This window comes from Ammospiza nelsoni, chromosome 1 (assembly GCF_027579445.1).
Source record: "Ammospiza nelsoni isolate bAmmNel1 chromosome 1, bAmmNel1.pri, whole genome shotgun sequence".
Taxonomy (NCBI): domain Eukaryota; kingdom Metazoa; phylum Chordata; class Aves; order Passeriformes; family Passerellidae; genus Ammospiza; species Ammospiza nelsoni.
In genome coordinates, this window is record NC_080633.1 from 128,894,057 (window position 1) to 128,966,145 (window position 72,089).

The following is a 72,089-nucleotide window of genomic DNA, read 5'->3' on the forward strand; positions in this document are numbered from 1 at the left end:
CTGCAGGTGCACAGGGCAGGCTGGAGGGTGTGCTTTGAGAACACCCAGACCCCCTGAAAGCCTGGCTCGCTTTGTCCAGGCAGAGTCCAGAGCAGGAGGGGCCCAAGGGCAGCCCGCTCCCACCCGTGTCACTGGGCCGCACAGGAGGGGGGAGGAGGAGCTTCCAGGGGCTGAGGGGGCAGTTCCATCGGTGTCCGTTTAACGGGCATGGTGTGCGGTGCGTTTCGGCCCGTTTGGAGAGAGCTGCTGCTCTGGGAGGAGGGGGCAGTGAACTACTCTGAGGCAAGAGCAAGTTTCTGAGCTGAGGCCTCGCTCTCACCTGCTGGCATGCTACCCCACACCGGGGCTCGGCAGAGACTTTTGATCAAAGGGGGAAAAGTTGTGAACGATGACGTCTCTGTGGTGGCTGACGTGTATGTGGAAGATGGAGTGGTGCAGCAGGTGGGCCCGAACATAAACCCGGAGCCCTCGACTGGACTTGTTGTGCTGGATGCGACCAACAAGCTGGTGATCCCTGGGGGCATCGATACTCACACACACATGGAGTTCCCTTTCATGGGTAGCAGGTCAAAAGATGACTTCTACACTGGAACCAAGGTGGGTGCACATGTGCATGTCTGTGTGTGCATCTGGGCTTTCTCAGAGAGGGGTGCCTGCTGGTCCTCCAGGATTATTTCTGAAAGAGAGAAGAGAATGTGAATCGAGCATGGCCAGTTGATCCTGTCCCTTTGTCTGGGACATTGTCATAAAGCAGGTGGGGTACTCAGAGGTCCACCCCCAACCAGAATGTTATTTGGGCTCCTCCAGAAACTATTGTGATTGCAGGGGTCAAGTGGGGCAGGCATTTACCCTGGCTGTCAGCATGCAGACCACAACCGGCTTTGGTGCATCAAGCTTCATACTTCTCTGAGCAAAGGTTAACTAAAGCAACAGTTTAATTCCCCCGTGCTGTTAAAGCATTTCTCTGGTAAACTGATCTTTCTCCTCTGTTAGCATGAGAGAATGCAGGCTTTTCTTCTGCCATTCACTTTGGTGCTTACTGTGTGTCTCAATGAAAGTCCACTCCAAATACACTTTATGAAAGTACATTATTTCTCCCAGTCTTACACTTGGAGTGGGTTTTTTTTCAGCTTTTTGGCTGATCTTATGATATACCCTGAATATGAAGAGTGTATCAGTTACTCATAATAGCAGTATTACACATCATCTCCATACAGTTTCCATAACCAAAACTTTCAAGGCACTTTTCTAAGAGCTTTGTTGTGCAGACTGAAAGCCTTGGTTCACAGAAAGGATCACATTGCCCCGCTTGGTTTGTCTGCTAGCCATCACCTTCACAGAGATTGCTATACCCAGCTCCTCTCACAGGAGAACTGGGATTTACTAAAAAGCAGAAAATAAGTTTTTAAGGTTTTTCTCAGTAACTCTGAGGTACTTAAAGGACAGGGAAGCTTCAAGACAGAGGCTGCATACACAAAACAGGATGGTCAGATAGTTGCTTCAGTGCCTGCAAGAAAATTCTAGATCGACCTTAGCAGTCAGATGTCAAAAAGTTAGATATTGTGGCTATCCTTAACCCAGGTCAAAGTGTGGAAAGTGTTCAGGCCTATTCACTGAAGGTCATCCTCTGACAAATATTTTGGCAAGAAATTCAATGAGACAGAGTTGTATTCCAGGTATTGCAAAATATGCTACAATGATTAGCTAAGATTTACCCATTCAGTTGAATAAGTAAAGGCATCTCTCTTTACAGACCGAGGGGGAAAAAGATGTAGGGAATAAAAGGAGATTCAAGTGGAGTTGTGGAACCCATTACTTTTTTTTTTTCTTGAAGTCTATAAATTTTCTTTAAATCCTGTTTAACAAATAAGTCAATCAATCTTGTTAAAAAATATTTGACAGTTTGAACAACTTTTCTGGGAGAAAATGTTTGGCTCAATTCATTAGAGATTGCAAATACTTGTGTCACTCTCCAAACTTCTCTTTTTGCTGAATTCTAAATGAGCAGAAGGAAGAAAGAGACTAATTGTCATAGGAAAAGGAAGAGTAATACAGCATGAGGGACCTGGACAGGGTGGATAGATGAGCTGAGTCCAACATTACAAGGTTTAACAAGTCCAAGTGCAGTGCCCTGCACTTTGGCCACAACAACTCCCTGCAGCGTTACAGGCTGGGGACAGGGTGGCTGCACAGTGCCATGGGGACCTGGGGGTGCTGGCTGACAACAGACTGAACATGAGTCAGTGTGTGCCAGTGGCCAAGAAGGCCAAGGGCATCCTGGCCTGCATCAGCAGCCGTGTGGCCAGCAGGCCCAGGGAGGTCATTCTTCCTCTGTACTGGGCACTGGTGAGGCCACACCTCGAGTGCTGTGTCCAGTTCTGGGCCCCTCAATTCAGGGAGAGCATTGAGGTGCTCAGATGCATCCAGAGAAGGGCAGCAAGGCTGGTGAAGGGTCTGGAACACAAGCCCTGTGAGGAGCAGCTGAGGGAGCTGGAGCTGGTCAGCCTGGAGGAGGCTCAGGGCAGGCCTCGCCCTGAGAGGAGGATTCAGCCAGGCAGGGCTTGGTGTCCCAGAAAACTGGTGAGAGGACAAGAGGACACAGTCTTAATCTGAGCCAGGGGAAGTTTGGGCTGGACTTTAGGAAAAAATTCTTCTCAGGAGGAGTGATTGGGCATTGGAAAGGGCTGCCTGGGGAAGTGGTGGAGTCACCATCCCTGGAGGTGTTCAAAGAAAGACTGGATGTGGCACTTAGTGCCATGGTTTAGTTGATACGGCGGTGTTAGGCCATAGGTTGGACTTGATCTCAAAGGTCTTTTTGAATCTAGCTAATTCTGTGATTCTCTGATCCTGTGAATTTGGGCTGTGCACATTTTGATCTGAATTGGTTGTTGCTGTTTTGCAAAGGGACATTGTTCAGAGCAATAGAGAGGATTTATTTTGCTAATCTGGAAGAAAGCAACAATTTCAACAAAGGAACTTTAGTATTAGATCAATTTCTTTTAGTCAAGAATCTGGCATCTGTGTAACTTTTTTCCCTCCAAAGGCAAGAAAAGGAATAATTCAGTTTTCCATTAATAAGACTGGAAATTATTGGTTAAAAAGCAATTTTTGATCACCATCTGTTAAGTAAAGTTGTAGTTTATTTTATTACTTTACAACATTTATGTAGAGAATGTAAATTCCTCATTCTATTTAAAACCCTCTATACAGTTTTACTAAATGATATTCTATCTCTAATAAAAATACGTTTTTAAGCACTGTAAAATATTTTAGTATTAGTCAAGAGTTTGGGGGCTTTCATATTGTATTTTCAAACTCAATGGGGTTTTTTTGTTGTTGTGTATTTGCCCCTTAGTACTTGCCTGTCACTCAGGCTTGTTTTTTCCACTACACAGACTCTGAGGCAGCACATCTCAAGCTGACTGTTCTCTTCTAGTGCTCTTCTTCCTCAGTGATTCCACACACTTGAGGAAACTCGCTGATGCATAAACACTACAGACACATGTCCACTTCTTTCATAAGTTTTTGTACACAAAGAGAAACTTCTCCTTCAGTGTGAGAATTTCACTTGGATTCTCCTGAACATGCTTTTGAGAACATTTTTCTCAAAGCAAATGAAATTCATCTCCAAAATCATTTTTCCATTCTGGACTTTACTCAGGGGAACTCCTCAGTGGCTTTTGGCTTTTCAGTCCAGATTAATTGATGTAAGGGAGTTGGACAGGGTGGAAGGAAATCTGCATTATTTCTGATTGCTAAATATTAACTTTCGTCTTTTCAGGCAGCTATAGCAGGAGGAACCACTATGATCATCGACTTTGCCATCCCTCAGAAAGGTTCTTCTCTTATTGAAGCCTTTGATACATGGAAAAGCTGGGCAGACCCAAAAGTCTGCTGTGATTATTCATTGCATGTGGCAGTTACATGGTGGAGCAACAAGGTAGACACAAGAGCTTTACTTTAAATTCCATAAATTTGTACTATGCCTGTTTGGAATCAGTCTTCATGTGCTAAATACTGCTTGCTGGTTAGTGATTTTGTGATTAAAAACATTTGAAATAACCCGCACCCTTCTGAGAGTATAGGTATTTGAAAGAAGTCTGCAGATAGGCTGTATCTCTGGATAATACTGCACAAAGTTAAAGGTAGGGATTGTGCAAGACAAAGACCAGGCAGGTCAGAGGGGGAAAGAGGTGTTCACAGTAATTTTGTCTTTTGTTGCTTGAACACTTGATATTTTATGCTTCTGATGAGTTTTAGCGGTTTTGGTTGGTTTGTTTTTTTTTTTTTTTTAAGTGCATACATAAAAAATATGGTACTAGACTTCATTTGTAGAGGAAGATTTATTTTCCTGGGTGGCTGCAGTAAAACCCATGTAAAGTAAAGCAGGACTGTAGCCATAGTACATTGAATGTGAAATAATCTAAAAAACCTTTTTTGAATTTACATATGGGAGAATCATCTTAGCTGAGTGAATGTTTGCTGATACCCTGAAAGCTTCACTGATAAATTAATTTTTCAGGTGCGTGATATTTATCAGAATGAGACCCATGTTTTACAAGATGACTTTGGATTCTTGGAGAAGTATGCATCAGTACACAGATATACTAAGTAAATTCCTATTTTATATATGAGTACTTCTTCTAATTTTTAAATTCTAGAATATATGCACCAAAGCATTCACTCTGCAAACAACACATCTTTGGTATTCTGTGTACTGAGTGCTAAAATAGCCTCACCACAACTTCTAACTTAAGGCAAAGGCATAAAATAAATTCTTCAATGAAATATGAGTAATGTGCATTTGAAACAGGCTCAGCAGACAATCGTGGAATTGTACTGACAAATCCAATAAAAATAGGGAGATGTAAATCAATGAAATGTTCTAGTTTATATTAAGAATGTAGCTGTTTTTAAAGGCCAAGATTAAAAGAAATAGGTTGGGCATTTTGTAGATGCAAAAGGCCTGGGTGAAAAAGACTGATATGCCATACCCATCTGATCAGCTCTTATCTCATCAGAATTTGAACTATTAATTAAAAGCATACATTCTTTACAATGCCTTCTGTTAGCTGTAGTAAACAGTGAAGAGGATAAATGACATGCCTCTATATTTGTGCCATTTTGTCAGGTACTTATTTGATAACTGCCACTCAAAATGTGCTCCCATCCCTCCTCTGGATAACTAAAATATTTCCTTGCATTTTTTATATATCTTACCCTTATTGGGCAGACTCAACCAGATTATTAGAGAGAAGATGAAAAATAATATTTTACTTTTTGAAAGGAATTAATCCCATGGAAATTTTAATAGCATTACAGATGCATATCAATTACTGTAACCATCATTTTACTGGGAGGGGAGAACCAAAGTTCTGTAATATATGTTTCTAGCTAACCAGTTGTGCAAGAAGCCTTGAGACTAAAATATGTCTTACTTTCTTTGTGATGCAATGTTTTGCTGGACTTCATAGGCTCTAGCAGAAGCAGGGAATCCTATCAGAAGTGAATAAAAAAAAAAAAAAGAAAAAAAGGCAGGCCTTCATGTAGCATTTTGGAGCTGTTTTGTTTGACAACAAAATGTTTCAAAAGGCTCTGTGTGTTGTTTAGAGTCAGGACAAAGCTCTGTAGGATGAAATCTTTTCTGTCACTGTGTTGTTTGCTACAAGCTGCAGCCCACTGCAATCCAGTTTTGAAAATCGGTTTTGCATAAATGTCCATGTTGTGAGAGTTGGACGCATTGACTGTAATATTAGAATGGGTGTTTCCAACACCAGGAGGTTTATTTGAAATAAAATTCTGCCTCATTACCTTTTGTAAAAAGCATTCCCTCCTGCAATTAGTTTGTGCTTCCAATATTTGCACTGCAGTGCTACCCTTTTATATACTTTAAGAATCAATTTGATACAAGAAGAATAGTCTAAACCAGTCTTTGAATATGTGACTTGGGCTGCTTGTACTGAACATATGTTTGATGAGTGAGTAAAGGATCACCTTCCATACTTACAATTTCTTTATACAAAATTATTAATATGTAAAATACAATTGCTGTATTTTTCAGGTGAAGCAAGAAATGGAAAGTCTTGTTCAAAACAAAGGTGTCAACTCCTTCAAGATGTTTATGGCCTATAAAGATGTATACATGGTCAATGATGAGGAGCTGTATGAAGCCTTTTCCTGCTGTAAGGAACTTGGGGCAGTTGCTCAAGTCCATGCAGAGAATGGGGAGCTAATTGCACAGGTGCACATTTGACATTTTTTCCATCCAAGTCAGTAATATAGATGGTCCTAGGCCTAGGTCTGTCCAGGCATAGTCAGCTCATGCAACAGAAGCAGATCCAGAAGTATGGAGAAAGCTCCACTGGCTGGGCACAGAAGTCTCAACATCCCTGTGTGCATAATTCATAAATGCTTCACTTCATACCTGCTTCTGCCACCCTAGTGCTGAGTGGAGGCACTGAGAGCTCTGGGGCCCTGAGGTGTAACTCCACTGGTAATACTCGACATCAGTGGGAACTTGAGTGGCTCTATAGAATAGTTTCTATTCCAGTCAACAGCTTCCAAGTCCTGTAACAGAAATTAATTCATTGCTAAATAAACTCAAATCAGCAAATCTTAAATTTAGTCCCAACATAGGGACAAAACCTTTTTGCCTTTTAGAACCTCTTTGCCTCTTGGAGTTTTCAGATGCTCTGGATATGCATCTTTGTATTTAGTAAGAATTTTTCCTTTTTTTTCCTCCTCAGTGAAGGTTAGTAGCATCGTTGGACATCATTGGCCATGATATTTCAGTGTACATATTGAGAGAGGGGTAGGATTTTCAAGAGCTGTGATTGAATCCTGCAAGCTAGTGAAATGTCTTCTCTGAATTTACTTAAGTATTCTGAGACCTGAATTTATTGAGAGATATGTTAGATTTCAGATAAAACTACAGTAACTTATTTTGGAAAAAAATCACAACTGCTTAGTTGTTTTTTTTCCTTAGCTGCAATGGTGGCTTCAGAATCCATTTGATGGGCAGCATGCTCATGACACCATAGATACACTTTAACTGACTCTTACATGCTTGTGTGGGGTCTGCAGGGTGCAAAGAAGATGCTGGCAATGGGAATAACTGGCCCTGAGGGTCACGAACTGTGTCGTCCTGAAGAAGTGGAAGCTGAAGCTACACAAAGAGCCGTTACCATAGCAAATGCTCTGAACTGCCCCCTTTATGTCGTCCATGTCATGAGTAAATCTGCAGCTAAGGTGATAAGTAATGCACGAAGAGAAGGTAAAAGTTGTAATTCTTTTATGCTTGGACAGTGGCATTGGGGGAAGGGTCATGGAAAACCAAACACAGCACTAGTGTCTTACTTTTCATGGGTGTTATAAGCCTCAGATCATGGGTGAATTTCTTGGAGCAGGATGTCTAAATTGTGTGTGTTTCTGTCTGTCTGTCTGTTTGTGTGTTGTTGGGCTCAAGGGGAGCAGTGTGTAAGAACAGCAACCACAATTCTCCCCAGAGCAAATTTTTTTCTCTTCATATTGTACCTCCAAGGTCAAAGTGATGGCCAGAACAGCATTATTGCAAAAATGATGTGACCAGTTCAAGACAATACTCTACTGTTCTTCTCTCGAGTTTGTCTGCAAGGCTTTACCAAATATCTTGATGAGAAATTCTATAACAGAGACCACACCATATTTTTACAGACAGTGCCATGATGACTCCTATTCACTGGGCATTTAAAAGTCATGGTGAAGATGACAGTGTCTGAAAGCCTTGATTCCCACCAGTGCAGAGCTGCTCCGGTTTGCACTGCAGTGTTCACAAATAACTCTGGTCAGCCAAGGGGGCCTGACTTTGCTGACCATCTGTTGGGTAGGCTAGAAGCAGCCTGAAGGCTGTAGTTATTCAGGATGCTTCATCTCCTCATCTCTAAATTCATCCAGAGCAGCATGTGGAACAACAGCATTGTGAGGAGACATTATCAAGGTGGAAGGAGCAGGACAGGAGCCCAAGATTTGGTGGACTTAAAATTATCTGTCCTCATTATCTTTTTGAATAATTTTTACTATGATTTTACATCTTTTGCATTTACAGTTTGTTTTCACCTGACTTGATATGAATTTCATATAGACCTCAGTTTTGCTATTTCTTTTCTTTAGATAATGCCTACGCAGGAAGTATAGATTATTAATATTAAACATAGAGTATGAGATCATGATAAATCAAAGCAGTGAGATGTCATTGTACTAATATAGATGTATATGTTTATGCACAATATGTATGACTATGACTTCTATAAGATTTAGCAGTAATTCAAGTTTGTGCAGAATATATTTTATTGGCACATTTTCTACTGTGCTATACTGGATTCCTCCACTAGATGCCAGTGCTGCCAGGAATGTGGATTATATCCATGGGTTGGTTGTACATTCACAGGGTGAATGTGTGCATTCACAGGGTGCACATTAACTACAAGTTATGGCAACAGTTGAAATACCCAGATTAAAGATGAAAAACATAGAAGAACTAAGATAGTGTTTTATAATACTGTTCAAGTAAAGAATTTTATGCTGACACTAAATACTGTAAAACATTGATGAGGCGTGTGTTGTAAGAATAGTCTGCAATGCCAGTTTGATTACTGAGGATAGATGTATGCTTTTCTAATATGTATGCTTTCCCAATATTGCTAAGAAAAAATTGGGACAGTTGATGCAGATTGGGGAGCAAATTGTATTTTATGGCCTCCTGGGCTGCTGCAGTCAGATTCACCAATGCTTTCTTTTGTGCACAGCAAGATATAACATATCTTCATAATTCATATCATCTGCATAGAAGTATACTGTTTGGAAAAAAGAAATCTAAGATTGATTAAGAAATTTCAAAAGATAACTAGGGTACCACAAAGGTAGTTACAGGAATTGTAGTTTTTAATGAGATTGATCTGTATGAATTTTGGTAATTGAAAATTCACTATTGTTGGTTTCAGTAGAAGTTATTTTTCATTTTTCAGTAAATAATGGTAATAAAAAGCAAGGAATTCTAGACAAAAAAAAATATTCTCAAAGTATTGTATGAATGACATAAATAAAACTCAAATATTTTGAAGAAAGACATTCAGTTTGGACAGGTTAAAAACCACTCTAAATGTGAAATTTGTGTAAACTCTTAAATACTGGAAGCCTCTCATACATTTGAAATATTCACTCTAAAACAGTTAATGCATCTTTTCAAGATCATTTCTCCATGTCTTGATGCTGGCTTCCTGCTATTCACGATTGTGAAATTCTTCATGTTCCTTTTCAAGCACTTAGCATGAAATACAAAGTGTGTGTACATATTCATCCCTGCCCATGTCAGAGGAAGATTGATATCCCTTCCAATTCCATCACTGACCTCAGAAGGGGAAAAACAGATCTTCAGTGAGTGAAATCTATTTTCTGGTTGACAGTGTGATACCAGAATTGAATTGCAATTGCATTGCTTCTCAAATTCTATGAGACAGTGATTTTCCTAATCAAAAATGTAACTCAGAGCCCAACTCTTCCTTGTCACTCATTTAGCTGCACAAGGTGAGAGCTAAAATTAGAGGCTGAAGACCTGATAGAGCTTGCTCTAGACACTAGGCATAATTCTGTTGTCTTCAGTGAGTTATGGCTCAGACCTTGAAGGTTATAATCAGTCATACACTCTGTAAAGGACCAGCAGTTCTTCTTCTAGATTAAGCAAATTTAAGAGAATGAGGTGAGCAAAAGTCTTTCCTTCTCTCTTCCCTGCCAGAGTTCACCATCTATGTCTGCTCTGATCTCCAGCAACACCACTCAAGGAAGGAGAACTCCAGATTATAGCAGCATGTTTTTCATGTGCATCTGTAATGGCTGCTGAATATTCAGCAGGGAATCCAAAATTCCACACTGTGGCCATGTTGGAGAGGGACAAGCTAACTCATGCCCCTATCCTGTTATTTCTGTGGGGTCCTACCAGCCTGTTTGCCAAAAGCAAGGCTCAGCAGCTCTCCACTGAGAGGATCAAAGACAGCATCTCTGTGAGAGCAGCAGTGTGTGACGGGTGTGACAGCATCTCTGTCCTTGCTTGTCTCAGTGGGCTGTTTCTTCATCCCTGTGCAAAATATGGCCTTGAGTCTGGACAGAGTCAGTAGAGGAACTGTATTCTTCTACATAAGGGCAGTTTGATACATTTGTGTGCATGACACTCTTATTCCCTTAAGTGGGAAGACAAAAGGGATTCTCTTCCTGCTATTGTGTAAAATCTTCCCTCCAGTGAGAACAAAAGGCTGTAGAGCTCTCATGTCAGGCAGTGCAGCTCCTTCTCCTTATTAGGATTACCTGATGTGAACTTACTGGGGAAAAATAATGTGACCTTGTCTCCCACTCCTGCCACCAGAAATGCTTGTGGAGAGAGCAAGGCTAATAAAATGGGATTTAGGGGTACATGATTTATACTGTCTCCTCCTAAGAAATGCTTTCAATCTAAGCTAAATCTCAGCTAAAGGTGGAGACCATAGAATCATAGAGTGGTTTGGGTTGGAAGGGACCTTAAGGATCATGCAGTGTGATGATTAAAGCTCAGGTCCTTTTTCTCATTTAATGTGATGCTACAGCTAGGAATGGAACTTTCTAGTGGAAACCTGGAGAGCACAATCTTACTGAAAAAGTAATTTTTAATAAAAATTTCTCCTTTTTAAAAAGGTGCATAGAAAAATATGTCCTTGGCAAGGTTCCAAGACACTTACTTAGGCTTACAAAATTGCTTCCTACCAAGAGTCACTGGTTATGTTTCTTCTTGGTGAGGGGAAAGGCATGTCCATTGCTGAGGGAATACAAACTCTCAAGCTGATTCTGAGCACAGGAATGCAACTAAAAATGTCAATTTTTAGCTGTTTCATGCGGGACAGCTCAAGTCCACGCTGTGTATAGGCTAATGGATGCAATGCTATCTGTGATTCAGTAAACCCTGCCTTGCAGTTCTGCTCCTTTCAGAGCTTGTGAGTATCTTTGCCCCATATGACCTTATCCTAAGTGCTTCTGAAACTTCTACTAGAATAAGAACATATGGACCAGTTTTTCAAATCTGTCAATATTAGTTGGTGTTTATCAGTATTTCAAGTCTTTTTGAGTTCTGGTAGATGGTACAAAAATAGCAATTGAATGCTCTTCTTTTTGATAAAGCAATCTATTAAAAATAGCCCTGGCTAGCCATTTAGGGCATGTGATAAAAAGTCACCAAATACACAGATGTTTACCAGCTGCTCAGAGGTGTCAGGAAGACCAAGCAGCAGAACACTTAGTGGTTCCTTTTTTAATTGAATGCTGGAAAATATAACAATTTGAAAGACATGATTTATTACTGCATTACTTCACTTTTATGCCTATAGGCAGAAGTCAATCAAGCTAGAAGAACCTTAATGCAGAATTCCCTTGTTGCCAGTTCAGCTGAAAGAGCCTTAGTGCAGAATTTCCTTTTTACCAAGCTTAAAGCAGAATCTTGATATTATTGTATCCTTCAGGCTGGCTTGTCATGGCCCAAGTGAAATGCAGGAAGTTGCACATTCAGCAGAACTGTCCAGAGGTAGTCTGTTGAAACTGCAGTGTTCAGACTCAAAATCACTTGAGGGAATAACTTCTATTCCTCCCCACTCATGGGAACAAAGGGAGCTGGTCAGCTCAAACTCTGACTGCAGAAATACTGTCATCAGCTATGGTACATGAGCTAGAATCAGTTCAGCATATCCGGCTGGGAGCTTGGAAACTTCTTTTCATGTTGTGAAACTATGATGAGAAAATTATTTTTCTATTATTCTCTGAAGTCTTTATTAAGCAAAAAATTATTATTTTCCTGCAATTTTAATTTTAATAATTTGTAGCTATGTCCTAATGATTTATAGCTCAGGTTTACTTTGGATGAAAGCTTCTTTAGCTTGTTTAAATGCAGAAGAAGAGACACAAACCACATGTCCCCTCCCTCCCCTCTCTGGTGGCTTTGAAAATGAAAAATCTGCCAAAAGACTAATAGATAAATGTGACAGATTGGTTACATATACCAGACCTTCTCTATATACATCTAGTTTGGTGCAGCCTACCCTCAAATACAGTGTTTGGAGTTGGCCAGGGAAGGCCAAGGGTTCCTGTAAGAGTCAGGGAAGACCTTGAACTAAGGTGAACCAGGTTTCATCCTAATTTCATCCATGTCTCTTCTTAGGTTTCCTCATTCAGTTCTGAATTAAGAAAACACTGATCTGCTCACATCTCCTCATCAGTGAGTGATCATATCACTTCCATGCATGGCCTCATAGTCAGTGCTTTTGAGCTCCAAAAATAAGATGTAAAAAAAACAGTAAATATCTGCCTAAGTCATGTTTTCAAGTCTAAAAATGGTAGTCTCCCTCTGAGCCCAAGTATTAATCTATAACATATGTAGGTAAGTGGGACTGAGAACTTAGACTGCTCCAAGCCAAAGCATCAACATGAGACAAGGACATTGAGCATGTCAGAGTGCACTGACACCGAGGTGGTTGTAGCAAATTAGTAACGCTAGCAGGGAGGCTTTAGGCTGTGGACAAAGTTGTACTAGGTCGTATTTGGAATAAATGTACAGTTCAGTTGTACCAAAGCAGACCTTGAACCATGTAGAGATAAAGTTGTTTGAGGCCTTTTAGCAAATCTAGCAGAAAAGATTTCAGGAATGGCACTAGTGCAATGAGAAGTGTATTTTGAAAACAATAGAGCTCCTCAGTATCTACCTATGCCAGTGCAGGAGTTACAATCCAGTAGCTCACACAAGTAGCAGTCTAATGTACAGAGAGAGATCTGCAAAGCTTTGCTTTTTGTTTCCCCACAGTACCATGACTGCATGACTTACACCCAGAAGTCAGAGAAAGGTCACAGGGTTGTAGCACCAAGCAATCACCAGCTGTGGCCTTGCTGGGGCAATGCAGTGGTGGTTCCAATAGAAACTGTGTCTGGAGTGAAATCTGGCATTCAATGCAAAATATCCACTGTCTGTAGGGTTCAGAGGAGGGAGAAGGCTCTTGCTGGGACCCAGCAGAGGCTGCATTTTACCAGCCCCAAGTGGCCTCTGAATGGGTGTGGGAGGTCCCAGCTCATCCTGGTTCTTTAGTGACCATTGCAAATGGAGGCATTTCCACCTGTCCACTGCAGAACTGCAAAGTGTCTGGACCACTCGCTCAGGGAGTGAAACATCTTCGTCTGATGAGTTTCAAATCCATGTTTCCAGGAGAAAAAAGTAGTTGTGTCCAAAAGCTAACAGCCAGTCTGGGTTGGTGTCCTCTTCTGAGGAAAATAGGATACTGTGCAGCAAAGGATAAAAGATTAAAACTTGGGAGATAATTTTAAAAATTAAGTTATTTATAGTTTTTGATTTGGGAAATCTTTCGATATTTTCTGGTTTATGTCTCCTGCCATATTGTTCTTCCTGACAATTAAAAGTGCCACCTTGCAAGGTCTGTATGCTGTATATATTAACTGGCACTTGTGTAGTCAGTAATTTCAGAGCACTAAATAGGTACTACCAAGTATATGAATCTTAAACATAATTAATGCAACTGAGGACTGCTTTCTTTTTGAAATCTCAATCACATTCCTAGTAAACAATGTGTAAAACCCATTATAGTATATCTATCAACAATTTAATTAAAAAACTTGCCCAAGCAATGTTCTTGGGAGAAAATATATTGGGAAATCACTAGCAGAAAATTCAGAACAAAGATGTTGTGTTATAGCTTAGTTTATTATGTCCTTCCATATGTAGGTGTTTAATTTGAAGCACTCATTTAAATTTAAATTCATTGCCACCCAAAAAATCCTTAGCAGAGAAAATAGAAGTTATGCATTTCTGTGTTGTTTGATAATGATACCTTTGCTTTATATTTTTCAGGAAAGGTGGTTTATGGGGAACCTATTGCTGCAAGTCTTGGCACTGATGGCACCAACTACTGGAATAAAGACTGGGCTCATGCTGCAGCATATGTGATGGGACCCCCACTGAGACCAGATCCATCTACTCCTGGTTTCCTCATGAACTTACTGGCCAAGTAAGCAGATGAACAAACAGTGACCACTGATACCCAAATGCACAGCAAATTTTGTCAGGAGTGCATAATAGCAGGCTGATGCTCTGGAGATTTTCTAAGTACAGAATGTTACGTTATCAGAAAGGAGAAATGGAGGGTGAAATCACAGATTGAAAAAAATTTCTCTTTTCATATTTTATTTCTCTGAACTCTTACAGCTTTCTGTCCACATATGATTTTATTCAATAAACCTTGCATTGCTCATACCACAGCAAAAATTGTAACATGACCAGGAAGACAGGCTGTAAGTCAGTGGGAAATGTGTAAAAGGTGAAGTCACAGCTAGATTTCTGGGGTTTGTTGTCTGATGTCTTTTTCACTTGAAATTCAAATGCTGCGTAAAACTAAGCCTGCTAACTTCTGAAGGTACATATAAGATATTCACTTCATAACATCTACTTAAGAAGGATGTAGAAAAAGAAGTATCTTTAGGATATCTGCACTTGACAAGATGTGTGGTTTGCTGGTATCTTATTACCAGTAAGGGTTAACTGCACAAAAGTGTTGAATTTGACAGAACAGCCTGTAAAGGTACGCCTGAACACAGAATAACTGGTGTGCAGATCCATAGAAATTTCAGAGGTCATATGGAGTGACACAGACTAAAATTTCCCAAAGTGAGGATGAAACCAGGCTGCTTGCTCTGGGCAAAGTGGACAGTTCCTCCATTTGTGGGATGTCTTTGACATATCCAGAGTAAGAGTCAGTGTTGGTGCTTGTTTTCTTCTGAGGGGTTTCTGAAGAGGAAACTGCTTCATAGGGTAACTGGCTGTTACTGTGGAGCCAGTCTTGGAGGATGGGACTGAGGGCAGGCTGGCAGGGCATATCAGTTTTTGTCTTGAAGGATGGATATTTTGGTCCACCCAGCCTTACAACAGGTTTTCCTCTGTGGTACTGTCTGGTACATGCACTGATTCATAATGAACTTTGTTTCTCTGCAGTGGTGACCTGTCTGTGACAGGGACTGACAATTGCACCTTTGACATATGCCAGAAAGCTCTGGGCAAAGATGACTTCACAAAAATCCCTAATGGAGTGAATGGTGTGGAGGATAGGATGTCAGTCATATGGGAAAAAGGCGTGGTAAGTAAATCAAAATGTCCAAACATAGAGGTAATTGATTTCTCCCACAAAACATGATCTCTCAGCAGGTATTAACTCTTCAGTTTTATCAAGTGTGTTTATCATAGGACAACTCATTCAACTGAAAACTATAATAGTTCTTATTAGCTCTGACTTTATGCTCATGGAAGAAGGAAGAAGATTCTTAATGTCTAAAGTATTTCACTGAAGAATCATTTTGATTGTTTAGCATTTAGGGATTGCTATTGTTTCAGTGGTATTGCAAGTACATTTCCTTGAAGCGTTTTTTTCAGCTTGTGAAATGAAAATAAAAGAGGTACCCACAGCTTCAACTCTATCAGCTGTGTATTTTTTCCTTTTTTGATCTCTCTCCAACTTAGCTATTGGAGGAGTTTGCACAGTGGTGTGCCTGTCAACTTGTAATTTATGTTTTAATAAATGTTTCTCAAATGTGATAAGATGAAATGAGCAGCTTCAAGTCCAACTGACTTCAGATTCTCTTGCCAACACAAGAATGGTCAGTGCTTCTCAGGCAATGTCTGATGAGAGGGGAGGTAAGGAAATCTCTCAAGGAATCTGCTGCATACTAGGTGTTATGATTGCTCTGGCTAATGCAAAACTGTGACGTTCTGGAAGTTCTACTTCTATTAAAGTTCTCTTGCTGTAGTGAAGTCACCTTGACAAGGCACTGTGAAACATATTCACTTGTCACGGTATAATTACCTACCTCACACACTTGGTAAGAATGTGGTTCATGATATCTCTTCTTATCTGGGATTCAGCTTCAGCTGATATGTTCAAAACACACACTTGTGCCTATACTTCCCTGTGGCACAGCTCTAGTGATCTAGCTTGTGGCTCACATGAAACTGAGACATGAATGTGCTCATCAGTGCTACTTTTGAACAGTGCATCCTGTTGGGCAAGTTCATTTTTTAAAAGTTCTTCCATTGATAATATCCTCCCTTGTCTCATTTGTAAAATATTACACAGTTGTGTGAGTTTGTTTGAACAGCTTCTCTCTCCTCCCACACACTATTACTTAGAAAAGCAGTGTTCACCATTTTCATTATACTTTTCTTCTCAGATGACTGCTCACAGACCACCATAAACATGTTTTTGTGGTAGTCTGATTCCCAGACTCACCTGTGCACAATATTACTGCCAGGGTAGTTGGCTTTCCAAACAAAAAACAGTCATGGCAGCTGAATTAAATTAGTGACACAGCAGTGGACAGTCTCAACACATGTATATCCATTGTTATTTGCTATTTTGCTGAAATGTCACGTCAGCAATCTTTTTTTTATACTACTTGATTGCAGCATTTGCTGATCACTGTATTTGCAAATCAGTTTTCCTGTATTACACATTGTACCTTGCCTTGCCTTATCACCTTCTAGGCTCCCCTTGATACTGTGTCACCATTTTCAAAACCAAGATACTCCAGAGATGCTACATTTCCCGAGGAAATTGTTGAGCAGAACTGCAGATTTAAAGCCATCTAAAACATTTAAATTCAGCTGACTTGAGGCTGGATCCACAGAATGTTTGGTTCAAAGTTGTCTTTTTTTTTTCTCTTTGCTGTGGGATAAAGTAAGATAAAGTTACTGTATGTAGTGAAACATACAGTATGCATTATGGGCATCTGAGACAAATAGTTTTTACTTCTAAACACTTTTACTTCTAAATTCTTCGGTATGACCTTTAAAAAAATGATGGATGTCACTTATCCTAGTTTTTCAACAGAAAAAGTTTTTCAACAGAAAAACAAGAACATTTTTTCATTCCGTGTTTAAAAAAGTAACGAGTTTGCTTTTGTGTACTGTTTTGCAGCACAGTGGAAAAATGGATGAAAACAGATTTGTAGCTGTTACCAGCACAAATGCAGCAAAAATCTTTAACCTTTACCCAAAGAAGGGCAGAATTGCTGTGGGCTCTGATGCTGACATTGTAGTTTGGGATCCTGAAGCTACAAGGTATGCATGGGAAGTTGTTCTCCCTCCTCCCCCCACCCCCAACCCTTCCAGCCTTTCTGCAGGAAAAAAGCAACACAAAGCCTTTGTACAACAAAAAGCCTTTAGTTGAGGTTATGGTAGTTTTAAATAGCACCTTGTGTGAATTAATTAAAGGGTTTTTTCTCCAACAATGGTGTAGGTAAGGAGACATCTTTGATCTCTAGATGGATTAAAAGGCATTCTCTCTGATTGCTGACCAAGTACAAAAATTAAAAAGTCTGTACATTATGCAACCAGAGCTTGGTATCCTAAGAGTAAAAATAACTCCTTTGGGATTTTAGAGCAACTCTTTTTAGTGCAGGAGTATGTTTGAATTCCTCCACTGCAAAGGGCAGGGAGAAGAGTCTGCTGCACTGTGACCCGTTACAAACTTGTGTTTTGAACTTAGAGCCACTTAAAGCATGATCAAAGGTAGATTGAACTTACTTCTGAAGCTCAATCTTTTCATGCTTATACTTTTATTTAAGGAGTTTTCTGATTGTGTGCACAGTAATTCTGCTAGAATAGAGCTGGTGGCACTGACAGATGCACAAACAGTGTCCTGGTATGTCTTGGTTTGGAAAGACAGGAGTCTAATGAGGAAGGCAGGAGCCTCCCCTGAAATGGAGAATGTAAACCCCCTTGCCCCTCCGAATTGCTATAAATTTTAAATTAAGGGGCTCTCAGGCAAAAAATATGGGACCAGGAAATAACAGTTCTTTAATAGGGAAGAAAAATAAAAGGATAAAACAAACAATGCAGTACACTAAAACAGCTCTGAGTCAGAACTCAACCTGTCACCCTGTTGGTCAGGGTGTTGGTAGAAGTCCAATTGGAAATGTGGCTTCAGTCCTCCCAGAGTGTCAGGGGTGGCTCTGTTGGAGCAAGGGGGTCCTGTAGAGAAGGATGTATTCTTCCTCCAAAGATCCAGCGGAAGAAGAAGCAGCTGCTGTTCCTCTGGGGAATCCAGTGGAGAAGCCATGCTAGTATGTCAGAACTCTGGATTATATCTGGGTAGCAATGCCTGGCTCCTCCCTCTGGGCGGAGCATCTCACAGTGGAATATAGTTCTTATCAGCCATGCACTGACATACTGATAACTGCCTGTTATCAGCAGATGTCCCCTCCCAAGGGAGGAGTGATTGTGAGCACTCAGAGAGAGAGATAAAGCAAACTGCCTACTTTACAAAAGACAACTACCATACAGATGGTAATAGAATATGTCTTGCCTTGCAATCTGGAACATGGTGTCTCACCCTGCATGACTTGATCCCATGGTATACCATGGAAAGGGCATGAAGTGAGCTCACACAGCACAGTGTGCATTACAGCTGATTCCTGTCCTCAGGTGTATTCACACCATCAGCCAACTCCATAGTCAGGCCTCTGTAAATATTTCGGGAATTATATCTTGAGTCTTGCTCTGGCTCTTGTGCCCATCCTGGTCTTGTTTAAGCTGCCTGGAAATGGTCTGAGGGCTGTCTGTCAGAGCCAGATCTCCTGGGGAGTTGTATCTCAGCTGAGCTGCCTAAGAGCTCTGTGAGTGCATCTGCACTGTCCCAGTGATGGGCAGGGTAACTCAAGTCTGCAGGAACTCTAACAGCCAAGCCCTACCTCTGATCACCCATGCACACAGCAGCAGCAGCAGGTCAGGAAGGGCTCTGGGCTGGTGGTTTTCTTCATGGGCCCAGCTCTAGTGAGCAGTGTGACCACATAACTGTGCTTTCAGCCTTTGATTTTTGAGAAGGAAAAAGTTGAATACTCTTTTCATGGTGTAGGAAAGTTCTGAATTGTAACTGGACATGTCTGATTCTGGTAGCCAAAAAGATAACATGCTGCACACCCTCTGCCCAGTCCTAGATTTACCTTACACAAGCAAAAGTCCTTTGACCAATCTTCTGGGGTTTTGATCTTTGATATGTAATGCTCACTCATTTCAGTATATTAATGAGTACCAAAAACATGTGTTTTAAGCTACAACATTTGAGCATATGGATGTTGCTATTCAGAAGTCCCATAAAAAAATTGACAGTACCAGCAAAAGAAGTTTCAAGAGTGTCAACAACCCAAATAAATATAGAGGTTTGCCCAGTGCTGGGTCAGGGAGATTTTCATGTGCATTATGCCTTCTGGCATGTTGAGTAGGCATATTTTGAGATACCAGCACTGAGCTATTTCAGGAGAGTGGAGCTATGAACTCTGATTTAAAAAAACCCTGAAGGATTGTTTTCTGAACTCTCTTCTGCTCTGCCTGGGGACAAATGAATCTAAAGGGATAACAGAGTTCTGACAATGTTCTCAAGGTGCTTTGTCAGCTCCTGTAATTATTTAATTTTTTTTCCTCTCAAACATTTCTTCTGCTCCCCTTCCCTCTCTCCTGAGTGCCCTAATTGCCTTTTCACCCTCTTTAGCTGTGAAGGTGCAGTTTTTCTTTAAGCATTTTTTTAAACATTTGAACTGTATTTTCTTATTGAGCAAGCTTATTTAAAGTTCAGCCAATATTTTCCTTTGGGATCTGGTACTGTTTCCATTGTTTATCCATTTGGGTTTGCTGGGAACAGTCTCTCTGCAGGTACAATTTTGTGAACTATATGAGACAGTATAAATAAATCTCACTGGAACTTGTCTATTAATTTCACTACAAATCCTGAAGAGGGCATAAACAGCCCAGCAGAAAAAAGGGATCGAGCTAATGGAATTCAGCCATTTAAGATGTTACACAAGGCACAGCCTCCTGTGCTTTGTTGATTTTGGGGAGTGATTTTAGGTTTCACAATAGGCTTGTTCCTCTTTCTTGCTAAGTTCTTCCTCTTTTGTGCGTGACTTTTTTTCTTATTTGCAACCACGAGTCTTGCAATTTTCCCATTCTGGTTGGAGGTTGTTTTGCTGTAGTCTTAGAATTCTGATTGATACCAGCCTAATGAGTTAGACAATTGCTGAGGTATTGCTGTGAGGAATTGATCTTATCACTGTCTGTCAGAGGAAGTCTATACAGAAGATTCTAGAGTCATTTAGAAAGGCAGTGCAGCTCTTTCATACAAAAACTTGTATCCCCACAAAATCAGCGGCATTTCCCCACCCACATCATTGCCCAATAACGTCGGGTGCTATCTGAGCACTCAGGATTTTCTCTCTCTAGGTTACAAAACCCCAGTGAATTCAACGTGACGGCTCTGCAAACTGGGAGCAATTGCAATTTAATGTTCTGCTTCCAGCACTGCTGCTCTAGCTGAGGCTTTCAAATGTCAGCTTCATTGACTGGCCTATTTCTGTAGCATTTTCTGGTAATCTCTGCAGAAAATACTATATCAACAATTATATCATTTGCTACTGTGTTTAAAAGCATCTGGATATTTGTTTTAGCAGGTCTGCATGACAGCAAGCATTATTGGGAAGAAACATTAAATGTACAAATTGGTTAGGAACTGCATTACAAAAGATGGGTTGTGAGTCATGCCCCAAAGTAGGTGTCCTTGTTAGCTTCCTTATACTTATTCCATTCATTAAAGGCCACAAAAATACAAAAGGGATCTGTTGGTTTATTGCAAGCCATGTGCTACCAAGTATCATATTGCAGACCTCAACACCCTCAGCATCCCAAGTACAGTCTGTGCATACAGGATTGTTCTGTGCAAACTCCTGTGCTGCATGTAGGCAGCAAATGTGTACTCACTGTACCATCTTATTTTAATCTGTGCTTTGATCAAGACTATTCACTGACTTCTTTTGTGGCTGCACACAAATAATATAAAAGCCTCAAGTCTGAGACAAAAGCAACTGTAATGACTTTTTTTAGGAGGAGAAAGCAGGGTAGGTAAGGGAAAGGGAATTTCACCTGTCAGCAAGTCAGTGTCCTCTATAGCTGATGCCTTTAGCTATTTGAAAGCAAGAGTATAAAATCTCTAGGGTTTGTTTCAGAAATGCTCAGCAAGGAATCTAAACACTGCAGTGCCCAATTCAGGCAGTGAAAAGAGCTGAGCATCCCTTGTAAAATAGGGGCAGAAGGTCCTAAAAATCTTGTAAAGAGACATCCAGCTCCCAGCAGATATTAGGGCTCAATTAATTCACTGTAGCCTGTCAGAGCCTTGCAAGTAAACTCTGGATCAGGTCCCAAAGGCAAGATCAAACACCCATAAGGATAAAAAACCTGTCTCAAATAAAGTTTAACTTTCTAAGTCCAGCCACTTCATTATAACAACATGCAAATTGGGAAGCCACACTCCCCTGGGTTTTTCCCTCATTAAATATATCTGAGAAGTTAGATACTTCTGATTGCAAAGGCAGAGCTGGCTGTGCAGGTAGCACCATCCTCTTTGGGCTTTGCTGGAGTGGCCCATGTGGCAGGCCCAGGGTGTGCCCCACACGTGCTGGGGGAGGTGGGCTGGAGCCCTGAGCAGGGCAGTGGTGGCTGCAGCCCCAGTGCAGCTGCCACAGTGGGGCCCTGGCCCCAGGAGATGTGGGAAGCCTTTAGTGGGGATGGGAGGAGGAAAGGGACATGTCACTCTGTAATCTACCTGCCTGACAGAGAAAGATGTTTGTTTCTGGTTTGTTTCTAGTATTTTTGCATTTTAAGGGAAACAGTGACTGGATGTGAATCAGCAAAATGTCGGAGTTCCCCTGTCTCCTGGCATATGTTCCCTCAATGCCTTTGCTTCCATGCAGATATGTTCATGGCTAAATCCTTTGCATTCGTTAGAACCAAAATCTGTAGCCTATGTCTGTCTCATTTGTAGTCAAGTCTTCAGGCTCAAAGGCTTAAGTGGGGACTTCACAATGTTTAAGCACTCTGCCAAGTAACTGCCTGTAATTTTTAGTAACATAAGAGAGGAAGAAACCAGGATGTTAGCAGATTAGAATAAATAATGCTGTATCTATCTTACTCTTTTGATGAATGAGCATAATTTTGAATACTGAATATACAGATGACTGCATCTAATCACAATGAGACAAAATGAAATAATGTGGTGTACAAATATCTATGTATAGGACAAGTATGTTCTGGCATTTTCAATAGCCCCATGTTCTGCACAAGTGAAAGCAGTGTGCATGCATAAATGTACACTAATTCACCAGAATCCTGCCAAAGACATCTTATCTCAAATTAAGAAAATGGGGAGAAGGAAACAATAGGCACAAATTAAAATGTAGGAAATTTCATTTCAACGTGATAAATAATATTTTCTGTGATATCACAGAAAATATAATAATATTTTCTGTGATGGTGATCAAACACTAGCACAGGTTGCCCATAGAGATTGTGGATGTCCCTCTTTGGAGGCACTTAAAACCCAATTTAACACGGCCCTGAGAAGCCTACTTTGACTGACCCTGATCAGAACAGAGGGCTTGAAATAGATGATATCCAGAGATGTTTTCCAGCCTCAGTGACACGGGTTCTGTGGCCTGTAACAAGATGAGCCTCTCTGAGAGTGCTTGATGTTTGTTTCCCTAGTAACTTGCTGTCTCCAAAATGTCACTTGGTATCTTCAGAGAAGCCAATCTCAGAAATGTTACCCAAAAAATTAAATAATTCTTTATTTTCCCTTTACATAATTCTGACTTTTTCCCCTTGTAAATGCTTCAAGATCTTCTGTAGTCATTGTATAGACTAATTTGTGTTCTTCTCTTTTTGTATGCTTTTCTGCAAGCTATTTTCTGCAAGCTATTTTTTCATTACTGCTTCTCTTCTGCCCACAGTTTTTCACAAACGTTCACTTTCATTCTGTATCAGCTTGGAACAATTGGTTGGACCAGACTGGATAATATTGTTTACAAATGAGCTACTTACCATAATAAAAAAATATTTTGTTGTCATTGTCTAATCCCCTTAAAATGATGAATTTTAGGAGATATGATTGCATGAAATAAATATTCCATTTCTTCAGATAAGTCACTTTGATCTGAAGCTCCCAAACATTAACTTTCTCCCTCTTCTTGCATTTCTTTTTATCTACAAATCTTCTCAATTCATATGACTACTCAAAAGTAATGTTTATTGAAGATATTTTTTAAGAGGCTAGGAATTTTACAAATAGTTGCCTGCCTATTTTTGCATATGCAGTTATTGCAATTCCTTAATATAAAGTAGGCCGTAAGGTTTTTAATCCACATTATAGGCTTATAAGTAGAATTTTTACGCAGATTTGAATAGTTTCTTATATTTCCTCTATTTTCTTTTTCCTGTTCTTTGCTTTTATTTTTAATAAAACTCTTAATTCTCATTATAAATGAGTTGTGACTCAAAAAACACCAAAAGGTGGCATTTCTCACCTACCCCCAGCTCTGAACAGCTCAGAGATACTGCACTATAAGCATTGAGAGAATTTACGTACAGCTCAAATACTCACTCCTGCATGAACTGGTTTTCTTTGGCAGCTGTCAACAAAGCAGCTCTTTTCAATTACAGGCTTTATTATTACATTTTAAATTAGGAAATTAATTGATTATAAAATAGGTGTCCTCCCTTTATTGAAATGTTGAACAGCTATTCTTGCCTGAGGGCTGTCATCTACAACATTCCTTCATATTCCTGTCTCTGAACTTTTTAAAGAAATCTGAGTGAGGTATGTAGCCATTTCTATTGAATGTAATTAAATTCTTAATTTGCTTGCTTATGTGACCTTGAAAATTCAAAGGACAATCCTTATGACAGTCAAAGTTTAGGTTCTAGAGCTGATGTAGCTTCATGTCCTATGCATTAGGAAAGGTGTAAGATCACTCTAATATCCAATGGTTCCCCTTCATCCATGTCCCCCTCCTGCCCAGCTGTAACTCACTGTTTGCTGTTTCCATCTCCGACTGAAGCGTAGACATGTTTGTTGAGATGAAAACTGGTCCCTCTAACTCCTTAACAAAGTTTTAGGTCATAACTTGAGCTGACTACCTGTATAGTCTTGAATTTCATCCTATGTGTCGCTGCATTAGTCTAAGCTGCTGCTCTTTTTCAAGTTTCAAGCTGCAGTCTGTATTTAATTAGTTGCAATACTCTAGGAGTGGCTGTAAAGTCCTTTCCCACGTACAGCATGCATAAATACAGTACTGCTTGTCACTGCATCTTCATACAGAGCAAATCTGTCAGTTGTTTTTAGACTAAATTATTCTTTGACTCTAAATTAGTTGGACAGATGTATGATGGTGAAAAAAAGACAATTTCAGAAGCATGTCTTCCTCTTTGGTACTAGGGGAATGGCAGTGTATATATTAATAACTTCAAATTGCTTTGCAAGTCAGGTGTATCAAAAGCGGCTGAAGTGAATTGCATGGAAACACTGATATAAGTAAGAGCAATATAGGACCTGATGTCTTTAGAGTATCCTCTTTGTAGAGGAGAATGTTCTTTGAAATGTTGAAGTAATTGTTCTGATCTCAGCCTCCACTCGAGAAAGGGTTGTTTGAAAAAAGAGCCACTGCAATTTATAACCAGAATTAGGTAATTTTACAAGTCTTCTTTTAAAAATACAATACAGAGTTTTGAAAGGAATCTGTTTTCATGCTGAGTAATCCCAGCATCACTTGGGATGCTGGAGACAGCTGTTAAGTTGTACTCTACCATGGTGGCAGCCTTGGTTTCTTGGATTATTAGTGGGTTACAACTGTTTTTGCCATTAGCTGAGAATAAACATCAGAACTTTGCTAAGCTGCCTGCTGCTGAAATGGGTGATAGATCTGTAAACAGTCTGTTGCATCAGGTTGCTGAACTGTAAGCTTCAGACCCACACATACCATCTAGTTCTATTTGGTTGCTTGCTTGCTATCGGAAACTTTTACTGGCATTGATAATGTCAGAGGGTTAAATCACAGGCAAATTTTGGTCATTTCCATCAAGGAAAATGCACTTCACCTTCAGAAAGGGCAGCATGATCAACAGCTTGTTTCAACATAAAAGCTGTAAATGAATTCTATTGAGGTTTGTTGCTGAAGCAAGCTCTGGAAATGTGTTTTGTCCTATTGCGAAGTTTAGCTGTACAAATGGATATTACTTTAAAATGTGCCAACTTCCATTCATTTTGTTTCTTTAAATGAAGGACGTACTTACCTTTGAGGCATGGTAACCTCTAGTGATCCTGTTCTAGCACATTTAAACAGCTCACATGTTGATGAAGAATCTTGCTTATTTTTCTGTGTTTCCTCAAATTACCCTCTTCATTTTTATTTTCATGTCCTGGTGCTATTGTGCAAGTAGATAGGATATATACACAGAGAATGCTGAAGATTATTATATTACATTTGTTCTTACTTACTGTTCTAGCAATTGCACCCATAAGGGCAATGCAATAAGCCTGAGGAATATGTTCAGAAACTCCTAATAGGGCTATTATAACAACCATGGATAAATTTGTTTGATAGGACCAGTGAAAACAAGAGAGGTTTGATTTTTCCCAAAGTCAACCTACAAGGTGATGCTGATATTGGTGAGCAGGCATGCATAAGTTTTCTGTTCAAGGTATGTTGTATAAGGCAAAGTTTTTACTCCTATGGGTAGACTGGTCATAGACAGTATTTACATATGCATATATATAGCCTTTGAAATGTCAGTTACCACCAAGATTTAAATGTAGCCCTTAGCAGAACCAATTACTCTTAGTTCAACAGAATGACATGAAAGAAAATGAAGTGTCCCTCCATGAATACATTTTTCCTCTTTATATGTAATAATTTTGAATATTAATATGATTGTTTTTGAAAATGGCTATATTTCAAGTAATATACAGATTTTTGCGTTTCTCATTTTGGTAAGGATATTGACAAAAGTTAAAAAAATTCTTCTCCAAATGGATCAATATTTTAATCTATTATATTTCATATTCCTTTTGACTTTGATAATTCCTTTGCAGAAAGATGCAGTCTCTGGAACAATATGTATGCACGTATATGCATCATAATATATGCATGATAAATTTTTGATTGCATGAGCATCCATCCTGGAAAAAGCCTGATTAGTAGCCAAAAGCCTGATTAGTAGCCAAAGGAGGCATGAAGCCTCCTTCTTTTTAGAAACTATAAATGATGATAAAAATATAAAATCTCTAAATAATATATATAATCTGTAGCTTGGATACAGGAAGCTAATAATATAGTTAACTGAAACTCAGAGTCTGTTGTTGCAGTATATAGTAAGTAGCTTAGTAGGGAAAATGGACAATAAAGGAGGTATAAACAGCCTGGAACTTCCAGACAGTAATGTCATCTCTAGCATTGGCTCTGCCTTTAAAGTAGCCAGCTGGGATTGGAAAAATGGTCTAGAAAAATGGAAATCATATACAATGAAGTCTATATATACAAAACCCAATAATACAATCTGTCAAATGAATACTGCTGAAGTCTGAAGTTCTAATTTACTTAATACCCTTGGAGGAAACATAAATAGAAGTGTGATGTCTTTATTATTTAGCAGCCTTAAGATATTTGGGCTGTCAGTCATTGAATCAATCGAGCTCACACCAAGCATTACCAAAAATCATTACCATCTACTGACTTTCCAATGAAATGGTCTTTGTGTTATTTGTGAGACTCAATCTCTGAAACATTGCAGCCATGCTTTTCAAACTTGAAATTGCAAGTCATTCCAGCTAAAAGGTCAGAGCTTTTTCTGATTGAATTGTGCATAGATATTTGCTTGACAAGGCAAAATAAAATCATGTTATCGAAAGAAAATATTATAACCTGGGTTTTTTCCACTAATCACTTTTGTAGTGGAAAATTTTGCATTTAAAGGCTGCTGAGTTCTGTTCTTTTGACTCCCTCTTCATTCTTTTGAAATGCAATTACTGTTCAATGAAATGTTATTGTGCTATCCTATTTTTACAGCTTCTCTCTGATGTACTGTACAGGGCTGTAGTTAAATAATGTTGCTAAATTCTCTTCCTGTATCAATTTATCAACATTTTATAATGAAGTCAAATGCACGAATCGTAGTAATTTTTGTGTGTTGTTTTGCAAACACAGGACAATATCTGCAAAGACACATCACCAGGCAAATGACTGCAATATATTTGAAGGAATGGTCTGCCATGGAGTTCCAGTTGTGACAGTTTCTAGAGGCAAAGTGGTTTATGAAGGTGGAGTTTTCAATGTCACAGCAGGAGAAGGCAAATATGTCTCCCGTCCACCATTCCCTCCATATGTCTACCAACGAGTCAGACAGCGGGAACAGGTTAATTAAACTAATAAATCTCTGAAATGCCTTGTACAGCATGAGGATAACTAGCTCTTGAGAAAAGAAGTTTGGGGATTCAATTGTAATTTTCCTTACTAATCAAAATATGCCAAGGTGGGAGGAAAGGAAACGAAGGACCCAAATTTTATTGCTGTTTATATTACAGAAAAATATTGTAGACTAGTTCCTGCTCTTACAGTAGTCTGTCCAGCTCGTGAACTATGCCTCAGTACTTTTAAAAATAAACATGTCCTACTTGCAATCAAAGTGGACAAAGCTTTGCTTCTAGGTAATCTGCTACATTTCATCACTGATTTCACTGAAAATCAGAGAGCCCAAATTTCATATGGAGGAAGAAATATTGCATCAAGGAAGAAATAAAAAATTTTCTAATTATTTCATGGATCAGATATTTCGATTTAAACCCTGCAGACCACTGAACATTTTGCTGTGTTCCAGCAAGAATCTGTTAAAACAGAACATCTGCAAAGGGCACTGCTGGGCCAAGCAAGTAGCTCTGTTTGGGCTTTTGTTTTCTTCTATTTTTAAAAGAGAATTATTTCAAATACATAAAGATTGGATTTTCAGTGCCTATTTACTGTGCAAGCATCCATGGTGCTTTTGCATCCTTAATGTACTGTGAATACTAAAGCACACTGAGCAAGTACATTTTAAAATCACCACCTGAATCAGTGGGATTCATTGCAGGATCTAAAAGCTGAGTCCATGTGAAATAAGGCCCAGTGAAATGCCTCCAAAATAATTTTGTATATTTCCTTTTTTCTGTTGTCTTGATGGACTGAGAAGGGCATGTGAAAGTGGCTGAAGGATGCTTTCCTCCAAAGAACACAATTTCACAGCATGTAGTGAGCTGCCTGCATGTTCATACATACAATACAATATCAAAAGCAAACTAAACTGAAATTTATAAGAAATTTGATAATTACATAATTCTGAAAGCCTTCCATGAATACAGTGGTTACCATTTCCCATCAAAGCTAGAGAGAATTTTCCCTTAACCCAAATATCAATTGCAGCATGTCTTCAGAAGTGATTTTTTTCAACCAGCCCAGCCTCCTGCAGCCAGCAACTGGAATAGTGAGTGATAGATATCTACACAAGGCAGAATTTGCTTTGTTTCATTGATATTTATTTACCTCTCTTACCTGATATATTAAAAACATCACTGGAAAATGTGAATACTCTAACAAATAGAAGAATCCATAAAATGAGGTGGCACATGTTGTTTCTTAAAAATGGATTTAGAATTGGATTTCTGCAGTGTTGAGCAGATTCAGCCATCATCTCTTGATGAAAGCTGAGAACTGAACAGTTTAATCCCAGTGCAAGAGATCTTTCCCAGAGAGAAGTTAGATGAAAGTATTGGGATGCATTTCATAAAAAGACAGATTATCATAGGACTTCTAGTTCAATTTTGTCCGATTAGTAATTGCAAGAGAAGACAAAATAGTGAAAGATTTAAAATATTTTATTGCAGGTATGTCAGCCTGTTCCTGTCAAGAGGGCACCATATACAGGCACGGTCGCAGGCACACCTGTCACACAAAAATAACAGGCTCATTCCTCAGTTTTGGCTGTTACAGGTAACCATCTCTTTTTCTTAGTAAAGACTACTTATTGCTTCTCTGAAACTTCAAGAAAACAAAAGGGTAGCAGGCTGTTTATCTGGTGAAAGGCTTGTCTGAAATAAGCCCTCTCAGAAGCTGAGTTGTCTTGGTATCTGTAAATTCGACAAGAAGGTCTGGCATCCCAGGCATGGAGAACCTCATTTTGATTGGAGCCTTATTTAAAAAGTTCAGCTGAAAGAAACTGATAAGTTTAGCTGCTAGACTGAAACATGGTTATGAAGGCCCATACAAAACCTGGGTTCAGTTAGCAACAAGAGTACAAAATGAAGCATGACTGTTTGACTTGCAAATTTACAAACAGCTTGATGTGAAAAATTAAATTTGTTATTGTCCCTGTGTTACAGACAATAACCCCCCAACAAATGTGTTGTTTGGGTTAAGCTGACAGATTTGTTTTGCAAAAACAAAAGCTGTCTTCACAGAAAGAGAAGGCTCCAGGGAGACCTTAGAGCAGCCTTTCAGTGCCTAAAGAAAGCCTATAAGGGAGATGGAGTGGGATTTTTTTTACAAGGACATGGAGTAGTTGGACAAGGTAGAATGGCATTACACTGAAAGAGAGAGTAGATTTAGATTAGATATTAGGAAGAAATTCTTTACTGTGAAGTTGGTAAGGAACTGGAACTGGTTATCCAGAAAATTTGTGGATGCCCCATCTGTGGAAGTGTTCAAGGCCAAGCTGGATGGGGATCTGAGCAGCCTGGTTTAATGGAAGGCATCCCTGCCCATGGCAGAGGGGCTGGAACTAGATGATCTTTAAGCTTCCTTCCAACCTACACCATTCTGTGATTCCACAAATAAAGGTGCTGCAGGCAGTGCCAGCAGTGTTTGAACTAGTGTGAGCTCATCACTGCTAACAGGAGTAACACCCAGCATCTCCCCTTCCCTCCTCTGCAGTGTTCACAATGTGTAACTTGGTATTGACAGTCCTTGTATATGCCCTGGTGCTTGGCAGACCTTTCTGTGAGCAGAAATCAATTAGCTCTGTTTTCTGGCTTAGTTTTCTGTTGCCTTGGTGAGTTGAAGTGTCTCTTAGAAAAGCCAAGCAAAGACCTGTGCAGTGCAGCATATGAGTGGGGTGAGGCACTGGCAACAAGGACTAGTGACAGCACCACACTCTCCAGCTGTTCAATAGGCAGAGGAAATGCTTCAGGAAAAGGTGAAAACCAGGCAAGTCCTTCAGGAGGCACAGTCGGGCCATGCTGCTGCTCTGTGCCAGCTGCAGCTGAAATGGTGCCTGCTACAGCAGGGCAGTGGATTAGTATGGGCAGGGGGAACAGTGAGTGGCACGAAGCATGCCAAAATCCAAGCTGAAGTTTTGGGTGCATATGTGTTTCAACAATGAGATGAGCTAGTTTGAGAAAAGATTTCCCAATAGGTGAACAGAAAGCCCCAGTTTGTACCTCAGATAAAATGAGTCTGTTCCTAGTGCTAATTAATATGGGACAGGAACAGACCTGCTATGGTAGGAGGGTGAAATTAACTTTTCCATATTTCATGATATCATTCTTTAAAGCTACCTGTCGGTTTCTCGGCTGTTTTAATGATCTGGAAAGGCTCAGGGATAGCCTTGGGCAGCCCGCGCTCCAAAGGACGAGAAGAGGCTTCAGGTTTTTTCTCGGTCTTCAGTGTTTATTAGTTTTTTATCTAAAAGATTTTCTCTCGGCCCGACAGAGGTCTGCACAGCAAGTCAGCCATGAGCACACTGAGAACCCCCGAGGCGGTCACTTATCTTTATACTCAAAACTACGTATGCAATATTTACCTATTTCCCCCAATACCTTTTACCCTTATTGACCAGTGCACTTTTAGTAATAACCAATCCCAAAGTGCCAACATCACCACAGAAGATGGAGGCTAAGAAGAAGAAGAAGAAGGACAGGACACGCCCCAATTCCTCCATCTTACTTCTTTTGACCACCCTGTACAGAAATCTTAAACCCTGTGTTTCACACTCTAATTAACTTATCCCTTCACCATTTACCCCAGTGAAATCCTCCCATCCTCATACAGGTGTCCTCTCCCGTGCAGGATCAAAGTCCAGCCACCAGACACTTCTGGCAACATTCCAGGACCTCCGAGCCCCCCAGGGGTGGTCTCGGTCACTCTGCACATCAGTCCTGAGGTGCTGAGATCCCACAGCTACCTTACAGTGAACCTCATCCAGGGCATCAGTAGCAGCAACAGAGTGCAGTATCCTATTTGTTTTTCTCTGCCCTAGGGGAAAAGCTGTTCTAATAGAGAGGACTAAAGGCTAAAGCTTCAGCAGAGTGAGGGAGCAATAATCATTCTTTTTAGCTCCTAGCACTCCTTCTCCATTATTACCTCTGAGTGACAAATTGCAAAGAAGAGATTTTCTTTTGAAAGATGATATTGTATTGTCTTTTTCTCCTCTGTAGATAAAAGCAAATGAAAATGACCTTGCTGCCCCCACCAGCAGTTCCTTCTGGGTCCAGCAATCCATCCACAATCAACTTCTCAAGAGCCAACATGAAACAATAGTAACCAATAAGCATTATACTTGGTTTCCTTTATAAAATTGTCATTGAAATTTATCTTTAAAAATACTTTTGCTGTAAGAATTGGAAAATTCTTGTTAGAAAACGGAGTAATAATTTAAAAACCTTACAGTTATAATGTGGCAACAGTGCTGTGCATTCTTAAAATCTTGTAAATTTTTGGATGGTATTTCTTAATGTTTGTCTTTAGAAGGTATCAGCTACCCAATAAAGTAAAAACAATGAACAGTGGTGTTTAAGAACATTTTTTAAACTCCTGCTCTGTTGGGTCCCAGAAGATGAATCCTAATCCATTAATTTTATATGTTAGGAAGATCTGTGTTGTGCTTGGCAATGCAGAGAATTCTGAGAGCAAATGATGGATTTTATTTTTTTAATTTTCCCTATCTGGAAGGGGTCAGTACAGAAAAATGCTGATTCAGAACACTCAGTGTTTTGGAGCTGCTGCCCCATCTCTATGTTACTATCTTTAAAGAACTTGATATACTTTGCCTTTGCCAACTGCACAAGCTTTTTTTTGGTGGGTTCAGCTATTTATTTTGTTGAGAAACAAGGGAAAATGCAAACCTATGCCAACCAGACTTGCGAACTCACCCACAGTAATAGTTGGTGTTCTGGCTTTATGGAGAGACACACACCCATCACCTGAAGGTTTATGAAGTGAGATCACCAGAGCAAAACCATAATGCATTAACATCAAAAAACCCTATTAACTGAAAATTAGGTTTTTCCCAATGTAACTAATACTTCGGGTTTTTTTGTAGGATAGGATTCCTAATTTTAAAAAATCTCTTTTGTTCAATTTATCTAATTTCCATTTTCAAAGGTTGTAGTACTTTCAGAAGCACTGTTCTGCTACCATGTGTAGACAAACTTTGATTTGGAGAAATTGAATGTTGTTTAAAGTTGCACTTTCTTATGTAATAGCTCTTTTTAAGCAGCTGCCACTGGGAAAAATTTGAGTGTGTCATGGTTTAATCTCAGCTGGCAGCTAAGTACCACACAGACATTTGCTTAATTCCCCCCCTGCCATGTAGGTGGGGAAGAGAATCAGAAGGGTAAAAGTTAGAAAACTCTTAGGTTGGGATAAAGACGGTTTAAATGGTAAAGAAAAAGCCATGCCTACAAGCAAAGCAAAACAAGAAATTCACTCTCCATTATCAGGCAGGAGCTCAGGCATCCCCAGGAAAGCACTCTGAACGTTCCCCCTGCTTCTTCCCTCAGTTTTACCTGCTGAGCATGACCATATGGCCTGGAGTATTCCTGGGGTCAGTTGAGGTCAGCTCTCCTGGCTGTGTCCCTTCCCATCTCCCTGTGCATGCCAACCCAATGCTGATGGAACGGGTGAGAAACAGAAAAGGCCTTGATGCTGTGTGAGCATTGCTCATTGATAATGAAAATATCCTTGAATTACCAATTCTGTTTCCAGCACAAATCCAAAACATAACCCCACACTAGCCACTGTGAAGAAAATTAACTCTACCCCAGCCAAAAACACCACAGAGAGAAATGAGCCAACACAAAATCACCTGCATAGTGAGTTGGCTGTCCTATGTGTAGAAACAACGTAACTTGTACTGTGCAACCCACAGGCCAAACAGGCACAGGAAGTGCTGCTTATTATAAGACACATTAAACACAATAAGTACACATTAAACATATGATAATTAATATTATTTTTGACTGTGGAAAGCAGACTTGCAGTTTCTGCTATATTCATAGGCATACAGTGATGTATGAGCTTTTATAAAAAATAAACTCCTATTAGGGCAGTAGTTCTCGTGTCTCTAAACAGAAAAAGAGGGTTTTCCTTGTAGGATGATTGAGGATATGGTTGAGAAATTCCCGTTTCTCAGGTTTATCTTTGGGGTGGCAGAGCAGCAGAACCAACAATCCAGCACTATTATAAGTAAACAGAGTTCACTGCTCAGTACAGACTTCTGTACTGTCACACTCTGCATCTCAGTTTGTTGTCCAGTCTCCCTTTACAATCAACAGAGAAAGAGATACTTCTGCAACTGTTTTTTTGTCTCTGCATCAAGATCTCACATAAGTTAGATAAACCTGTCTGGAGCTGTTCTTTGGGATGAGCGGGGGGCAGTTTTCTTGCAATGCTGGTTTGTCTCCATTATCTCCAAAGTCTGTGTAACTATGGTGCAGACTTCTACTCTGCAGCTGCCTTCCACTCAGCCCATCTTTGCCTCTCAGAACTGGAACTTCCTTGTATGAAAGATCCCTGTCTTTTCTTATGTTTTGGCTCATCAACAGTGCAGGTCAACCACAAACCCATTCTTCCTAATTAATCTTTTGCTACATTGGAAGAAGAGCAGAAATTTGATAACAGTAATCTCCAAACTATGAACATGTATTTTCTATGGAAAAATGTATAATTCCCTATGTTTGTACTTACTGGTCTGTATCATGGACTATTCTTCCTATAGGGCTATACTATTTTTTGTTTAAGAAATACCTACTTTTTAATTCCAGTGAGTCTTAACTATTGTGCAGATGAAAGAAATTACTTGCATATTGTGAACTGAGATTTACACCAAATAATCTGCTGTATTTTTGCATCCTTGGGAACAACAAGGTATTGAGGCTGTCAGGTTTGTTGTATTTATGAATATTTGTTTTGCCATGACACGTGCTGGCCCTAGTACCTGAATCCTGCCCCAAGCCACAAGGTTCCAAGCAATAGCCTTTGAGGAGCTGTGTGACATCAAAAGAATTTCAACTGTGCTGTTCAGGCACTCCTACTAATGTTGAAACTGTCAGATTGTAAACCTCTGTCATCCTTGTTCTTTTTCCCCTTACATGGGCTAGGCTACGATGGTGGGATCTTCATAGGGATGTAATTTTGGGACTGCACAGGTCTCCATTCTGAAACACCAGCAAGGAGTGATAGCAGAGCCAAAACAGTAGCATGGGATATTTTTAGTGGTGTGGTGGTTTGACCAGGAAGAAGTGGGAATTCTGGGATGCTGTGGTCAAACCAATGGGTGCTTGGATTTTGATATTGGCACCTGGTGTAGCCAGTGGGTTTTTGGACACACCTCTGAGAACACACAGGGGTTAAAAGCAGAGCTTTGGCCCTCAGAGGCTCTTGGGACTTCGAGGGATGGAGGTTGGATCTCCCTTCCCCCGTCCAGCTGCTGCTGCTGGGCTGGGGAGGGGCAGCCATGTGGTAGGCCTGGGCCTGGACAGAGATGGGGAGTGAGGAGGCCCTGGAGGATGGAAGGGTGGAGGAGCCCCAGGAGACATCAGGCAGCCATCCCCCCACCTTGGAGACAGACAGAGAGAGAGAGTGCAGCCTGTGTTTGTGGCTGTTACCTTGAAATTCAGTAAACATGTGCTGGCAGCAGGCAGCCCGGCTGAGGAGATGGGGGGGGTGCAGCCAGGAGTCCAGCCGCCTGGAGGAGTTTTTAACCCTTTTTGGACAATGAAAATCTTACAGAACATTAACCCTTCCTAGACGAGAGATAAGAGTGGAGGAGGACGAAGGAAATGAGCGAGTGATGGAGGTCTGGACCAAAGAGAGAGTGAGAGATGTTAGAAGAATGGGGAAGATGGAGTGGCATTTTATGCTGGACTCTTTTGTGTAGCCATGGACAGAGCCATGTTTCCGTGTGATACAGAGACTGAGTCCAGGGGGAGAAATGTCCCAGAGCCAAAGAAGATTCAGTGTGGGTACCCCTCGGCCCCAGGGGGTATATAAAATGTGGGGGGGACAGATGTCCCAAAGGTGAGATACTGTGCTTTTCTGGAACTGGACAAAGCATCCTTAAAAAGACAACCCTGGAAGCAGTCCTGATCCCTGTTCGGTGGTGAGAGCACCGGAACAAGGACGGAAAAGGCCACCACGACACACGGAAGGACTGCCTCTCCTCTTGAGGAACTGAAAGTTGAGCAGTCTAAAGGGGTGGTGCTGGACCCAGAATTGGTGATTTTGGAAGACGTATTGTATTGGGAATTTAGGGGGGAAGAGGAGGAGAGTGTTTTTGTGAGGTTTTAATTTTCCTTGTGTTTTCTTTTTTTTCTTTTGTGTGTAGTTTAGTAATTGTTTGTGTAGTTTAGTTAATAAACTTTTCTTTATGTTTAAGCTGGAGCCTGCTTTGCTTATTCCTGGTCACATCTCACAGCAGACACCAGGGAGAAGGTGTACTCATGGGGGCTCTGGCTTTGCCAGGCCCAAACCATGACAAGTGGGCATATAGTTTGGGATTCAATGGAAGTACAGTTATGTCAGCACAGGTCCTGAACTGGAGCACTGGAAGAAGCACTGACTGGACTCTCAGTTGTATCTCAGTCTCTAGACCCTGACAAGACTTCTGAATTCATTCTATAATCCATCCTTGAGCTATCACTTCCTCATTACATTCTCAAGTTGCTGCTCTGTCTGTTCTATAAATGTCATGCTAAGACAACAGATGCCACACACCAGGTTGGAAAGGCGGTTTAGAGAAGACTTCTGCAGCCCACAGTTGTCCTGAACCTTTCATGGGAAAGCAAGACAAAAATTGCTTTCCCAGATGTTTGAATCCTATCTTATTTAGCCATAATCCTCAGGCTTCTCCACCACCTACTGAGAAAAAGGTTTGCTTGCTTTGACTCTTCCTTCAGTTGGTTGGTCACTCTGATTGCTTTGAGAGGTGATACTGCTGCATTAAAACCCTTTTTCTCTGGAGCAGTGTCTGTGCAGAGGAGCCAAGGAACTGTTTTGTCAAGGCTAAAACACTGAACATCCTTTTGTTGCTTAGCACTCCTTGGAACACTACTGGTTTCCATCTCTTTAATGTATGGAAAACTTTATCATCACAGGTCCCCAGCCAGGTAATAATTAGCATTGAGTCCATGATTCCAGAAAGCTGATCAAATATTCTATTCTATTCTATTCTATTCTATTCTATTCTATTCTATTCTATTCTATTCTATTCTATTCTATTCTATTATTTTATTTATTAAGAAACTCATCCCCTTACAGACAGACCAATACAGCTTTTACCTAATTGGTCAATCAATCCAAACACCATCCAATTAAGAAATCACCCTTTGGTAAACAAATCTTCATAACACATTTCACATGTGCACAACAACAGGTGCAGCAAGTGGAGATAAGAATTGTTTATAATTTTTTTTTCTGACCTTCTCACAGTCTTCCCCAGGAAAACACCTGGGGAAGTCATGCCTGCTACTCTCTATGGAGAGAGCTGCAGCTACAAAGCTAAAGATTCAAACACTTTGTTAAAGTAAGGAAAATACTCTGTTAACCATATTTTCACCTCTCTCCCCACCCAGACAGAAATTTGGGCTCTTTAGTATTCTATTGTCCCCAGTGATATGGATTCCAGAGGCAGAAGCAGAAAAGCAGTTTGGGAAATCAGATCCCTGATTGCACAAAGTGCTTTCATCACCATCATTTGCCAGAGCAAGCCTCATATGGACGGTGTGTGCTTACTGCTGGCACTGAGCTCGCCACCCGTGACACCCACGGCTGCGGTGCAAGCACCCACACCTGCAGCACTTCTCAGCTGGAGCATCCCGGCTGGGGCTCTGCAGAGCAGCAGTCCCCGGCCCTGTGGCTGCGCTGGGCCACTGGAGGGCAGGGCAGGTACGAGGCATGAGCCGAGAAAGGAGGAGGAGGAGGAGGAAGGCACTGCCATGCACAGCAGCGCCCGTGAAACGCGCTCACGGCTGGAAATCCGTGCCCCTAGAGCCGACAGAAACATCCCTGTTTCCAGGCTTTGTTTTATCAGCAGCAGAGAGTGATCCTTTGATCCTTACTCTCCACTTTTGCGAGGTAAAACAGAATTAGAGGAAAAGCTTTGATTATCCATTTATTTTTTAACTGCATCTTTGGGCTATTTAAACTGGGATGAAAGCAGCGAGTCAATGTGATAATATTGACAGAGCAGAGATCACGGTGACAGCAGTTGTAACCCAGCACCCTCTGCACACCCAGCTGCTCACATGAAATGCTGCAATGAAACCAGCACAGAGGAAAAGAAGCCTTTAGCTTGGCTTGGCTTTACAAGCCAGCCAGGTTTGGGGTCTGGGGTGCTGATAAGGAGAGGTCCATAAATGCAGCTGCTGAAAGGAAATGTCCTTGTTTGTCAGGAGGGTCAGGAGCACTAGCATGTCTCTCTGAATTACCTTCACTAGATAATCAGGTCAGCCTTTCATTAATTTTACAAACCAGATTTGATCCAATTGAGGATTTTTTTACAGTAAATCAAACAGCTCCTCCACCAGTGAAGGATGTTTAAAAAGGAAGTTGAGTTCTGCTGTGAGCTGAGAGGACAGGGATGACTGAGTCAAAAGTCAAATCCAGATTTCTCAGACTCTTGTTCTTAGTGCTGAATGTGTTTCTGACAAGTCCTAGAGAATCATTTAGAGACACAACCCAGTGACATGATATTAATAGACATAAAAAATTTATATTACACCAACAAATGAATAAAACTCCTTCCTTTCAACTGCACCTATAGCTCCCTTGTGCTCAGCAGAAAGAGAAGCATTGTATGGTCTTATGTATGAGAAAGAATGATCTGTTGGAGGTGAAGAAAACATACTAAAAGAGGAAAAAAAGACTATGAAGGCAAGAATAGGAACAGAAATAATTGTGGGTGGAACATTGTAGTTATATTGTAATTCATCGACTTTGTTTTTTAAGAAATAGGAACAACTGAATCCTGTGGTTGAGGGTTATGGTTAGCAGAGAAGCCAAGGAAATAGCTGAACAACTTGCAGAGGAGACAGCTGAAGATAAACAAACCCTAGACTTCCCCTGCTCATATGACATAAAGAAATGGAAGAAACTAAAAAGAAAATAAGATCTAGAGAGAAAGAGAAGTGTGTCTCTGTGTAATTTCAGGGGAGTGACAGACCTGACTTTTCATCTGTACAGCTAAAGAAAGACACTGGGCAACTGAAGGAATAGGTCTAGTACTGTAGGTCAGGGTAAGAACTGTCCTGTTGCTGAGATAAAATTCCATATCTTTGAGGCATAGAAGGTACATTTGATTTATTAAAAAATTATTTTAAAAAAAGGTGCAGAATGTGCCATTTTCCCTGATAAACCAGATTTAGGGAGATGGGGGGAGAGCAAACTTATCTCTTTTTTACCTGCCATTTGGGTCATGTTCAGCATACAAGTATGCATGTGTGTGATCACAAAGTGTGCATTAGTCCACTCAAATATGTGACTCTTTTCTGAGTGTAATTGTAACAATATTTGTCAGGTGGCACCCTTGATGCTGGCACAGCATATTCACAAATTAAAACAAGATTTTGCTGTGCGTATCTAGTATTTTTCCTGAAATGTGCTGTGTTAAAATCAATACTCACAACATGGCTGAGTCTGTTGGGCAGCTCTAGAGATATCTGCTCCAGCTTTGCTGCTCTGAGGTGCTCAGAGCTATGTCTAGTGGCTTTTAAGTATCCTCAAAGCTGAGGATTCCATAACCTCTCTGGGCCTCCCATTTCAGTGTTTGACCACCCTCACAGTAAAAAAGTTTTCTTGTGTTTCAGTGTTATACCAGTCAGCTTCCTGGCCTTTATGTTTGGAAGCAGCTACCAGGGGAAAATTTTCTATCACCTTCCCCCAGATTGAGATGAGTCTGATAAATCTGTAGTTTCTCAGATTTTCCTTCTTGCCCTGCTTGAAAATGGGAGTGACATGTCCTTCCTTCCAGTTGTCAGTAATGCCTCCTGATCACCAAGATGTTTTACAAAAAATCAAGATACCTTTCAGTGACATCAACCAGCACCCTCAATAGCCATGGATACCTCTCCTCATGTCTCATAGCGTTTGAGTGCTCCTGTGTGTTTGAGTCCTCTCTAACTACAAGGGGTAAGTCTTCCTTGCTCCAGCCTTTCCTTCAGGTCTGAGAGGTCTATGGCTAAAGACCAGTCTTACATGCAAAGACCAAGACAAAGAAATACCTTGGGCTTTTCCATGTCTTCTGTCACTGGCAGTGAGGTCAAGCATCTAGGTAAAATATTTACCAGAACTGAACGTGTTTTACAGAATTACAGTTAATTGCCCAAGAAGGATTGGTTTTTATCAGTTTGAAGGGCAAACTAAGCAATGTTTAATTGTCCTGACAGGTAGTGGGGTGAGCATCCACATTCAACATTGGCTGAATTTCCTTAAGTAAATGAAAAATGCAGAAATGGCACTGTCCTGAGAGTGTACTATGGAACTCAAAATCCTAACAGATTTAGGCATCTCTCCCAAAGATTCACCAGCATCTAAGTAGTTTTGATGAACCATTCCCATGGGCTGCAAAGCTTTTATGTGCTCCTAATAGAACAACAGAGTGAAAAAGTATTCTGAGTGGCAGCGCCATCAAACAGGACATGCAAGAAACTCCAAACCAAAGTTTTCCTCCTGATGATAAGTGCATGTGATAGTGCTGTCAATCAGATTTGCCCCTATATTGGGGCTTCTCACCAGCTTGTCCTTTGGGATTGAAAGGAGCACATCCAACTCCTGCCTGCAATTAGTCAGAACTCAGCCAAAAATATTTAGCCCTTATTGACTTGCAACTCTTCCCCTTTATCTGCAATGATAACAAGAGTGTGATCGTCTTATCAATAGTACCTGGATAGCTATTCTGTTTTGGGTCCAAATTTAGAGCAACCTTCTAAATGCTTCTCTCACCAGAATGCTTCTTGCTACTGGTGCTTGACAGTAGCACCTAAAATACAAGCTGACATTCTGCTACTATTCAGGGCTGTCCCACTTTAGCAAAAAGGACATAGTCAGGCCTCTCAGAGACATTCAGCACAACCCTCAATAATGCATGGCTTTAGTCCAGCACTGTTTCCAGAGACAAATTGTTGTTACACCAGCAACCTGAACCACCTGTGTGCATGAGACTTTGGAAGGCCCAAAGAAAAGCAGTCTTTGTGTTTTTCAGTGGCTTAAGTGCAAAATAACTTCTGACACTTGATACTGGAGAGTTTTAAGTCTTAATTCATTCAGATAACAGAGACATTGATCAATGGCTGTCCTGAAACCATGCATGTATTATAGAGGAAGAGAGCAGAATTTCCTATTAATCAGACTAAAAAAGGAAGTTGGCTGTGGGTGCAAATCAGAAATACACTGCCTGTTGGGTACATTTTTTAGCTCTACATTAAATCTCTAAAGATACATAAGTCATTCCTACGTCTTTAGGTGTTTTGCATTTGCTCTTGCATCATATGAAGGTCACATCAGCAATGTTGGTTGAATAGGTGAAGCACTTCAGTATTAGCTCCGTTTAATTGAATTGAAGTAATTGGTGCTTATGCAACATGATTAAGCCCATTATTGTCCCTTCTGCAAATTTTCTCAGTCTGCAAGATCTGAAATGTTGTTCACCTCTACTTAAATGCCTCATCCTTTAACGATACCTTGTTTGCCCCCACAGAACCTGATTCCTCTCCATCCTAGCTCTTGTGACCATTCTCACTTCTACCTGTTACCTGACCTTTGGTGTCATGGTTTAGGCCTGGCACAGAGCCAGTGCCCCCATGAGAATACCCTCTCCCTGGTGTCTGCTGTGAGATGTGACCAGGAATAAGCAAAGGCTCCAGCTTAGAAATAAAGTAAACTTTATTAACTAAACTACAAGAAGAGAAGAAAAAACTATGAGGGAAAAGAAAAAAGAAAAATGAAAACCTTACAAAAGCACCTTCCTCCCCCCCCCACCAAAATTTCCCAATGCAATACATTCCTCCAAATCACCAACTCTCAGTCTGGCACCACCCTTTAGAATACTCAATCCTCAGTTCATGAAGAGGAGAGGAGTCCTTCTTGCACCATAGGCTTCCCCTGGAAACACGCTGAAACCTCATGTGCTTCCATGTCACTCAGCACCGCCTGGAAAGTCCTTTGCCATCATGACATCTTCCTTCCATGCCCAGTGCTCTCACCACTGTGCATGGACCAGAGCTGCTTTTAGGGCTGTCTTTCAAGGATGCCTTGTCTCACTCCAAAAAAAGGCACAGTCTCTCCTTCGGGACATCTGTCCCCCCCATTTTTTTCACCCCCTGGAGCCGAGGCGTACCCACAATGAACCCTCCTAGTTCTGAGGCACTGCCACCCCCTAAATGCAGTCTCTGTGTCACAGGAATAAAAATGGTTCAGTCTATGGCCACACAAGAAAAGTCCAGCCAAAAGGCCACTCCATAATCTCTCCCCCCACTCAGCCAGTCTTCTCCACTTCCCTCGGGCCTAGTCCTTGTTATCTCATCTCTTATCTCTCTTCTTATCCAGCTCCAGGAGGATCAACATTTTGCAAGGTCTCAATCGTGTAAGGAAAGGGTTAAAAATTTCAGTCTCTGCCTGTCCCAGAGCTCCAGCACTCCCACGCTGCCCTGCTGGGCACCTTCTCGCCACACTCCCCCCTTCTCCTCCTCGGCCGGCTGCTATCACATTCCGTCGCCGGCTCTCCCTCTCTCTCTCCTGGGGAGAGGGGGGTGGCTGCCGGATGTCTCTTGGGGCTCCTCCACCCTTCCATCCTCAAGGGCCTCCTCACCCCCCATCTCTGTCCAGGCCCAGGCCTACCACATGGCTGCCCCTCCCCGCCCAGCAGCAGCGGCTGGACGGGGGACAAAGATCCAACTTCCTTGCCTCGAAGTCCCAAGAGAGCCTCTGAGCGCTGCAGGTCTGGTTTTTAACCCCTGTGTGTTCTCAGAGGTGTGTCCAAACCCCACTGGCCATATCAGGTGCCAATATCAAAATCTGAGCACCCATTGGTTTGACCACAGCATCCCAGAATTCCCACTTCTTCCTGGTCAAATCAGCACATTTGGTAATGTATGTAATCATGTATCACCTCTCATGATTACCAAAGGCATTGAACAATCTGCACTAATGATGCAGTCTGTAGATATGTGGAACTGGGGACTAAGACCAAGTAAGGAATTCTGGGTGGGAGACTAGATAGGAGACTAGAAACTAGGGATGGCAAAGATCCAGGCCGAAGGGCTTGAGGCTTGAGAAATGGATAAAAATGTCTAGAAACATCTAAGTCCCAGTTCTTGGCCATTCCAGAAGGCAATGGATGCACAGCCTCTGCTGTGTCTTCTATCTTCAGTGTCTGGCAAACCTGAAGAAGACAAACCTGCTGCTGTCTCTACATCCTCTGTTAGCTCAGTCCAAAGAGGTTTCTGGTGTAGATCTAAAAGGTCCAAACTATTTTATTGCTTTAGACAGAATTACAGATCATCCATGATTTTCTCAAGTACCAGATAATGCAAACCCCAAGCTGAAAAACAACTGTTAATGCAGTGCAGAGCAATCTGTGGTGAACTGCACACTATCCACAATGGCATCTTTTCCAAAATACTGCTACACAGCCTTTGAGTGTGAAATTTTTACATTTTACAATTGACATTCTATAGGAAAAATGATGCAAAACACAGGTGGAGCTAAAGCATCTCAGCCATATCCAAAGATTCACTTGGTCTCTTTCACATCATCCTGTCATTCTGCTACACTCCTTTCTTTCTTCCTCACTGCCTCTCTTGCCTTGAGTATTGGAAACCAAAAGTTGACCTGAAAAGACAGAAATATTATCTGTATGATAGTATTACTGAGTTAAGATCACCCAGACATTGATACCCTGTATATTCAGTATTGAAGGCTGTTAAAAAGATTAACTTAAACAAACTATATGTCTGCAGCTTTCTCTCTGGATATGCCATAGGTATATGCATGTGTGCTAGTTATTTCCATTAGAGTGTCTGTGTGTGTGTGCATGTGTATATATGTATATATATACACACAGGATAAAGGTTTTTGCAGGCAAAAGTTCTGTTTCCTAATAGTATATGCAGTCATACTGTGTTTTGAAATAGAAATATTCCACATTCCATATTGCTAAGCAATATCAGAATATCTTTCTCTACATTTAGGGCTACTCTTACTGCCTGGCACTTGCTATCTAGATTCAGGAATACTCTAAGTGCTTTTCATATGTTCATGAAAACAAAGTTTCTTCTCCGGAGGACTCTGAATATGAGAAGTATTTTCTTGCCAGCACAGTCATTTGAGCATGCCAATGTCATGTGTGAGGCATGTGTGCTGAAGTACATAATAAAACTATTAGATGATCTAATCTTACCATTAGGCAACATGTGTCTGGCTCCTGAGCATTGGGGAAAGTCTATTAGCACATAATTGAAGTTGACAAGTGTTCAAGTATTTCCTGGATCTGGCTACCACCCAGATGAAAGGTTTATTTTTTTTCCCCAGAGCTCATGGCTTACCGTTCTTGCAAACATGTTCTTCTCAGTTTTCTCTTGTAGTTTTTTTCTTTTTTTGAGTAATTTTGCATGTAAATAATGTATCCGTTTCATCTCAGTATCAGGATAAAAGGAAGTTGACACGAATATTTTAAGTTGGGTCAGGAGGCCCGAGAATAACCCAAAAATTACTAAGAAGAAGATGATGACTCCAAGCTGAATCCATGTTGTGGAGAGAGCAAGCTCAGGATGAGGGATGCAGTTTTGCTTAACCAAAGGGATCTTGAAAGAATCAGTCTTGGCAATATGCTCTTTCATAGAAATTATATAGCTTTTCTCATTCTTCTGCACAAGAAAAGTGGAAAAAAGGTGTTGATTATAAGACAGATTCCCTCCTTTCTTAATATTTCTTGCACTCTACATTCAGATTTACAAAGGACTCTAAATCATCTAGACCATCCAGTGTCTGTATACAGTATGCTCAAAACAATATATATATTGGCTATTTATAAATGTTTTGGACTCTATTTTCACAATTTCTCTTGGTGGACAATGTCCAGCACTTTGGACTGTTAAAAACCTTCAGAGCCTTCTCAGTGGCTCTGACAGGGAAATATTTAGCTAATGTGGATATAATAGTTTATTATTTTTCCACTCCTATGACTCTGCTCAGATGCCCTGTTGGAGGGTCCTTCGTTGAGAGTAAAACTGTAGAGCAGAGTGTCTGTCCCTTTGGTTTTGTCTCAGCACATGATCAGCAGTGCTTCCACACCATGGTGGCTCCACACCAGCCAGAAATCAAACTCCAAATAAGCCTCTCACCTTCCAGTGAGAGAGGGACAAAGGCAGAGACTATGGGTGGAGATAGCAAGTTACTGAAAGCAGCAAGCAATGGAATAAGACATGCACAGTAACAGCAGCAATATAATTAATGAAAGTACATAAAAAGAGAAGGTGGTTTACCTACAAAAGGTATTCACCATCTCGACTTATTTCCACCTGGCCCTGGGACAAAGCCAGGATGGTGGCTCTTCCTATGCCCGGCACCACATGGCTGTCCCCAAACAAAGACAAGGTGGCAGTCACTCACCACAGCACTCTCTCTGTGCCTGAGCCTGAGACAGCAGAAAACAATGACAGACAAACCCCTGAAAGTATGAAAGTATGATTGTCCTCGCCACACTGCACCACCACTTCGGGCACTGGACTCAACTCTGTGCAGCAGTTTCCAGTACTGGTGCTACTGACTGCTCCTCCCAGCTCCAGTCAGCTCCTCCCAGCTCCTTTCAGCTCCTCTCAGCTCCTTTCAGCTCAGCTCAGACTTGGCTGGGCTCAGGCTCACTTCTGCCGCTCTGTTCCCCACAGCAGCCGCCCACATCATCGCTGCTTTCAGCACCGTGTGCCTGAGTCAAGTCTTGGATGAACAGGAGGGCAATGGGCAGCAGAGGGACAGGGCTGATCCTGACAACCTTCCCAATGGAGAGAGGGAGGCAAAAACATTGCATGATCAGGGATGCTCACCTTTTCTTCCCCCTGAAATCACACCTGCAGTGATGTTGTAGGTGGCCTAGAACAGCAACCCAGCCATGCCCATATGGCACTAAGCTCTGTCCCCTCTCTGCAGCCACATACTGGCCCAGGCAGTGACCACACTGACCAAAGGCTGTCACACAAATGAGGCTGCCTGACCTCCTCTTGTAGCTGCCTCTGCTTAGCTGATGTCATTCACTGCTTGTGGACTGAAATGCTCAATAAGAAGGGTAAATTAGACATGCTGCTGGGACCATACTATCAGACAACTTTCTGTTCTGTGAATTAGAACACTGTAGAGTCACTGAATAACCCAGCCTCTTTTCTGATCATGTCAAAGGAATAATAAGGCCTTCTAATCACCCTACAGAGGCCAAGCACTTCTGTTAGATGTTCATTGGACAAATGAAGTTCCCAAAGCATATTACCCATTCTTCAGCCTGTTAGCCCTTCCTTGACATTATCCTGTTCCAAACTATCTCAGGCCATTTTATCCCTAAACTGAACTGATTTATAGGCAAGAAAAATCTTCATTAGGAACTCAGTATGAAACAGGAGTACTAGTGCATGAAAAACTTTACTGTTCATGCTAATTAATAAACATCTCAAGTGTCTGAGTCTGTCCTGCTCACCCAGCTTCCTGGACTCCCTGGGATCAGCAGCCCCGAGGCATGATATAACAAATATGTTGAGATTAAATTTTACATTTTAATGTAATTAGCTTTCCTTGGGGAACTAGAAACAATCTGATGATGGCATTAGTTTTCTGTTTTGAAGGAGTCAAGCAGCTTTCCACATGAGTGAATGATACACACAGAGAGAGAAAATTCGTAGCGCAGGAGCCATGAATCAGCCAGACATGGTGCTCAGGACTTCTGTCCATGGGTAGTGGGACTAAGATACTTTGTCCTGACTCAGGTCACACTCAAGGCAGGTCATGATAAGAGGCTGCCTTCAAGGTACAAAGGATAGAAACACAGGCAAAACCACGCACAACCCTACACAGCAAATAGTGAGTACACAGCAAAGTGCACAACAACAGGTTGATTAAGGTTATGATCAATTGGCTCCTTATTATCTTCAGGAATGGACATCCCACAACCTATCTCAGAAACTTGTTCTATTGTTTGATCAACTGAAGAGTAAACAAAAAAATGTATTTCCTTCACTTCAGTGCACCACTGAAAGATCACAGAATCATAGAACAATTAATGTTGGAAAAGACCTCCAAGATCATTGAGTCCAACCTTTCACCAAACAACACCATTAAAACTTGGTGCTATTAGTACCATTCTCTAACCAGTTATCCTTGGTTTGAGCATGAGGTTGGTCTTGATGGCCTCCAGACTTGTCTTCCAGCCTAGCTAATCCATGGTTCTCCATGCTGCTGCTCCTGCTAGAGGAACCTGGAGATTTTGGCAACAAGTCGTTATTTTGTGTGTATGTGCCCATCCATACAAGCAATGATGCATCCTCACAATACTCAGTTAAAGAAAGGTAGGCATCTCTTACATCAGTGTCACAGTGACTTTTGACTATAAAAAGTAGTGCTTCACAAATTTCAGTTCTGTGAGTTTCAAATTGCAAGCCTCTGGTTTTCTTCATATATATAAATGGAGGAATGAAAATTCGTTTTCTTAAATTTACCATTCTCTAGAAATATGACAATGCTCTGGAAAGAACTGTCTGGTTCCATCCAACCAATGTATGTTGAGGCAATGACCCTTTTTGAAATGAATTATATTCCAGGAAAAAATTGATGGCTCATTGCTATATGTTTGCTCTTGCAGCTGCTGAAGATGAAGAGGAATTTTTCAGCAATAAACTAAGAAATATATGGTACTGAAAAGTACTTACATTCTGAGAGAGTCTGAGTTGAATGTCTAGATCCGGTACTTCTTGGAGATATTTGTTCACAGAAATAATTAACAAATAAAACAAAGAGTCTACTGCAGCAAACAGAAGCCAGATGCAAAGATGAAGAATTATAGGGAAAAAATAACGCAGCATTTTTTTCCTGTCTTTTCTTGTGAAGAAGAAGGATGGGATCATCACATAATCTTTCCTCTCTTTTCTGTTAAGTGGCAGAAGACAGGGTCTTTGCTGTTGCTTTTGCTGCTCATCAAATGCAATGAACTGTTTTGTGATATAAGCATTCTTAAATTTGGTACTATGAGAACCCACAAATTTTTTGATAAAGTGTCCAGTTCCAAAAGAAACTAGAAAAACCCCAAATACAGGCAATATTTTCTGACCTATATAGGGCAGTATAGTCAACATAAAAGATATCTGGTTAGCAATTCTCTGGATTTCTTGCTCTGTGTCATTTAGCTCTTGTTTTAATGCATCATCTAAAATTGAATAAGATGGTGTGAATTCATGCTTTAGGATCACTATATCTTTAAGTTCCTCAGCAGGAAGGTTGGCCACCTCATAAATCCATTTTATTGCCTCAATATAATATTTTATCAAGGCAAATTGCTCCTGCTTTAAATGACAGGTTATACTGTCTGCCAGAACCTTTAGATTGTGAAAAATATTTTGAATGTTGCTGGCCACAACAACACCTGTGCCAGCAGTAATAAGAGCATGCCTGCCATTTTTCAGTCCACAAGAAAGGAGGAACAGAACACTGAAACAGCGCAGGTGCTTGAAACAAAAGAGCATGGTAGAAAACAAAACCCAGATGAATCCAGAAATCAGTAAGGGCCCCAAGGAATGGTGTGCCAAGGAGAAGTGCATGCTAAGGAAGAGCAGAAAGCTGGAGAGGAAGCCAATTGCAGAGCAAACTGCAAAAAGCTGCATCTGATACTTCCAGCCCGGCTTCCTTTCAGATATAAAAATTTCCCATGCATTCTGAGCTATTGAGATGAATTTTTGCATTTTCTTCTGATTGTTGCTGACACTGCAATGGCTCAAACTAAAAGGAAAGGAAAAGAGAAACACTGTTATTTACAGGATCACACTAATGACAATGATGTGCTTTTAACTGACTGTCTGATACTTCTTCACACTACAAAATCTGCAGGTCTGACTGACATGAGGGTGAACCACTGCACATGAGACCAAAATCTTTGTCTCCAATGTCACAGATATAAATATTGAGGAGGTGACTCTAAAAGGATTCCTATCTTTTGCCCTTTTATATTTTGCACACTTTGATTTCTCATTAGCGGTGTAGAGACAATGGCTCACATGCACATGTGTGTGTGGGTGTGAGTGAATGTGTAAGAAAGAGACCAGCCTCCTGTAGCACCCACTGCTCCCCACAGATGCTAGCTTTGCCTTGGTAAGCACCAAGAAGGGAAAGAGAGGAGCACAGAAACTTCCTGTTGGTAGTCTCATGAAGGGGAGCATGGCTCAATCTGCGGGGAGCAGCCGGAGCAGCTGCCGGGGAGGAAGGAGCTGGCAAAGCAGCATGAGCACGCTGCCCAGGGATGGGAATGAAGCACAGCTTCTTCTGGTGGAGGTGGGTTAGTACAGAGCAAAGGAAGCGTGCCTCAGAGGCACCATTCCTTCTTTGGGTCTCCCCTGGGGTAGCACCCCTGTCTATATCCAGCAAGCTGTCCATGAGCCAGCAGGGTGCCTCATGGCCAAGAAGGCCAATCCTGGGGTGCATTAAGAAGAACATTCACAGCAGGTTGAGGGGGATGATCCTGCCCCTCTGCTCTGCCCTGGTGAAGCACATCTGGAGTGCTGTGTCCAGTTCTGGGCTCCTCAGTAAAAGACAGACTCGGAGCTCCTGAAACAGGCTCAGTGAAGGACTGTAAAGATGATGAGGGAACTGGAGCATCTCTCTTAGCAGGACAGGCTGAGGGAGCTGAGCTTGTTCAGTCTTCAGAAGAGATCACTGAGAGGGGAATCTCATCAATGTATACAAGGAGCTGAAGGGAATGCCTCAAGGCTCTTCTCAGTGATGCCAAGCAACAGGACAAGAGCCAATGGGCAGAAACTGATGCACAGAAAGTTCCACCAGAGCTTGAGGAAAAATTTCTTTACCTTGTAAGGTCCCCAAAACCCTTGCTCAACATGGCTTTAGAAGGGCTTACAGTTGTTCATGTAAGCTCTGAGTTAGATGCACAGGACAAATATGGACAAGATATTCTCAAGAGGTCAAAACAACTAAAAAATTTTGCTGGCAACTTTAGAAAATCAGAGAACTTTGGCAAAATATTTAGTGCAACCTTCAATCAATATAGAACACTTCTCAAAGCATTAACATAGGAAACTCTGTTTGATGTTAAGTTACACAAAAATTCTGAGAAGAATTAGAAACAGAAAGACAGAAAATACATAGATACATAGAAGAGGAGCCACAAAACTTCCACTCCTGGATTCCAGTGGTGTGCAGCTGATAGAAATTCCAAGAGGCTGTAGAGTCAAGACATGCTTGCCTCATGTTCTCCTTTAAGCACCCCTTGGCCCTTCCCCCAGGGGGACTCCCAGTCATTTGGCCACTCAGGAGGTGGGAAGGGGCTCCAGGGGTGGGGGGTGCAGCTCTGCCTCTGGTGTGCCAGGGACTGGAGCCCCTGCCAGGCTGTGATACAGGCTCTGGGGTGGGGCTGTAGGGCAGGGCACTGCCGCACCAGGGCAAGGCTCCACCTGCCCCTTCCCCCACACACGTGCACCCCAAAACATCTGGAGACATCAATCATTCCAGCCTCTCATAACTGTGAGGGTGACCAGGCACTGGGAAAGGCTCCCAGAGAGGTTGTGGGATCTCCATCACTGGAGATACTCAAGAACCAGCAGGATTTAATCCTGTGCCACACGCTCTGGGATGACCCTGCCTGAGCAGAGGGTTGGAGCAGATGACTCGCTGTGCTCCCTTCCAGCCTTACCATTTTGTGTTTAACCTTTATTAAGCCTAATAGCTTGTGCTTGTCACCATCTGTCCTGCTCACCAGTAAGCCCGTTGTGTAAATTACAGAGTATTTCTGTGATTCAATTCTGTTAGATGGGAGATGTTATAATATAATATTTATAGTGCAATTTGTCCAAAGATGCAAGGTCAATTCATATGCATATTAGAATTTTAACTTTCTAGAGTAAATGAGATATTAATTAAATAAAATAAACAGTGGTAAATTTATCTTAAATAGGAAACAGTTGTCTTTGTAAAATACATCCTGAAGATATTACTTTGTCTTTTGCTTTGCTTGAGCACAGCAGGTAGCCAGGAACTAAACTATAATTTTGTACACATACTGTATTTTATTAACATTAGCCTTTATGAACCCTGCTAGCATTCACTGCACCATTTCTCCCTCCTTCTCATTGTAATTAGTTATTAGTTGTGTCATTATCTCCTTTGTGTGCAGCAGGAGCTGAATATTATGGGAGCAAGCATCCATCACCAGCTGGGACCTTCTTGTACTGATGTGCTGCTTTTCCTTGGCCTTACTTGAGCTTGATCCTTTATAGTGCTGAGAACTATTCTGAAAAATGCTGAGTGTTTTTTGTGTTTAACCACTTCAGCACAGGCAAACAGTGGGCAGCAGGCCCTTGGGGGGTTTAATTCCTAGCACTATCACAGGGCCTAGGAAGGCTGAGAAAATTGCTCCCCTCCAGGGCCTAAGTTAACTCAGCTGTGAATGAAGTACAAGAACAATTAACAGCTCCTTCACAGAAGCAAAATTAGTCAATGCCCTAGAAGTAAGTAGAAGTCACCACGTTTGGGAAGGTGCTGCAAGTGAAATGGGGAGGAGAGTTAGCACACTCCAGCTCTGACATGAGCAGAGCCGCCCTTCTGCTTATGTGGATGGTCTGCTTTGTCCTTTTTCTACTGAAAGATGTTTTTAGGAAACAATCAGAAAGGAGAGGTTTATGGTCCTGAAATCAAGCAGAACCAGACCTAACAGCAGGCAAACCTTGTCAGCAAATCCTGCACCTCCATGATCAGATCATTAGACAGTATGTGCTGCCACAACTTCTTTGTAGATCTAAGAAAAATTGCTTTGCACAGTGAATACATTTGGCATTCTGTTCTTGATTTAAGAAACTTAACAAAATAAAGAGCAAAAGGGCTAGCATTTATCTAATACTGTCCAAAATATCTGTATAAGAAAATAACACATTTTCAGTTTTCTCTAGCAGCACCAATTTCACAGCTGTTCTCAGGCACAGTTTTTACATGGTTTGGAGCATTTGTATGTATGGGTATGGTGAATTTGGGTTAATGCTTATAAGCATTCAGTAAACAGCTGCAATATGTGACTGGGATTTTTGCATGACTGCATCCTTAGATTTAATAAAGTACTTCTGGACTGGAAGGCTGGAGACTTGCAAAATATGGACAGAACTCTAAAAGAATCAAAAAGTCTCCTTTTCTGAACAGATTCAGTCCTGTTACATGAGATCCCTGCAGTATTCAGAACATACATGATAGGTTTGTCCTTAACCTGCGTGAGCCCAGAGTTTTAAGGCAGGAAAGTCATTGTAAATACACAGTGAGTTTTGGAGCCTGTGGCGTGGGTGCTCAGGTGTCTCTCCATGGTCACTGAAGGTCACAAAGGGAGCATCCTCATCCCCTCAAGAGCCCATCTCTAAGCTTAAACCTTTCCAGGGTAAGAGTCAGGCTCACAGTGTGCATTTCTCTGGCTTGTCTGACACCTCAGTTTTCCCCACATAAGGCATCAGCAAGAGGTATAGATATTCAGCACTGAGTACAGGAGAATCACTCAAAGGATGAAAACTCCAAACCTGAAAAAAAAAATATTTGGAGGCTGAGCATTCTTCTGTCACTAGGCACTTGTACAGCTGTGAATGCTTGGGAAAGGAAAATAATACTGTGGCTTAGAGGAAGAAATAAATTCTTGGCATCACTAAAGAGACTAATTCAGAAGTTCAAGAAATAGTAAACTCTGAGAGCTTTCTGGAATGATTCTTCTTAAAAGCATAAATCACAAAAGTTTCCTGAAGCTGTTTGGTGCAGTTAGAAATTATAGCGGGAGGCTGACAAGAACAAAACCTTCATTTCAATTGCAGTCTGAAGCAAAGTACTTTTTCTCCTGTCCTGTAACATGAAATAAGGTGGGGGCTGCTGCCACTATTTATGTAGCATAAGGAAAGAATGATTCTTGGAAAGCTGTTTCTTGCTCTGAACTGCCAATTTCTTTCCACCATAGTTTCTAGTGATGAAAAACTCTCCTCCCACAGAGGGGAGCTGGAAATTCTTGTGCTCTAGTTCTGCTTCTGTAACTGATTTTTTAGTTGAGTCCAAGGGGAACCTCTCTATGCTTTAGTTTGCCTCTCTAGGAAATATTTACTCAACTCTGAAAGCATGATATTCTTCTACCATATGGCATGCTGGCAGGAGTAATTATAAAAACAAATTCTTCAAAGGACCTTCTCTGGCAAGGAGGTTGGGCCACAGTTCTTAAGACTTGTAATGTACTGAATTTATTGCAACATATTTAAAAGGCATTTTTCTAGTTTCATTTTAAAATAAACAAGAAAAATTAAAAAGCATTTTAAGTTCCTGTTTGTGTTTTTTCAAATATGGCTACAGATTTGAGGAAGCAGAAGATAACTACAAAGCATCAAGAGTCCCTTGGAAATATCCTTCCAGTTCAGCCATGACCCCTGTGCTAGAGCTATGTAATTTTTTAATAGCATGTGTTTGTGTTATGTATGATTTCTTCCCTGCCTTCTGTGGAGACTCCTCCATATTCATCCTCAAGGCAGTTGTGGCTGCCTCTGCTACCAGCTTTGTCCTGTCCTATCCCTTGCTCACCCTGCAGCTGATGATGGCCTTGCTACAGATAGAATGGAATAGAACAGGGCAATTGAGTTGGAAGGGGCCAACAACAACCATCTAGTCCAACTGCTATAGATTGAAACTCTTAATATTTTTGGAGAGTATTTGTGAAATCTTTTCTACATAGGCTATTGCTTGCTTAGAGATGAACAGCAAGTCTACATGTCTAGTATGTGCCAATTTTTAATATAAAGGAAGAAGCAGGTATCTCCTAAAATATATAGTGAGTAAAAGAATGGAATCTACTAAATAATTAGGGTTTTTTGACAGAGACACAGCTGACTTGTATGAAAAGCATGACAAAAGGAGTCAGATCTCTAAGTCTACTTTCTATGTTGATCCAGACCTAAGTCAGGCAAAGGCTGGGGATTACAACTGCCATTGATTTAGGACTGAACAATACCACCCAGTTTTTGTACCTTCACACCAAGTCTGATATAACTTTCTCTGCACAGCACTGTTGTTTGGGCTGATCTCAGGAGCAGTGTGGAAGTTTGGCAGGCCCTTTGCCCAGAACAGTGTGCAGGATCCTTATACATAAAAACAAAATCTTATTAAGAGAAACATTAGATTCCATTGATACTCAGCTTCACAGTGATCTTTGCCTTGCTTCAGCTACACAGTGATCTTTGACTCATAAATCCTGTTGGGATTTTATACAGGAATTAAAGAATAGAAAGCACACAATAAGATTTTAAAAACAAATATTTCCTTTTTTGGCAGTTTCAGGAGCCTTCATTTCTAGCCTGAATCAGTTACATTGAAATGCAAGAAAATTACTTCCCTTTTTTGGATGCCGTAAAAAATCCAGTGCTGAACTATGGCATAGTAAAAGGAAAAATACAGGAGGGAGTCCCACACATTGACTGGTCAATGCAGGGCATTCAACAGAGAAATAACAGCCCAATCAAAAATCCAGTAACCTTACTGCTTCCCCAGGGCTTCATTGACACCCTCACAATTTCTCAAGTTCATATTATTTGCTTTTAACTGCATGAAGAAAGAAAGTAAATGGAACTAAACACATTACACAGAAGGGATGACTAAAATATCTAATCATGTATGTGCACATAGGAACTTGAAAGACTAAAAAACACAGCAGCGCAAATATAACAATTTATACACAAGGAAAAACAAACAAACAAGCAAAAATAGCAACTGAGTGAGATCTCTTTTTCTTCATGTATTGAAAATAGCTTGGGATAATTCTGAGTACTGCACGAGTGTTCAAGTTCTCTAGGATACCACAAATTGATTAAATGTCATATATATGAGATGTCTATAGCTGGAGGTCGGACTTGATGATCTTCAAAAAGGGTTCTAAGCCAAGTCTTCTGTGATTCTGTGATGCCCACATCTGAGCTGTCTGTATGGCAATGAAGAGAAGAGGGCAGTCACCCAGAACCTTTACTTCAGACCTGTTTTAGAGGTCCACCCTCGCAGAAGATGGATTGCATTCTATGAGAACTTCACTGTGAAAAGTGTCTCAGTTACTCAGACAGAGCTATCCAAAGCCTGGCAAGATGAACCTCTCCCTATGTTCCCTAATTGCCAGGACAGGCAGTATTTCACTGAGCTGGGGACTCAGAGAAGGACGCAGAAAAGGCGTTTTGGGCACCCACAGAAGATGGACAGCTATGGAAGAGACATAGAACAAGAAATCAAATTTTCTCACAGCCCTATGGGCTGTGTTAGGAAGCTGTGATGCAATAAACCCTCAGACATATTCTGCCCTTAAAACACAGGAAGGGATGTAGGCCCAGTTTGGGAAACCCAAATGGCAATTTGCCTATTGCCAAAAACATCTCTACAAAACACAGAAAATGCTAGTGTGAGGGAAGGGAGGGAACATGTGAGATTACACAGTCCCTCTCCTACACAGAATGGCTCTACACATACTTTTGGGAGAATTTAGGAGTAAATAGTTTCACAAACTTTAGGAATAGACTCTCCAAGCAGTAAGGTGACAACAGTTAATTTAAAGCAAGTCATTTTACCTTAGAACAGCTGGCTCAGTCCATGATCACTGACCAAAGTTCCTTATTAACCTTAAAGTGTTACTTACAGGCGCTGCTGTAAAGCATTTGAAGGTTCTTCCTAGTGCTGTGTGTTCTCTTGACTTTGGTGGGGAACCGAGACAGACAGTAGTAACAAATCTCACATGAGTAATTTTTTTCCTATACCCTCCCCCAATGACTCAGACACACTACAATTTTGAAATTGTTCTGGTTTTGACAAAGATTCATGAGGAAGTAACTTATGCACAAGACCAGAATAGCATATAATTTGCAAGTTCCACTTTCTACCTTTTTTTTCTGGCAGGGTAATAGATATCAGCAAATGAGTTCAGGGCCCAAATTTCAACAATTTAATATTATGTTGAGTAATGCCTTAGGTCTAGAACATTTTAGCTATTTTAGTACTTCCTTTGAAACTTGCAGAAATTCAGTACCCAAATAAATTTAAAGCTCTAATAATTTTCACCCCAAAAATGTTCCTACTGAGATCTGTACAAATACTTTCGTAGACAGTCTGTCAGAATATGGTCCTTAGAATAATACAATCTTAAATATACAATGAAGACACAAGTTATATAAAATAAAGATAATTTATATACAGGAGGGTAGAACTGTTATGCAGAGGAACTTCAATTTTTATTTTAAATCTGCTATTGGCTTTTGCAGACACAGTTTTCATATGCATTTGTGTGTACAGGGGAGAAAGATAATTCTGGACACCCAGACTCCCCACTTGAAATGTGTCACACACATCCTACCAATTATTGGATCGATCTATTGAACCAGTCAGTCATTTTATTCAGTTGTCATCAGGACCATCTGATAAAGAAGACCACAGATTTAAAGCAAACCAAAGGCTTATACACAGCTTCACAAGGGCAACAGCAATGAAAAGAGTAAGAGGATTGTTACATACCTACGATACCTTTTCAATAACATCCTTCATACACTGCCTTTTCCAGCCATTTTCAGAACTAATTTGCAATTATGGTTTTACTGTTTATGTTTAACCTTTCAGATTCATTTTTCTCAAAAATGTCATAGGTGATTTGGTCCATTGCAGAGATGTTACCTGCTACACGAAAGGGATTCTAAATTGGAAATTGACTCTCGTTTAGACTGATTTCAAAGATCCAGAGCTGTACACTAGTCTCAGTTCTGTCCTTGGACTCTTTGCAGAATCCAATCAGTAGCTACTGTAGTGCTGGCATGCATATTATCTATTTGCCCTTGGTTGAAATGTCCCTGCATGTAATTTTCCAGACAGCTGGTTTTGCAGCAGACACTGATAGTACACTGAAGTAGCAGGTTGAGCCCAGGTTTCCCCTCCACAGAGCAGCCATACACCTGCTCTTCCAAAAGCAGCCACTGAACAAGTTCAGAAAGCTGGCAGACAGAATGGTGAACATAACACAGTGTTCATAGCATCTAAATTATGCATAATGTAGGGCTATAATTAGATACAGTGGACCATCTATAACTGGAGAAAGTCTCTGATTATTATAGGTTGAATAGATGAAATGATCTTTTAGCAGAACATATTGTTCATATTATGAAATAAGGGAATATTCTGTTAAGGGATGCAGGTAGGTGCATATTAAATCAGACCAAGTCTCCATTGAACCCAGCATCTCAGCCTTAATAGCAGCATATAGCAGATGTTTACAGAACCCCACATGGGCAATATGGACCATTTGGACATGGTCAAGGTGACCCTGCATGGGGGGGGAGGGAGGGGTGGAGGTGACCTCCAGAGGCCCCTTCCAACCTCAACTGTTCGTTGATTCCATGATCATTGACGTTCCTCTTCTCGTTTTTCTATCCTCTGAGGCCAATCCAAATGGCAGCACAACCATCTGGGGTATCAGGCACCCCTCTTAGGTTATTGTCATCTGCAAAGCTTCTGAGGGTGCACCCCTTCCAGGTCAGGAATGAAGATGTTATTATTACTGTATTGGCCCCAGTATCAGCCCATGGCACACACCACTAGTGAACTTTGTGTGACTGAACTATGTGTGACTGAACTGTGCCTGGCCCCTGGGCTCATCCAGTTTCCAATCCAACTCACTGTCCATTACCTACCCATTACTTTCTCAGCTTGTCTATGAGAATATTATGGGAGACACCGTGGAAAGCCTTTTGGAGGGTGAGATAAACAGCATCCACTGCTCTCCTCTCCCCCCTTAGTTAGTCACCTCGCTGCAGTCTGTCACACTGAGTAAGCATGAATTCCCCTTTGTGAATGCATGCTGAATACTCACTGCAAATGATTCACGAGATTAGTTGCTTTGCATCCTTCCCAGGGATCAAAATGAGGCTGACCAGTTCCTTGGATCATCCTCCTTTCATTCTTGAAGATGGGAGTAACATCTGCTTTCTTCCACTCTCCAGGATTGTCTCCCAAGCCCCATGGTGCTTCAGAGCCACTCAAAAGTGGCCTCACAGTGACATCTGCCAGCACCCTCAGCACCCATGTGTGCCTCCCATCAGGTTCTGTTGTTGCACTCTTGCTTAAATGTGCCCCAACATGGTTCTCCTACACCAAGGTTAAGTCCTCCTTGCTCCATCCTTGGCCTTGTCTCAAAGGCCTGGGGCTTCTAAAGGCTGGTCCTCCTAGTAAAGGCACAGTTGAAGAAAGGCATTTTTGCATTCCCTTGGGCTATATATGAGAAAGAAAGTAGTTTATGGTCACGTGGATGGACTATTTTCACCCCTTGCATTTTCAAGAAAAAAGGAGTTCTATGGGCAGGCTTTACCCATACCCACCAATTTGAATCAAGTGCTGGCAGTGACTGGCAGCATTTCTAGTGTCTTCTAGAGAATCAAATATTCTGTAAAGTACATACAGACAATGTAGAAATCAACCCCACAATCCAAAAGCTAACTAAGGCTAGAGCTCCCTTCAGAGATACAGCATTTTGATAAAGAGCTTCAGCTGGTCTTTCTCAACCCATATGCTGCAACCAGATGTGCTGGTGTTGCTGCATTTTTTTGCCAGGTTTTTTAATAGAGAATGTTTTAGTGACCCACTCACAGCACGCCCTCACAAACTCTTGTTAGTACTACAATTTCTGGGATCAAGGTGGATGCCTGCTGGCTGGTGGTGGCTGAGGGGGGATAATATTCCCTCTGCTGGGGGAATATTATCTCTAGCAAACATCAGCTGCTGATACTGTCTGGTTCCTGGACTTCCCTGCTGACATTGTTGACTATTGGTCACTGTAAAATGGGAGGAACTGACAGTTCACAAATTTGAACAACAGTACAGTAATGGTGTCGCAGACATCTTTTTATGAAAATCCTTCCCTTAGGATTTTTTCCTCCTGAGAAGCTGAGAGGCCTCAGGGACAAAATGTAAACAGTGGTTATCTGTGGCTGTGGAATGCATCAGGTGTATCTGTGATTGGTCTCATGTGCTTGTTTGTAATTTATGGCCAATCACGGCACAGCTGGCTCTCTCTCTGTCCGAGCCACAAACCTTTGTTATTCATTCTTTTCTATTCTAAGCCTAGCCTTCTGATGAGAACTTTTTCTTCTATTCTTCTAGTATAGTTTTAATGTAATATATATCATAAAATAATAAATCAAGCCTTCTGAAATATGGAGTCAACATTCTCATCTCTTCTCTCATCTGAAAACCCCTGTAAACACTGTCACATAATGGCTCCTGGTTTTTCTTCTGCTCTGTCTGCCAGTGCAGTGTAGATGCTTCTGCACTCAAAAATAGCGACAATCATTTCAAAATTGGTGTATTTATGACCATTTCTCCAATTTTCTTCTTAATCACCACAGAATGACTAGCAAAACTTGCTTGCACATAAAAGGTATTAAAAATGTCACAGCTTGAGATCCTACTGTTCTGGCAATTGCTCAATGCATTTCAACAGATAATGATGTAACACAGTATGTGTATTAATTTCAACTGTGATTAGCATAGTTTGGATAACACTGTGCTTCAACCATTGTAACATGCAGGCTGGATGAGTGGTTTTAGGGCTTTTCTTTAGGATACTAAGATTGCTTCCTTTTGTGGCAGCTGTGTGTGACAAAAACAAAGCAAGCTCAGAGCTCTGAACACCACATCTCATTGAAAGCACTCCCTATTCTGCTTTGCTTCCTCCTACCTAAGGAAGATTAGCTAGCATCTAATAGTCCTTCCTTGTGGCTAGCTTCCAGAGAGCAAGGAAAGAAACAAACATAAGCATTTGTAAATATTTGCACCCTTGTTTTTGAGTCATGGCTCTAATTATTCTGTTTTACTGCTACAGCAGGAATACAGATTAAAAAAAGACAATTGCATTTTATTTTCTAAATATCTGAGGAAATGAAATAATGACAGTGGGTTGTTATTCCCAATGAGCTGCACCGGATGAGCAGCGTGTCTGGAGCCAGCAACAAAGCAGCTCTGAGTAAATGGTTCTTGGATTGAATCAGGAGTGTAGAAACTCAGTTCTGAGGGGCCCCAGTGAAAAACCCAATCCAAATACCGCTGAGCTTGGGTAAAGTTTGTATTTAATGCTGGTAGCTGAATCTAATCTTTATATGATATACAGGTATTGCTTGAATCTTTGAAAACACTGACTGTTTCTTTGCTATAAAGAATTATTCCTGTAGGCAGAGCTGAGGAAGGTTCCTAAAAGCCTCCAGGAAAGCAGTTAAGCAGGGATTTTTCAGCTGACTAATTGTCATTGATAGCCACATAAATGCTGCTGACTTGGTCCCAGGAAAATATTGATATCTCTCTATGGAATCCTGATTGATTGTCCAAGAGGTATCATGAAGTGACTGCCCAAGGTGCAGATTTATCACATCCTTCTTTTCATGAAAGCTGGAAATGTCTCTCTTTGCTTCTATAAGTTAGTTTACTTTGTTTATATTTCATAACCTCCTCTATGTAGGAGATGCCACTTCCAACAAATTATAGAGCCAGCTACAGCTGCTACCTCCAAATGAAGAGAGAATAGGCATTTCAAATGGAACATAAAATCAAAGATTAAAAAAGCACTTTTAGCAGTTTCACAGTTATAATTAGGAGCTGCACCTGCCAAACTAGCTCTTCCAAAAAACAGGATACAGCATCTGTGAGATCCTGGATTAAGGGGTCTATAACAACAACTTTATTTGGAAATAAATGCTGGTGGGTTCATGGCTGCCTGTGGGATTCCTGCCTTCGCTCCACAGACTGAACTGTTGAGCAGATTCACGGGCGCATACTTTTGGGCTGGAGTTTTGCCTGGTGTAGTCATGTACCTTGTTTTGGACTCATGTGAGTCCCTGGCCTGAGCATCCCCACCCTCCTTAGCACTATGTACCCAGCTGCTCACCCATTCCTGCTTTAACTCATTACAAAATCACACTACTTAGAAAAAATATTTTATTAAAACCCCTTAAAATAAGTGGTATCACTTTAACACTGTTAGACTGGCTAGAGACTGAACAAGACATTATTCCAGAAAATTTGAGAGGGGAAGTATTCTCAGCTGAGCCACAATAATGGGAATGGAGTGGGAAGAGCACAGAAAGTTCTCAGCCTGAAGATGCCGTGTGCACTCCTGCTTGATGGGGGTACACCTCAGGGTACTCACAAGACACATTTCCAAGAAGCAGCTTCTAGATTATTTTCAGTTTGAAGTGACCCTCAAACTATTCATACATTGATAACTGACTGTTAATTCCTTTTTTTTCTCCTTTGTGTTCTCATCCAAATATTTACTTAATATCATATTAGCTTTTATAGCAAAACAAAAATACAACAGACATCAGACCTGAATTCTTTAAAAGACCTAAAGGAAGTGCAAAAAAAATAGGACATGCCACAAAAAGTTTTTACACCAGACAGTTACACTGTAATGAAACACCAAACAATTCCAATCTCATTTTTCTATAATATATGCTATTCCAGATAACTGAAGTCAGCATTGCTCCAGTGAAGATGCCCAAATAGCAAAGACTGACAAAATGATAAAGGAAAAAGGTTATATAGAAAAAAAGAGTAAAATATAATAACAGCATTTGTTGGACCATATCTTACCAGGAAATCTGATACATACTAATAAATTTCTTACTGTATACTATGAAAAGAGTCAGTGAGATAAAAAAAAATAATATATCCAAGGAACAGCAACTAGATAGCAATCTTAGCTTAGAATAATGTAAGTTGAATTTATAATGGATCTATCAAAGCATCTGGCAATGTTGCTATAAAATAGGTCTGGCATTTCCATTTTTACCCCTCAGTTACTTTGAAGGCATTTATAACTTTGCTAACCTGCTTGAAACTTGCAGTAAAGTATTATTTTCCAGTCTTGCTTGGAAGTTTGGGTACTGTTAGTGGCTAATAAAAGAGTGCCTTCTGACAAAAGAAAAAAAAAAAAAAAAGAATAAATAAGGCAGACTGAGGACTGAGTGCTACAAGGCAATACTTGCACAGTTTTCCAAAGCCTTTCCTTGTGTTGCCTGCTTTTGACCAAAGACTGAAATTTCTGCCTTCTCTTCTCTTCCTTTCACATGGTTGTGCTAAAGAATGGCTTATTTACATTAAAAAGAAATTACAAGGCAGGAAGTGGTTGATGCAATGAAGTTAGTTCTTGTCTACAATGAATATATGATACTAAAATCGGTATAGAAATAGAGTGTTATGAGAAAGAAGAAGCGGCAAAACAAAGAGGAAGACAGAGAATGAAACCCACAGAGTATTATAAAACCAAACTTCAACACATATGAGTTTGCAGAGTTATGGAAATAGTTACACTTCCATGAGATACTAATCTACAGGATCCCATCTGCCCTGCAACTTTACAGGACGTGTGTTGCATTCTTGTTGTATTCATATTTCTCAAGTCCCATACTGTACCAAACTGTTCTTCTCTGCAGCACAGCCCTTCATGTCTTCTCAAAGACTCCTCCTGGGCTTTCGACCCACCCCTATTTATTCCAGTTACCCTCATGAGCTACAGCTGCTGCCCAACTAAGGACTTTGCAGCTGTAGCTCGTTTGGAGCAACTCGGGCCCACTTATCTAATACATAGATCTTACAATACATAGATCTTAACAGGGACTCTCTCCATAGACATGCTGTCTCCCAGGATTATTATGGCTTTGGATTAAAAGGGACCACAAAGACCATTTAGTACCACCTTCCCTGCCGTGGGCTGGGACACCTCCCCCTGGACCAGGTTGCTGAAAGCCCCATCCAGCCTGGCCCTGAGCACTTCCAAGGAGGAGGCATCCACAGCCCCTCTGGGCAACCTGTGCCTCACCACGCTCACAGGGAGGATTTTCTTCTTCATATCTGATCTAAATCTACTCCCTGTCAGTTTAAAATATATTATTCCTTATGGAAGCAAGCAAAGAGAGATGGCACACAGCCTTCTCACTGGAAGTTGCGGCTCATGACAGTTCTGGTCAGGAGAAGGAAAACTCAAACATGGAGAAGTAAATGTGTATTTATAAATAATATTATAACTCCAGTAAAAGTGAGCTCCCAGTGTGAAAAACTGAAAGGTGGGATCCTGCTTGTCTTCTGATCTGTACAGAAAGTTTTTGACCCCAATATTTACTAATAAAATCAGGGGATTAGCTGTATGACACCTTAAAAGAAATTTGGTGTAGTGAAAAAATAAAAGAAAAGCATTTTCTTATTGGTGATATAAATACTGCTAGTTGTCTGCAAAGAGTGGAAAATGAAAGAAATTTCCTGTGGTTATACACTTTTTTTTTAAATCTTAAACTGATTCATTATAAGTTTTGAAGTAAGTCTCATACAGTGATTGCAGCAATTAATTATTTAGGTTGTTACAGGTAAACAGCATATATCAAATGAAGCAAAATATAAAACCCAACATTAAATGGTAAAGTATATGATTTATAAGAAAAGGGGGTTTCTATTCTTGCAGATGTACTTCCTTCTGCATTTTGATGAAAAGCAACATTCAGGCTTCCCATATATTATCCTTTCTTCAGTAATCAAAACTTCAATTAGCATTTGTCAACATTTGTACTTTGTTAGGAAGAAAACATCTCATGAGCCATTTCCTTTCCTGCAATCAGCAAAGATTGTGTTCAGGGTGGGACAAGCCCATTCGGAACTGCAAAATTTTCTGTAAATATGGGAAAAATTAGGGGGAAACAGGCTGCAGCATGAAATATTTCTCAGGTAATAGGGTATTTGACAGAAAATAGTATGGAGGAGTAAGGAGGCTTTTAGGAAAACAACTTTCCAGCTGAATTTAGGCAGTCAGAGCCTGAGCTTTCTACAAGCACTCAAACAACACAGATCATACTGCAACATCAGGCAAACATGGTTAAAAACTGATTTTAACAAAAAGATTTATAGGGCAGGTAGCTGCTTTGAGGGCACTTTTGTGTTGAACTGTAATGGCTAATGGGATTAATTACACTTTGCTGAAAGAGCTCAAGAATAGCCACAACACTGTTAAGGATTGTTTAGACGCCAGCCAGACTGCCTGGAAGCAGGACAGGGAGCGAGCCTGAGGTTCCTCCCTCCCCTTTGGGAACACAAGGCAGCACAGAAGAGAGCTTGCAAAGAGAGTTAGCCTGGGATGTGCTCAAAATCTAAAATATAGACTATACTACATTTTAAAACATCTATAATTAAAGCAAATAATTCTTGCTGAAAAACTTGCTCCTAGCTGGTAAATGCCCTATTTCGTACTTTTCAGTGTTCCCAAAGAAAATATCAGTGCTATGACATAATTATTTATTTTCTTTGCTTTTGGCATGCTGCAAATGTTTTACTCAGTTGGATGAGAATAAAGATGCTCAATACACTGTAATTACTTTCCCTATTTCTTGATTTACCAGTTCTCAATGGATCTTCCCTCTTCATCACTATTATACTGAAAGCTCTTTATTTCTCTTTTCCATAGACATTGTTTAAATATGAATGAGATGAAATGACTGTAAAAGGAAGTGCAACCAAGCCTTTTCAATAACAGTCAGTGAATTTCACCCTTGTTTCACTTAAGTATCATAACAAGATTTAGATCTCAGTTACTGGAAAGAAAAAATCTTTGTAATTTCTTTAGCCAAACTGATTTGCTGCCATTTATTCAAAACACCAGTGCCATGAAGAATTTAATCTTGCTCTAGCATAATAAGTAACTACTGAAGTTTGTTATGTATGAACCCTACATTTCCTGTAGTTTGCTAAATATTCATTAAAATACAATTAGCTTGTTTCATTTTTTTAATGGAAAAACTTTTTTTTCCTAAGTGCCACTGCTCCAGTGTCCCTAGAAGGGAAAGACCTAATCCACATTAGTGGAATTTATGTAGATGGTAGTCAATTCTTTTGCTTTCTTCTTTGGCAAAAAAACCCCACCTTGGACTTTTTTCTACAGCTCTAGTCCTCTATTCAAGCAGAACATCCAGGTTTTGATTTAGACACATGATGTTGCATAGCCACACAAATTATGATAACATTTCTAATACACAAATGATTCCTTTCTTCATGCAACCCAAACAAACCATAATGCAAACAAACTATATAATGCACCTTTCCATGCCTCCATGCTTCCCCACTCCTGATTGTTCTTTGGGCTTTTATCTTTCTCCCTGGGAAGCAAACCCTATGTTCCACACCAGGCATTTTCTTCAAATCATGGAGCATCTCATATCCTCTCATATCCTTCTCCCTTTCTAAAACATCCAGACTTCCTTTCTGTATAGTTTATAATCCATATCAAGATGAAGCCAGGAAAAAAACCCTTTTCAGATTGTTGTTACTGACCCCACCAGACCTTTGGCCCCACCAGCCAAGCCAGGCGCCTTCTTGGTCTGGCCATGCCCTTGTCCAGAGATTCAAGCAGAAGTGTTTTGGAGCTTCACAGAATTCTGGCTTTAGTCCTGTGTCACCACTTCCAAAAATTTCAAAGGTGAAGGCAAAAAATTTGCAGATTTGGCTACTTCAGTAATTACATAGCAGTGGCAGTTCATGTCTTCAGCTGGAAATATCACCATAAATGGGCTAGAGATCACAAAATTGCAATGCAGAGCTGGTGGTTGTATTCTTCAGTCCAGATACATTAGAAACTGGCTGAAAATGGACCTGTCTCCAGTGCCCATGTGGAATGACCCAGGCCAGACCTGCCATGGTGGGCAGATTTGCTGACACCCTGCTGCAGGGTCAGAGCTGTGTCCTGCATCACAGGAGCACCCAGTGCTTCAGCTGGATCACAGAGGCTGCCAGCCCCCAGCCCAGTCAGTGGCACTGCTGCAGCACTCAGCCCTAGCAGCTCCCACACAGTGGGAGAGGAGATATCTGTGGGGAAAGGTAGCAGGAGAGAGGAAAAACTAAATTAGATGGTTTTAAGAACTTTCTGGCGACAGGGGAGGAAGGAGAAATTTAATCTTGGCTGCTAGTCTTGGTCCACTCTCATATCATAGTCAATCACCTACATAGTTCCCTCCTTAAACAGGACTGGAGGATCTCCCAACACTACAGCTGGGCATCAGTTTGTCTGGGGAATTTTTGTGTTGATTTTTTGTTGTTGTTTTTGTTTGGTTCATCTGGGTTTTGTTCTCTTGGTTTTTTTCTTTTTTGCTTTATTTTTGCCCAGTCCAGGATACATATCTCCTTTTTCATTTAATATAAAGAAAACTCTCAAGCTGCCTGGACTATCAACAGCTGGGCTTGTGGTGGGAGTGTGGAGCTGGCTTCCCAAGGATCCTTTAAAGGATTTTGCCCCACACATGTGTAAAGCTGTGTAACAACTCTATGCATATTTCAAGTTTACTTGACCTTGTGTCAATAAAAAACTTGCCCAGCCTCTAGGGCTATTCTTTGATGCCCTTTCTTATATGTCTTTGCATCTCATAGGTTGCTTTTCTGTTTTAGAGTGGCAGGGTGTGCCTGTGTGAGGGTGTGTGTCAGAAGAAACATAAGACTCTTTTAGAGCCCAACTTAAATGTCTTGTTTTCATTTGTATAAGAGTTGTAAGGAATAAGAAGATCAAAACACAGCTGAGCGTACCTGGTGGATGCCAGTGGGATACACAGTGTATGTGTGTCCCATTTACATGTACATTTGAGTGGGCAGACAGGGTCCTCCTGGGACATCCAGTGACAGAAGAGTCCACGGCACTTCCTATCCAAAATCAGAATGTACCGCAGAGCTTGCTGCTGATCCTTCACCCCAATGTGATTGAGAAACACATTCTTGAACTACACTAAACTGATTTAAAACCTCTGTGCAGGCAAAACTCCATGCAGCTGGTCAGGATGTGTTCTCTCTGGAGCCCACGGTTAAATAGTTGGTAATTTTCAGTATAACTGTGAAGTTGTATTTTTTTGCAGAATACTGTGATTTTATTTATGAAGTAAATGAAATTATGACATAAAATACTTAGATTATATATTTTTCTCCCTTCTAACTATAAAGCAATACTTGAAAGACCATGTAAATGGCCTGTGGATGTTTTTTCCTCAAAATTAAAGTTCTTTACTTAAAACAGGTTAGGATAAATGGCTTTGGTGGCACAAATGCAGCATATTAAAACCAGTAATTAGCCCATGTGGCAAAGAAGAATGGAACTTGTTTCTGTTTCCCAACTCAGAATGATTGTGTGTATTTTATTTTGTTTTTGTTTTTAATTAAAACTCCAGTACAGCATCTTTTGTGTTTGTGGTAATTATGCTGAACTTTGTATCCCAAAGGAGAAATGTGTAAATGGTTCACTCTTTTGTGGCTATTTGTTTGTGCCATTAGCTCAGGAAATATATTTTCCAAACACTGCATTAGTTTAGCCAACTGGTGACAAAAGCAGTCATTTGTGTAAACACAAGCAAGCAGAGTTGAACAACAGAACAGACTACATTTTGAAGTAATATAATATGACCATCTGAGGAAGCAGTAATTGTACAGAATGACTTAAGTTTATTCTTTATTATTCATATGCTAGTTGTCAATGTGGATGGAGAATGGCTCATAAATAATTTACAGCTGTCTCTGGAAATGTGTATGTTTTGAGAATTTTTCAAGCTGTCGTACTGTCCTTGAAACCAGCATGGATACTACTCTTAACTTGCATTGTAACAGGGAATTTAGGCTTTATCAGTCATACATAATACTGTCTTGGATTTGAAGGATCCACTAAAGATGCACCTGGACAGGTGGCTGAGGCTCTGAGCCAGCAATGCTGCAGCACACAAGCAGTGATGCTGAGGGCCACTTACCAGCTTCAGGGGGGAAATAACTGAGTGAGCCTTCACCAGCACAAATATAACTGGTAGGGCAGCATGGCACAGGCATCCATGAGCTACCAAACCAAAGATTTTGGAGAAAAAGAGGTGTGGATTCCAAGACAAAAGTATTGAAGTTGGTGCAAGTCCATCAACATACAGTGAGTTCCTATGGAGGTAAATGTTACGTACAGAGAGTTTGCACTCTTAAGGTCCATGGGGAATACAGGACAGATCTGGATTCCCGTGGTACAATGGAATTCAGGAGAGTGATACCTGCCCACTGGTGGTGAGCCACATCCAGAGCTGCACATGGTTGCTGGAGGGCCCCACGGTGCTCCTTGATCCCCACAAACTCACTGGGACAGAGAGAGGGACCTTACACTGTTTTTACAAACTCCCACAGGGCTCTGGAATTGCAGACACCTGCCAAGCTCACCTACTGGCCGCCCTCCAGCTCCACACCCTGAAAGTTCCTGCACCCTTCCTCAGGTCTTTTCCATATCCCAGTTTCTCCTTTGGGGATCCCTGGGCTGTCCCTTCTGCCCCCTCCACAGCCAGCCTTCAGTCTTGGCTGATCCTGCTGAAAATCCAGCCTGAGTTTGGGCTGGCAGCACCCACGTCCCTGCAGACAGCCTGCCACCACCCGAGCTCCCTGAGCTCCCCGCCCCATGCTGTGCCTGCCCACCCTGCCACAGCCTGTGCCTTATGCCAGGCAGCTGCCTGCTTCTGCAGAAACGCTCTGGAAATACCTTTCCAAAGAGCTTCTCCACTTAATATCAAGACTTGACATGGAATAGTGCCAACAGATTATTTAGACTAAGACTGGCAAGCACTCTCTCTGAAAAACACCACCACTAAACCCCTTCTGTTCTACAGTGTTGCAAATACTCCTGTTTCATGCTAAAACCAGAATGTATTCCTGTAGCAAACTATTCCATGTAATAAATCCTGAAAAACATACTTTTGCAGTAATCCAGTAAGTTTAAATTTCACAACAGTTTGCCCTTCAGAACTTGAATCTCAAAAATGGTGCATGTTTTCTCAAACATGTGCCATGTCAAACTGAGGAACCTCCCATCCCAGCCAGCTCCCCCAGGTCACATCACCTGTACAATCATGTCCATATCCCCTCAAGTCTCCTCTCCAACAGGAGGCTGGACTAAAGTCCAGCTGAGGTCCCCTCCAGCCTGAATTACCCTACTGTGATTCTACTATTCCTTCCCAGGTACAGGACTTTGCATTTGTCTTTGTTGAATTTGTGCTTTTGGCCCAATGGCACAGAGCTCTCGAGCATGTTGTCTGATTCCTGTCCCCCAGTTGGGTGTTGAATGCAAACTTGCTAAGAGCAAACTCCACTATGTCATCAGTAAAGATGTTTTTGTTGACAGGTCCCAGGACAGACCCCTGAACTCTACTCCTGCAGCATCCAGAATTCGAAGGATTATTTCCCATTAACCACTGCTCTTTAATCCTGACTGCACAATCAATTTTTTACCCATCTAGCTGTTTACCTGTTTAGATGGTCACATCCTAACTCTGATACTTGATGGATTTCATGTTTGCAAAACAGACCACATGCTCTGTCAGCTCTTCTTGAGCTTTCTAAGAACTGCCATGAGGATCTATTGATCCATTTTTCACGTCAGCTCTACAGTCTTTAAGAGCTTCATTGAGTGTCCTTTCCTTGTCTTGGATCCGTCTCAAATGAGTCTGAATTGCTGATTATCCAAACTTTAACTGGAGTTTAAAGTCAGAGTAATCTTATGTGTCAACTAGGTTTAGAAAACCATTACATTGTAAACACTCTAGACAATAGCTGTTTCAATTATTATTTTATGTGAGCTCTAGTTGACAGCTGAGAGCTTTCTCCTGTCTGACTGCTACCACTGACCTGCAATGCTTGTGTTTTCTGTAATGGCTCAAGGACAGGTGAACAAGAGGCTATTCTGTCCCTCACAAAATACCCGTCTTTGTAACACAGTGCTAAGGAAATCAGACATTTGAAAACTAGAGACAAGTAATGCTTGGCTGGTTGTCTGCTGCTCTGACAATGCAAGCATGGTTTTGCTGGCCAGTGAACTCTGCCTGCTATGGACTGTTCTGAATATTTCCTTAAAAGTTGAAAAAATTTGAATGATTTTGCCATCAGACTCCATAACAGAAAACATTAAAAATAGCAAGGGATGTTGTTCAGTGTTTATTTATAGACTCAATGCTAATTGTTAAAGCCCAGAGACATTTCTAGACAAGAATGGAGATAAAGCTGCTCATCAGCAAGATAGGGGTAACAAACACACACTCCAAATTATGTACTCTGAACCCAAACAATTCAAAGTCAAGCCAACAGAACTATGCTGACTACTAGTGACACATCACTGGGACATCCACAAAAGCTTAATGCTTCCCAGCAGTGATAATGTGAAAGCAAGATTTTTTAAAGACAAGTCTTTAAAAAAAAAATCACAAAATCAAAGAGTACTTGAGGCTGACAGTCAATCTCTGGAAACCATCTAGTCCAGTCTTTTATTCAGAGCAGGTTTGGCAACAGCAGGTTTTTGGGACCATGTCCAGTCAGGATCTGAGTATCTACAAGGACTGTCAGTCTACCACCTCTCAGGGTAATCTGCTCAGTTTGACCAACTGAGCAGTAAGCATATTATTATCCTTATGTGGGAGTGGAATTTCCCATTTCAATGTGCCCCTACTGCCTCTTGTCCCCACACTGGGCACCACAAAGAAGAGTTCAAGAAGAGGTTGGACCAAGTAGGTTGGACTCAAATGATCTCAGAGGTATTTTTCAACCAAAGTGATTCTTTGATCCTGTAATTCTAACTTTGAATCCTATTATTTACACCCACTCATCATCAATCTACAAACACTGATGAGATCTTTCCGAGCCATTTCTTTTCAGCCTCTCATCGTATCACAGAGGCTCCTGCTCTTTCATCAACTTTGTGAACCTTCACTGGGCTTGTTCCATTATGTCCTTGTCTCTCTTGTGCTGGGAAGCTCAGCAGGGGTACAGCTTTCCAGATGGGCCTCACCAGTGCTGAGCAGAGGGGAAGGATCCCCTGCCTCGACCTGCTGGCAATACTTGACCTAATACCGCCTGGGGTACATTGGCTCCCTTGCCACAGTGCTGGCTCATGATTAATCTCTTGTCCACACTCATGAGGTTTTCTCTGCAAAGCTGCTTCCCAGGAAGCAGGCCCCCAGCAGCTGTGAAGGGTGCATGAAAATCCTTTCAATCTGTCAAGAAAAAAATAAGGGTAACATTCACCAGGTGACCAAAGTCATGTCAGAGGCCTCCTTTTAGGGTGCACTGAGTGTCTCAGACATGCTGACAACACATGGCACAAAAGCACAACCAAAGAGGTGTGATGCTGCCTCTTACTGCTGTGGCTGTAGTGTTCAGGGCACCAGAATGTGTTACTTTCCCTTCACTCTTCAGCCCTTGCCCACGTTGTCTTGTGCTGAAGGCATGTTATGGGGAAGAAAAATTATTTTTAATCACCTTAGGCAGTGCAAGGACCTGACACAAAGCCTCCTTCCACTGAGGCACTGGAGAAAAAGTACACACAATGGCTTCTTTCTAGTTCACTTTTTAGGGAAAGAAATGTAAGCCAGTGATTCCCATTCAAAGAATATGATGGTGCAAAATCCAGTCCCACAAAAGCACCTCAAGGTTGCAGGTAAGCACTTCTGCCCAAGAAAGAAAGAGAGAAAGAGGGAAAAAGTCAATTGCTTCTTCAGAATCATAATTCCTTTTTTCTCCCTCTCTTTGCTTTTGCTCACTCTCTTGTACTATTGTCATCTCCCTCTCAAGACAAATGGGATGGCTATGGGATTTCATCTTTGCAGAGCAGAGCCAAAGATGCTTGGATGTTCTAAGGATATTACAAGTTACTTTGTCTCAAGTTACAATCTGGATACCATTTTCCAGGTTGTATAACTTTTACTTATAACTTTCTGATGCTCTGTGCTTACTTTTCTTTCCTTTTCCTTCAATGCCATCTTAACATATCTGGGAACATCAACAAGAAAACTAATTCCAGTTTTTCTGTTGTTTTGCATCTCACTCTACAAGTTCTTCTATAGATACATGTTCTGTACTACTGCTAGGAACTGCCCAAATTCTGGCTATTCTTGTCATAAAGTATTTTTGTTCTTGAAGCTGTACATTCAGGAATGTCTAAGCTTACTGAAGCAAGGACAAAAGATTGGAGGCTTTTTTGCCTGGAATATGTATGAGCCACTGGGCAGTGCAAAACGTGAGGGCCAGGGTAGGGCTACAACAGTGCTGTACCCCTACAGAAAGTAGAAGTTTCCTGCACAGAAGCTGCAATGACTCAGCTGCAGGGTGCACAGTGACTGCAGGTTTTAGGAGCAGCTGATTTAGAGTGATCCAAAAATATCTTCTGAATCACCAAAGGATCCTAAACTGCATTCTCTGTGATGCCATGGCAAAGCTTTCTGTTTCTGTTTCAGGTCTTTTCTGAGAGTGGGTGAAATTCATGGTATGCCTTTGACATGCTGCCTGAGCATGTAAAGACAGTCTTTTCCTCTCTTCAACTACAAGCAGGGAAGACACTACAGTCAATCAGAACAAATATCACCAAAATCATTGGATCATGCTGATGGATTTCTAAACTCTGTGTGGATTTCACTTTCACAGCACTTGATTCTGTTACAATCAATGAATTTCATGTAAGGACTAGGTATAGAAAACAATATATTAAAAAAATATAATATATTGAATTAATATAATCAAATAATTGGTCAATGTGTTTCCTAAGAAATATATTATATTCATAATATATTATAAAACAATAGATTATTGATGAA

The 72,089-nt window shown here is 41.0% G+C and overlaps 2 protein-coding genes across 2 annotated transcripts; one reads left to right on the top strand and one right to left on the bottom strand.

Moving 5' to 3' along the window:
• The first annotated feature begins 202 nt into the window (after nt 1–202).
• On the top strand, nt 203–31,722 carry DPYS (dihydropyrimidinase). The gene is made up of 10 exons (XM_059473196.1): nt 203–597; nt 3,782–3,940; nt 6,062–6,241; nt 7,084–7,273; nt 13,904–14,060; nt 15,041–15,182; nt 17,016–17,158; nt 27,121–27,328; nt 28,830–28,935; nt 31,377–31,722. Exons 1-9 carry the CDS (start codon nt 328–330, stop codon nt 28,902–28,904), a joined length of 1,524 nt encoding a protein of 507 aa, XP_059329179.1. The 5' UTR covers nt 203–327; the 3' UTR covers nt 28,905–28,935; nt 31,377–31,722.
• A 10,946-nt stretch (nt 31,723–42,668) lies between these two features.
• DCSTAMP (dendrocyte expressed seven transmembrane protein) lies at nt 42,669–48,146 on the bottom strand. Its single transcript, XM_059488154.1, has 3 exons — nt 47,121–48,146; nt 43,758–44,078; nt 42,669–43,044 (listed from the first exon to the last, which is right to left on the bottom strand). The coding sequence occupies exons 1-3, from the start codon at nt 48,144–48,146 to the stop codon at nt 42,973–42,975; spliced, it is 1,419 nt and encodes a 472-aa protein (XP_059344137.1). The 3' UTR covers nt 42,669–42,972.
• Nucleotides 48,147–72,089: the final 23,943 nt, after the last annotated feature.

Bases quoted from the DNA above. Each gene is read 5' to 3' on its own strand.
- DPYS (XM_059473196.1), top strand. From the start codon at position 328: ATGCTACCCCACACCGGGGCTCGGCAGAGACTTTTGATCAAAGGGGGA. The intron at 7,274-13,903 runs GTAAAAGTTGTA...TATATTTTTCAG, and splicing joins AAGTAATGCACGAAGAGAAG to GAAAGGTGGTTTATGGGGAA. The intron at 15,183-17,015 runs GTAAGTAAATCA...ACTGTTTTGCAG, and splicing joins TCATATGGGAAAAAGGCGTG to CACAGTGGAAAAATGGATGA.
- DCSTAMP (XM_059488154.1), bottom strand. From the start codon at position 48,146: ATGCAAAAATTCATCTCAATAGCTCAGAATGCATGGGAAATTTTTATA. The intron at 44,079-47,120 runs GTAAGTACTTTT...TTTCTTGTGCAG, and splicing joins AACTCAGACTCTCTCAGAAT to AAGAATGAGAAAAGCTATAT. The intron at 43,045-43,757 runs GTAAGCCATGAG...CTGTCTTTTCAG, and splicing joins AGAACATGTTTGCAAGAACG to GTCAACTTTTGGTTTCCAAT.